The sequence below is a fragment of the Citrus clementina genome, unplaced genomic scaffold (genome assembly GCF_000493195.1).
Source record: "Citrus clementina cultivar Clemenules unplaced genomic scaffold, Citrus_clementina_v1.0 scaffold_8, whole genome shotgun sequence".
In the NCBI taxonomy this organism is placed as follows: Eukaryota; Viridiplantae; Streptophyta; class Magnoliopsida; order Sapindales; family Rutaceae; genus Citrus; species Citrus x clementina.
This window is the reverse complement of record NW_006262022.1, coordinates 22,615,667-22,679,383: the sequence shown is the minus strand read 5'-3', so window position 1 is coordinate 22,679,383 and position 63,717 is coordinate 22,615,667. Positions and strand designations below refer to the sequence as shown.

General features: G+C 34.0%; 5 protein-coding genes across 10 annotated transcripts; 4 read left to right on the top strand and 1 right to left on the bottom strand.

Moving 5' to 3' along the window:
• The first annotated feature begins 3,921 nt into the window (after window positions 1-3,921).
• Window positions 3,922-6,547, top strand: LOC18035323 (BTB/POZ domain-containing protein At2g24240). Its single transcript, XM_006424627.2, has one exon. It carries the CDS (start codon window positions 4,494-4,496, stop codon window positions 5,829-5,831), a length of 1,338 nt encoding a protein of 445 aa, XP_006424690.1. The 5' UTR covers window positions 3,922-4,493; the 3' UTR covers window positions 5,832-6,547.
• A 477-nt stretch (window positions 6,548-7,024) lies between these two features.
• Window positions 7,025-11,601, bottom strand: LOC18033958 (omega-6 fatty acid desaturase, chloroplastic). Its single transcript, XM_024179593.1, has 10 exons — window positions 11,427-11,601; window positions 11,268-11,322; window positions 10,452-10,690; window positions 9,798-9,941; window positions 9,537-9,688; window positions 8,916-9,038; window positions 8,653-8,830; window positions 8,445-8,563; window positions 7,588-7,702; window positions 7,025-7,396 (listed from the first exon to the last, which is right to left on the bottom strand). Exons 1-10 carry the CDS (start codon window positions 11,463-11,465, stop codon window positions 7,235-7,237), a joined length of 1,326 nt encoding a protein of 441 aa, XP_024035361.1. The 5' UTR covers window positions 11,466-11,601; the 3' UTR covers window positions 7,025-7,234.
• A 2,748-nt stretch (window positions 11,602-14,349) lies between these two features.
• LOC18034412 (formin-like protein 18) lies at window positions 14,350-26,210 on the top strand. Of its 6 annotated transcripts, none has more exons than XM_006424622.2 (19): window positions 14,350-14,490; window positions 14,636-14,808; window positions 15,366-16,066; window positions 16,350-16,571; window positions 16,664-18,348; window positions 18,448-18,571; window positions 19,433-19,504; window positions 20,035-20,133; window positions 20,331-20,372; window positions 21,586-21,666; window positions 21,752-21,802; window positions 21,899-21,980; window positions 22,297-22,391; window positions 23,109-23,180; window positions 23,254-23,370; window positions 23,774-23,842; window positions 23,940-24,006; window positions 24,095-24,491; window positions 24,622-24,791. In XM_006424622.2, the coding sequence occupies exons 2-18, from the start codon at window positions 14,736-14,738 to the stop codon at window positions 24,265-24,267; spliced, it is 3,825 nt and encodes a 1,274-aa protein (XP_006424685.1). In that variant the 5' UTR covers window positions 14,350-14,490; window positions 14,636-14,735; the 3' UTR covers window positions 24,268-24,491; window positions 24,622-24,791. The 6 variants fall into 6 exon arrangements, with proteins under 6 accessions (XP_006424685.1, XP_024034756.1, XP_024034757.1 ...); XM_024178988.1 differs by lacking the exon at window positions 14,350-14,490 and adding an exon at window positions 25,944-26,210 and having other exon boundaries at window positions 14,534-14,808; window positions 24,622-24,695; XM_024178989.1 differs by lacking the exons at window positions 14,350-14,490; window positions 24,095-24,491; window positions 24,622-24,791 and having other exon boundaries at window positions 14,534-14,808; window positions 23,254-23,365.
• A 2,189-nt stretch (window positions 26,211-28,399) lies between these two features.
• Window positions 28,400-34,517, top strand: LOC18033988 (reticulon-like protein B21). Its single transcript, XM_006424619.2, has 9 exons — window positions 28,400-29,632; window positions 29,736-29,801; window positions 29,890-29,992; window positions 30,131-30,205; window positions 30,296-30,440; window positions 30,543-30,612; window positions 31,257-31,322; window positions 33,787-33,909; window positions 34,000-34,517. Exons 1-9 carry the CDS (start codon window positions 28,678-28,680, stop codon window positions 34,218-34,220), a joined length of 1,824 nt encoding a protein of 607 aa, XP_006424682.1. The 5' UTR covers window positions 28,400-28,677; the 3' UTR covers window positions 34,221-34,517.
• A 15,984-nt stretch (window positions 34,518-50,501) lies between these two features.
• Window positions 50,502-54,487, top strand: LOC18034085 (DNA repair protein RAD51 homolog 2). Its single transcript, XM_006424616.2, has 13 exons — window positions 50,502-50,585; window positions 50,708-50,821; window positions 50,997-51,149; window positions 51,380-51,483; window positions 51,577-51,640; window positions 51,740-51,795; window positions 52,010-52,090; window positions 52,815-52,874; window positions 52,971-53,062; window positions 53,132-53,251; window positions 53,346-53,621; window positions 53,735-53,932; window positions 54,012-54,487. The coding sequence occupies exons 1-11, from the start codon at window positions 50,502-50,504 to the stop codon at window positions 53,489-53,491; spliced, it is 1,074 nt and encodes a 357-aa protein (XP_006424679.1). The 3' UTR covers window positions 53,492-53,621; window positions 53,735-53,932; window positions 54,012-54,487.
• The last annotated feature ends 9,230 nt before the right edge of the window (window positions 54,488-63,717 follow it).

Sequence of the window (63,717 nt, the reverse complement as noted above, 5' to 3'; positions counted from 1 at the left end):
AAATGAACTTATTTGAAAAGTTTTATAACAGTTTAGGTCATAACATAATTTTATAAAATTTTGCTCCCAATCTATGATTTTAGAAAATTAGTGGCTCAACGTTTCATTGTAGCGGCTAACTAATAATTTTCTAGGAGTTTTTTGGAATCAAATGGTAAATTATTTACTCACAAGTTGCAAGCCGACTTTGAAAAAAGGAGTCTCTGGAATCAAACGGTGAATCGATTAAATAGCAAGCGACAAGTCGATTTCAATTAGTGAACTCTTTAGAATTGAATGGTAAATCGACAATTCTCAAGTGGCCATCCGATTACGCAAATTTTTAAATTGTTTCATAACGGTAACTTACCACATAAGCCAAATGGCGGTCTATTTTAAAATTAGCAGTGATTTGATAACGCTCAAAATGTGAATAACTGTTAGTTTTCTTATTAAAACTACAAAATGGCAAATCAAACTCATTTCAAGAGAGTTTTTCAATCTTTATCAAATTTAAACTTGTTCATACAAATCATCTTAAGCCTTCATTCATAGACATTGATTCATTATTGAGCTGTCATTTGCTTACATACTTTTGTGAGGAGTGCAATCTTTGTAATCTTCATTTCAACATCAAAAATCAAGTGATTGTAAGTGTGGGAAACACTTGGGAAAAGAGGAATGAAATCATCTCAAAATATAAAGGTTTATTGACACTTTGAAAGTTAATTATAAACATTTTGAAGCCTTGGGTTGCAAAACTTGGTTAATGAAATCCTTAAACTTGGTTTGCTTGAAAGAATGGACGTAGATAAATTGCAAAACCACGTAAAATAATCATGTTCATTTTCTCTACACTTAACTCTTTAATTTTTTTGTTGTTGAAATTATTATTATTATTATTATTATTGGTTGCGGTAATTGTTGTTATTGAATTTTGGTATTATTTTTGAAGTTTTTTTTTTATAAAACCAATTCACCCCCTTTGGGTTACCTAACTAAAATTTCACATTATTTAAAAATTATATCTATTATATACTATTAATTTTTATTTTATAATTATAATTTTTTTCCACAATAACTATAACTTTTCAATAACTAACAGGCCTAAAATGAGGAAAAATTGAATGCCCGCGATTGCGAACTCAATAGAAAAAGCACAAGAGACAAAGCAAAACAATGACTTGTCGTCCCTTTAATTTGAAGATTACTTCTAATGATGTAATATAATATATCGGGATTAAGCTTAAATAATGATGGGATGTCCCTGCCCGAAGCTTCCGTAATTATAGGTATCACTTTATCCAATATTGATCTATAACCACTTCCACTAATTTCATCTTTATCTTTTGCATTATCTTGACTTTTCTTCTTATGTAAGATAAGAGTTTCACTTTAATAGAAAAAAATAAACCTGAACATCAGCATGAAGATGGTAATTTTAACACACAGAAATGGGTATTCGAGAATGACGAAAGAAACTCTTCAGGAATCAGGATCTACTTCTCAGTCTTTCAACTTAAATGTTTCTGAACTTCATTTTTATTTAAAAAAAAACAAAACAAAAAACTAAGACCAATCGAGAAAGAAGAGAAACAAATCAACATTGGCTTAAATGCAAGACAAGAGCGAGAGGGGAGTGACTTAAAAGCATAGAAAAAGGAGAAGTAAAGCTATGGACGCCACATGTTGTTACTTAAAATTTGTTAACTCCAAGAATCCAGAGTCTCATGATTTGCCGTTCATGACCCGCAATCACTAAATAATAAGTTAATAACTACGGTGGATGAAAAGGCAAAAGCCTATCATACGACATGTCAATTTTACTTTTGTGATGATGTTGATGTTAAAACATGTAAGCTTTACTTAATCGAATATTTAGCTTGTAACTTAATGAATGTGTTAATAATTATTTATATAATTCAATGTTGGATCAGCTGCGGTATAAAATTTATATTCCAACTGAGTAACATAATACTTTTCATATTAAAATTAGAGTTATAATAGTAATTGCTAAGCTAAGCTCTTTTTCAATACATCAAGTAAGTATATTAAAATATTAGAATTGAGTTAAACACCTATTAAACTTTTTTTTCACTTCTATTTTTTGGTAGAATTACCAACCGGATTTAATCAATTTACCATAATTTTAATCAAAAAGTGTAAATCACTTTTTGTTGGCAAATGTGTATAGGAGAGAGCTAAAGGAAGATCATCATATCAGTTTAAGTCGAGATCTTGGTGCTAATTTTGAGATTCAAAAATAAAATCTATGTCTGGTTTGATCATAATTATTGATGCATGATATAGGATTTATGTCCACAAAATTTTGTAAAGTCGACCTTATATGATTCTCTTCTTTCTTTTTTATGATTCAATAATTGATTGTTTAACTGATATTTACAAAAGAATCATTCAATTAATAAAATCATTAATTAAAAACATTAGAGCACCCTCGACATTATTAAGATATTTAATTTGACAAACATGTGTAACTACAAATCATTAAGAGGTATATTAATAAGTATCTTTTTGAGAGGCCAGAAAAATGAAAAGAGAAAAAGAAAATTTCAAGTCATTGCTTCAATACCAAGCTTAATTTGGATATCAATAAGTATGATTGTCCTTCACCAGTGGCATGATTTTGAAGTGTTAACAAAACTCTGGCAAGCTCTCAAACTTTCTGTCCATGCTTTTTTTTTTTTTTATATATAATTTCTTTTTCTCTCTCAAATATGATCTCAATATAATAGAACCACATTATTGCATTAATTAATAAGATGCAAAAGGACAAGAGCCCCTAATTATGGAATGATTTGAAGACTTAACAAGAAGTAGCCATTTGTCTGAAAATCTCAGTCTTTGTGTCGTCGTCTCTTTATAATGAGTAATGAACAATACACACCCCCAAATTTCAACCCATCATAAATGAAGTTCCCATACGATCAAATTAGGTTAAAAAAATATAAAGACACCCCATAAGACATGCTCTCTCTTTAAGCTAGGAGCTGACTTTCTTCACGGTCGTGGACAGCCTCTCTGGGGCCTTTAACTATGTCCCTAAACAAAATTTAATATAGGGCACTTTTTCCGTCCACCTCAAGAGTACCACCACCATAACATTCCCATTCCCCACCGTTTGATATTCTCTAATTCAAATCAAGATAACATAATTGACAACAGTTTGGTGTCATGATATCTATTTATTTTCTAGATCTTGAACGGTGCTGATTGAAAATGTAGAATAATTCGTAATTTTGTCAAGGTGATACCTTTGACAATAGTAAGGTGTTAGATGATTTGTATATTTTCTAAATTCCAAAGGGGATATTTGTCATCGACTATAAGTGTCTACACCAAATATATTTTTTTACCATGATTATCTCTTTGACAATAGTCAAGAATCAATACATTTGTCTATTTTTTAAATTTTAAAAGGTAATTCCGTCACCGATTAAAAATGTTTAGATCAATATATATTTTCATGAAGTTTATTAAGGCGTTGTTATATTTTAAGCCACTTAAAGAGTATTTCTATCGGTCTATTTTTCTACCAATTTATTTATTTTTTGTTCAAGATGATCTATTTAAAAAAAGTCAAGAGTCTATGTATCTGTTTATTTTTTAAAATTTAAAGTGCAAATTCGTCATCGACTAAAAGTATTTAGATTAACATGTTTTTTTTTAAAGTTAATAGATGTGCGAGGGAATATTAAGCCATTTAAAACACCTAAAAAGTATACCCTCGATGGCAAGTTGGCAACGCCACCATTGGATTGACTAAAATTTTGATCGTGGTGATGATCATGGAACAATCCAATGGTGGGAAACACAAATATGAATGCAAAATGGCAAAGGAGGAATGGAGCCCACTAAAAATTAGTTGATATGTATAAAGCTCGTCACCTATGTCTATGTTTAGTTCAAAGGGAAAGGCCAAAGGAGGCAAAAGACAAAAGAGAGAGAAAAACATGGAGGAAGCAAAAATAAGAGGAAAATAGAAAGAGAATGAGAATGAGCCGCTTTGTTTTGAAAAATCAAACCGCTCCAAATTCTCCAATCCCAATTCATCAAATCTCATAAAATTTCAAACCCATCTTTAAAAGTCTTCTCTCTTCAATACCCAGATCTTATTTTCTCAAAATTTCATCAAAATTTTCCCTCTTTGATTCATTTATACTCCATATTGACCGTTTTCCTCTGTTTTCTCTGCTTCTCGTCGTCAAGAACCATTTGTTTTGTTTTTTTTTTTTTCAAATAAGAGAAATAGTCATATTGGGAATTCATGACCCTGTATTCAAAAAGATTATGTAGAATCTTCTGACTTCTCAGGAAGCTTTTACTAAATTTCTTTGGCCAGAAATTCCCCTGCTTCTTCAATTTGTCTCTGTTTTAGTCTCATAATCTTCAATATTTTAGCCAAAGCAATTTTTTGTTTCTTTGTTTTTGATATAAATTTATCATATTTAGCAAAAAACAAAGAAACAAAGGAAGAAAAGGGCCGTAATTTCAATATGGGAATTCAAAAAGATCGAATCAAATTCAACGTTGGTGGCAGAATCTTTGAAACAACAGCTACAACTCTTGCAAATGCAGGCCGCAACTCGTTTTTTGGTGCATTTTTTGATGAAAATTGGGATTTGAACTCACAATTCTTCAGCAATTCCAATGAAAGTTTCTTCATTGATCGAAACGCTGATTGCTTTTCCATTCTGCTTGATCTTCTCCGCACTGGTGATCTCAACATTCGGCCAAATATCCCGGAAAGGCTTCTTTATAGAGAAGCTTCATTTTATGGGCTTTTGGATCATGTTCGATCAGCTAAATGGGGTCCCTTTGATGGCAACAGACTGAGACTCGACCAGTCTGTAACGGGTCAGGCTCCCGGTGATGGGACTGCTATCCGGGCTGGCCCGGATGGCGGGTGTTGCGTGGCGCATGGTAGCATGGTACATGTGTATGATTGGATGTTAGAAGAACATCCACCAATTAATCTTGATTACCAAAGAGTTAATGATATTGGTTGGGTTGATTCTGATAATGTCGTGATTAGTGTTTGTGAAAGGTTAGGTAGCAGAGATGGTGGCATGGGGTTATTTAATGCATCAACTGGTGAGTTAAGATTCAAATTTCAAGTTAGTCATGAGAATCAAGTGAAGAGTTACACGGCTGGTGCTTTGAGTTTTAGTAGTGATTATAAGATATTTTCGAGTTGTAAAGGGAGAAGCAATGAGTATGGAGTTGGGGTTTGGGATCAAGTGACAGGCAAGCAAATTGATTTCTTTTATGAAAGTCCAGGTTGGTCACTTGGTGATGCTGATAAATTGCAATGGTTGAATGGAAGCAATTGTTTGTTGGTCGCAACTTTGTTTCCGAGGAAGGATAATTGTTACATTAGTTTGCTTGATTTCAGGGAGAAGAATATGGTTTGGTCTTGGTCTGATATTGGTGCTCCTTTAACAGTCGATGAAAAGAGAGTCAGAGATGCTATAGCTATGGAGGAGAGTAACTCCATTTGTGTCGTGAATGAATACGAGGATTTGGGGTTCATTGATTTGAGGATTTCAGGAGGGAGTGTGAGGTGGAGCTCAAGAAGTAGGTTGATGAAAGGGAACATGCCGGAAGAACCTTGTTATCCGAAGCTGGCATTGCATGAAGGGCAACTGTTTTCATCGATGAATGATTCGATTTCTGTCTTTTGTGGTCCGGATTGGGTGTTAACATCTAGGCTTCGACGAAGCTATGGAGGTTCCATATGTGATTTCTCCATTGGCGGTGATCGGCTTTTTGCTCTTCACAGTGAGGAAAATGTGTTTGATATATGGGAATGTCCACCTTCCCCAATTATATGATACAGAATATGATGGTTTGCTTGTTCTTATGAGTTTTGTTTATTACAATTTGATACATGTTTTTCGCGTATCTTTTTTATTAGGTTGTAACATATATAGGAAATTGCAGACGAACAAATAGGTTAGGCAAAATCTAAGAAACAGATGTTGGAGTTGTTTTGTATATGATAGAGTTTGCTTTTGCTAACAAAGAAATGAAATTGATCGATGAACTACCATTTCATAATACAAAAGCAATGATTATCCATTTGGCAGCAATGTCAAACTGAATGCTTAACTGCCAAATTATGAAAATCAAAGACCTACTTTGCATAAACCGCAGCTTTTCTTTTCTCTCATTTTTAAGGCAGCGTCATTTAAATTCTGCTCCTTTAGACAGCCCTCTTTCTCTTTTCTTCTTTTTGACCTGTGCTTTCACTACGTTAACTTATCCTTACAGATTTGGTGATCCCACTGACTTTGGTAAAGATTCCAGATTCCTCTGTGTGTTTCTATTTGTGTCTGAGATGCTGTTTGCATGTGAGCAGTTGCAACTGCTCAACTGACAGATTTATGATGTTTTTCACTTTGCATAAAGTAAGGTTTGTGCTGTCTTGCTTTAGTTTCTGGTAAGCCTCTTTTTTTCTGGTGACATATGCCAACGAACGATCATACCCACATCAACAAACCTTGTCCTCAATTCTTTTTTTAATCTTTGTCATTCATAAATCCTGGATCTTGAGTGACTAGATCATCAAATTCGTTCAATATTGCATAAATTTTGTTACTTCCAATAGACAAATTTCAAAAGCCAGGAAGTGGAAACTAATCCCAAAAAAAAGAAAAAGAAAAGCCACATCATTTCAGATTTCAGTAAGTTTATCCCTTAATGATTATTTAAAGATAACTAAGATTTAACTTATAATTATTCATGTTGTTCAATGAATAGAACAGAGAAATTGTCGGCAACACATTTATTTATTATGTGAGAAGATAGTCAGTGAAAGGAAATCATAGTCAGCCGCCGGCTGTATTAATCAGTTGTGCCAACCATTATAACCCTAACCCTAGATTATTTATTTATTTAATTTAGTTTTTTAGCTGCCGTGGTCCCTAAAACATCGTGTTTATTTACAATTCAGAGATCTAATTTAGCATGAAAATAGTTAGTGAATATGAAGATGGCAAAATCTAAATCTAATGAACAAGAGTCAAAGTCTAATAACTGGCAACAGTGAATTTCCAGGAACCCTTCATTTCGACTATTTCTCCCCTACTCAATTGGAAATCTTAGGAAAGAGTAGTTTCAACAACGTAAGCAACATCTAAGTAACGGGAACAGATACACCTAATTTGACCAAAAAAGTGAAGACTTACGGATAAGAAATAACTGAAAAGAGATGGATTGAGGAAGTGGCAAAAATTCAAGCATGATCAGGCATCACACTTTTAAGGAATGTAATTGGTTGAGAATCTTTGGGGGCAAGTTGGTCAAACGCCACATAATTTTGCTCCTTGTCATAGATGTGGCATACTGTCATTATTGTCTTCATCAAACGCCAATTCCATGAAGCCTCGTTCAAATACTGATACAATATAAGAGAAGCTTAAGTTTATCAGTATGCTTTTGGAAAGTTTGAAATTTTCTCAAAGACCTTTATCAAGTCTTCTGACTAGTAAAAGATCCACTGAAGAGAGTATTTCCCTAAACTTAACATAAATTACATTGAAGTCATAGATGGAGATAGAGAGATTGCAAAATGATAAGCAGTTGTACCTTCCCCCAATTCTGTTGGATAGATTTATGAGCTGCCTTCAAATTATAGCTTGGTATTCTCGGCGAGATATGATGGGGGATGTGGACATTGATGTTGTGGCAGAGAATCTCGATCCTGTAAAATGTAAAATTAGAAACTGTAATCATTTGCATTGATTGTAAGCATCAATTTATAGGTCAGCAAATAGAAAAAAAGGAAATTAGACAATTTTCAATGGTTTTCAAGCAATTCCATACACGAATTTGAACCTATTAGTCAAGCTCGAGTTATTGGTGTTGACATTTGCTTGAGTCTAATTCCTCAAGGCTGACAATCAGGCCAAAAGCCAGAAATTTCCTGCTCCATGAAGACCAAGGATCAGGGGCTGTTTCATACTCATGTTTGTTAAACCTATGGACAATTTATGGTAGATACTGTCGTAGAGATAACTCTCAAGAAAGTACGTCTCCTTGTCCTTTATCTGGGGTTGGGAATAAATTAAAAAAAAATGACCCTAGAGTCACTAACGACCCCATTAACCGTTGAAAACAACTTTTGTAACCCTATAGTGCTTATTTCAGCATAAGCGCTTTCAGTAAAGCCAGAAGACAACATGAAGCAGGCTAAAATGTTCATAAAAGCTAGCAGTTTATTAATTTTTAGTCTATCAGAGGTAGAATTTTGTAGACTGATTAGCACGAATGGTATCGCAGCTGCTTTTGGAAATAAAATTCAATACCAGGCATCTGCAATTTAAGCCTGCCAATAATGCTAAATTCTTCTATCTGATTTTAACTTCTAGAAAGTTTATCAACTGTGTCAAATCAACACGAAACAACAGAAAAGAGTGGTTGTTAAAGCAGATCACATTTATTACCATTTAGGGTAATCACAATGAACTGTCCCATTAAGCTGGGCTTGGGCTGCATTCCACTCATTCGGAGATTTGAAAGGAATGTGAGGAGCCGTATGATGCACCATAGTGAAAGTACTCATCTAAAAATAAACCAAAATTTCAACTTGAATATTACATTGTCAAATAATACTTCAAAATAAAAACATAAGATACCAGGAGGAAGCGTTACCCAGAAGTGATAGCCCAACCATGGCATCAACCAGTACTTTATCCATCCCGCAATTCCTGTCTTCAATATAATTAGAGGCCATCCAATTGCCATAAATGCAAAAACACATGCCAAACTTATCTTCACCCTTTTAACTTCATTTGGCCTGAACTTGCTCAAATCAAAGTGCCAGATCAACCTAGTAGAAAGGTTAAGAATGTTGAGACACATGTACGTAAAGACGTAAACTAAATTATATAATTTCTCAATTACTGGTTACATACCAGTGAGCTATTGACATCCAAGGTCGAAAAGGGCCATATCCATATATTATTGCTTTGCGCAAGAAGGGAGATGTGTCAAACTCCTCTTTCCAAACAGGATGCCAAGCTGTATCTCCGTTCAGCCTATACAGTATAAGATTATTAAAGGAAATTTCAGGATGAAAGAAAGGAAGTGGAAAAATTTAGATCAAGCTGGAAGCCAGCCTGACTATCAAGAAAACAACACTTTTGAATTCACTTGTAGAGACAAAAACAAGGATATATCACATATTCGAGACCAACAAAAGACAAGATCCTGGTACAGCAACATCAGGTATCTTTTAAACATGGATATCTAATGTGAATAAAACGCACATATGTATCACCTGTAGGAATGCTGACAACAGAATTTCGTGTAGAAATAGTTTTAAACCAATTAGTAGGTTAGAATTTTCATCTTTAATTCTATTAATTTAAGTTATTACTCAGGTGGACAAGCAATCAAGTCTGCTGTAGAGAGCTGGAGAGATATGCTGGCATCACATTTCTCCATATTATAAGGTAAGATGACACTAAAGAAAACACATTCTTGAGATTCCAGTTAGACAGAAACAAATAAATTAATAAGGAAATTATACACACATGTTTGTTTTGGCATGATGCTTGTCGTGCTTAAACCGCCAGGGTTCATATGGGTATATCAGTGGCAGAAAGGCCAGGGTTCCCACGATGTCTTCCAGTAACTTGTTCTTTGAAAATGATTTGTGGGCACAATCATGGCCTATAACAAAGAACTAAAAAATGGGAGACAAAAACAAAATAGAAGTTGGCAACTATGTACACTCAGCACATGTTAAAATAACATCTTAACTCAACAGAGCAAAAGAAATCAAGGTAACTAACCCCTGTGACCGCAGTCCCTGTCCATGCCCAAGCCAAAGGAAGCAAATACCATGGGGCCTTTGAGATCATGAGAAGCCCCAACGCATATGAACTGACGGATAATAAAACAGACTTCCATGCTTTCACATCATCAATCTCAAATACCTTATAACACAAAGTTGAAAGGGGAAAAAATGCTGTTAACATTTAAGAAGATAGTGGTTTTGAAGAAGTGGGCAGAATACCCATCGGGGCCCGGGGCCTTGTTACTGTTAAGGGAGAACATAGTTCTTTTAATTTTCTCTGCTTCGACTTCCAAAGCTGACATCAGCACAATATTAAAAGAAAGCTTCTTTTCCACTTAAGGTACATCCTGGTATTTTACAAACTATCACCACAATTTTTTTATAGAACAAATTAAAGTATGAAAGAGTAAAATATTACCAGTGCCCCTACAGCTCTTGCTAATTTACCACAAAATTTAATTGCAGTATACATCTCCAATAACAGAATAATGGATAATTAGAAAATATTCTAAAGTTGAATGAACCAATGTTCGGCCAGAAATTCCCTTGATTGCAGGTACAAATTCACAATAGATTATATAAGAGAAGTAGTTTCCAGGAGAACAACATAAGCATTGAGGGTGCAAGAAGACGCAAAAAGAAAAAGCACCTTTTTTGGGAGAGAATCAATGACATCCTTCATTGTCACATTTTCAGGCAGTGGCTCTCCGATTTGCCTAAACCCATAACTTTCTGCTATCTGCTTTCTACAATCCGCACTGTCTTCTGAAGGTGGTGCAACTGGAACGGCCACAGCCTGTATAAATCTAGTCCCTCGAGAGGGAATTGAACATCTTTTGTGCTTAACTCCCTTCACAAGAAGACTCTCCCACTTCAGCTGACAAAGGCCTGTCAACTCAGAAAAGGCATTATAAGGTGCAAATCACAGGGAGTCACAAATATCACACGCAGGGACAATCCACATGGTGGTTGTCTCATTCCATTTCAGTATAGGATAATTTGACACACAGTCAATCCTTCATTCCAAAAATTATGCAAACTGCAACAAAGATTATGTATACACATAAAATTTCAATTTAAACATTACAATTTAGCTAGAAAAGCTTATTCTTGTATGTAGCGGAAAGACAAAAAGCTAGGTAGCAGCTTCACAGCATGGCAAATCTAGATTTTTTGCTGAGTCATCCTATCATATTAATTAATCAGTCTTACAATTTTCACTAAGTTATCGGAATCCAATCCAATAAAAATTTTGATTCAAAGCCTTAATGAGTTGATGTCCAATGATATATACCATTATCAACCAAACTCCAATTGGCAATCACTAAAAATCCAGCTATCATAAGCTAAACACACTAATTAATAACTCCAAATTCATAAACCAAATCAATAAAAACTTGAAAAAAAAAAAAACAATTTTGCAAGAAACTAACATAGGAGAGGAAAAGGGAGAAGCTTTAAATACCAGGTGAACTAAAGCATCCAATTTTCTGACTCCCAGTTGGCCTTTGATGGGGGCCCTGACAACAGCCAACCGGAAAAATTAAAAAAAAAACGATTAAACCTCACAGCAATTAGCCAAAAAAGAAAAAAGAAAAAGGAAAAAGTGATGGGATTTGCCCACCATGAAAAGGAACATAGAATCTGCAAGTCTGCAAGCCATTATGTTTTGAGCAAGAGAAATGCAGAAATTCCAATTCACAAGAGCCCCCCTCCCACTTGGATATATATTGGGATTGAGTGAATGTGAAAAAAGTGGATGGATAGAATTTCTAAAGCGGGACAGTGACGAGGCCAACAACAGCTGGGGCTTTATAAACTCACTTGTTTGCGGACTGTACAGCAGCTAGTTGCGGATGGCATTACGTGGGCAACTGAAGCCATTTGTTCAGATGCAATTTTCATGCTAATCCTCACTGTTTACTAAAATTTCATATGTTGCACTTAATTTGAGCAAACTCTAGGGCGCACACACACACTAATGCGCTTTATCCAGATTCCAGAATTTATTTTTTAACCACTCTTCCGCCGAAGATCTGGACATTTAAATTTTAAAAAGTAAAAATATCCGTAATTAAAAAATATTATACCCAATGTTGGTTTCCACTTCACAATTTTGTGTGCTACTCTAACAATTTAATGTTGCTTTGTTATTGAACATGTGATATCGATATTGGTGTGGTACTACAAGTAATTTCATGCCTATTACAAATAATACTTCTTCTTAAATAACTTCTTGTAAGAATACACACATTCGTTACTCAATTCTAATTAAACCTTTGCTTCTTTGGTCGGCCCGTCCATTTTCAAACATTCAAATGGTGTGTGCATCACATGTAATCTATGATCATATTTTTGGCCGTCGTTTTCGGTTTAGTCATTCTTTTCTACTTTACGTTCACTTGATCTTTTTTTTTCTATTATTTGATTTTTTTTATTATGTCTATATACATGTGGAAATGAATTTGACGTGATGCGTGAAAAATTCATAGCATGAGTCATGTGATAGAATTTCCACTCTACCAAACTTATCTTTTAATGAATGGGTCTTCTTGAATTATATATAATGTACTTAGAGTTAGGTAAAATTCACTCATTGCCCATTTGGCTTCATTATTTCATTATTTATTTTTTTTACTGAATAATCTATGTAAATTATAATAAATGTAACTTATAAAAACTCTTTATCAAAAGAATTTGCAACATTATTTTTCTTTTCTTAATTTAATTTGTTAGATTAATATTATCTCAAATCAAGTGACGTGTTCAATAAATAATTATTCACAATTCTTAAAATAACTTATTATACTATATTCTATAACGTACGAGGTAAGTATTAAGACAAGATAAATATTAAGTTAGAGTCAGCTGTAACTTATTTTTCACACAAAAATGATGCAGAACAGTAATATAACGGTGGGGCCTGCATGATTTTTGTGTGAGGAGCAAACTCTGGGAGAACATTTTTCGCTTTTTTCGTGATTAACCGTCATAAAATTTGTACTTCACTAAATCGATGGTGCATATAGGATGAGGTTTTTTTAAACTGTAATCATGATTTTAACTTTTTGCACATAAATAATAATAACATGGACGGTGTGAAGTGACAAATGCCAATTTGCCGTTCTGCCCGCCACCTTTTTTGACATTCAATTTTTGACCATAGAGGTGCGTGTTTTGAAAATTTAGGGGGAATTTAATGTAAATAATAAAAAGATAACCTTCTGGGTGTTTTCTGCCCCCGGCAAAACATTTGGGCCGCAGCAGCAGCAGCTGCATTATGCAAACCCGACGTCCCCCCTCTGGCTTGCTTAATGCTTGCCGCAGTAGCTTTTTTTTTTTTTTTTTCTTTTCTTCTTCTTCTTTTTTTTTTTTCCCTCTCCAAGCCGTTCATTCATTATCCATAATATGTGATAAATCATAAATATATTGATATATAGAAGTTCAGTTTAAAAGAAACTCCAAGAGTGAACAACAAATTTTCTAATTTTAGGCTATGAAATCAAACCAAGTATGCGAGATCGAGGTAGGTACAGTGACATTTCATTATTTAAGTATAACAGTATAGGGAGAACTATAATAATAAAAGCACAGTAGCCCTTTATTACGGAAAGTCCCTCAGCTCCCACATTATACTCTTTAAGTGTAGTTTTTTTTATTTTTTTTTATATTTTCCTAACATATTTTTTTAGTATTTTTTTTATAGGTATTCTGCCTTAAAATCACGAGAAGCTGCAACGCGACCTTTTTCTTATGGGTTTAATTTCTTGAATCCGTTTTAGGAAACACATCGACAATCATAAAAAACATTCATACATAGCTCAACGCACTCTAACGTATAATACAGCTAATGCAAAACAATATATTGTGTCAAAAGTAACCTTTAATTAGTAAGTGGAAAAAAAAAATAATACATAATCTTTTGATGACATATATTATAAGGTTCATGTTTTCAATTAAAATCTACATACTTGTAACTTTAATCATTTACATCATCTGCACTACAGGCCCCGTGTGGATTTTAATTTTGAAGGATACATTTTGATTAACACAGTTAACGTAACATTATTTTACCATACGCTTAGCTGCTTAAGTGATCAACCAAAGCAATTAGGCTTCGTTGATTCTACGGTACAATTTCTTCCGCTTACCGCTTGCTCCATACGTTTTGATAAATGACACGTTATGGACAACTACGATACGTCGTCTATGCGAAGGAGGTTGATTTGTTAATTATTGTGCTCTCAAAACTTTATCAGCGACACTTGTAAGAAGCCTACCGAGATTACGTGTCCTCCACTAACGGTCCCCACGTCAGGAAAGGCGCCACTCCTAATCGGTAGCCGATCCAATTCTTCGAGCTACAGATCCTTTTTCAGGCGCATAATATAAACACAAGGCAAATGCTATGTTACAATTAATGTAACATACACACTCAACAACAACCACACAAATTGTGTGAGTCTATTATATAAACACAAGGCAAATGCTATGTTACAATTAATGTAACATAGGGGCTCCCTAAACACAATAATAAGTGCATATAACAAACAATAACAAATCTCTCTTTGAATTGATTGATTCCCAGTAACCTGTCAACTTCACCAATATCTGTTTCTGTTGCAAGCTCTTTATAAACAATAATAATAATAATAATAATAATAATCCTGTTTCCACTCACCGAACAGGTCATTATTAATTAATATCATCCAGCAAACAGCAGAAGCTTTAGTTTTTTTTTTTCTCTTTTTTTTTGCCTTTTAGCTAATTTGTTCTTATCATTTATTTTCTTTCACCGGAAGCTAAAAGCTGTTATTTAAAATGTTCACATAGGAGAAGCGCTTCTGGCACCAAAGAGATTGTTGATTCGTTGAAGAATAAAAATGTGTTGATTTTGGTGGTTGAAGGAGGCGAAGTTCGGAAAAGCTTGGAAATGGCGTTGCTTCGTAGACTGTTTTTTCGGAAGCCGCCTGATGGACTGCTCGAGATCTCTGAGCGAGTTTACGGTTCGTTTCGTTTCACTCGATATGTGTATTATCTTATTGATTTTATCTGTTTTTTTTAATCAAATTTACGAGGCAGTTTGTGTACTTCTTGTAAGTCGTGTTTGGCGAAATGAAAATTAGAGTTTCTTGGGCAGGATTTGAGTATTTATTGAAGATATCAGCTTATAGTTGGCGCTGCCGAATGCAGCCTTAATGATTTAGGAAAATAAATGAATCTTTCTTGTTCTAATAAATTCGGGGCTACTGAATGTAATTAATTACGAATTTCAAATTTTGGTTAATGGAGGCTTCGGTTTATTTAATTTATTTTCTAATGAAACAGTTTCGTTGTTTTGCGCAACCAATAGGACATGTAAAAAGCATTCTGTTAAGTATATTAGGAAACTGTTTATAAGTTACGAGGGTTTATAACTATTATTAGCCAGCTTAAATTTGGTTAATGTCCATGTGAGGTACTAGGTGAATTTGAAGAAGAGGAGGAAATCTTCTAATAAACAGTTTCAAAAATGTTTTAAGTGCAGTGGTGACTAATGCTTGCTTATTTTGAGTGCATATAGTTTTCAATTGCTGCTTCACGACTGATGCTTGGGAAGAAGAAGACTATAAAAAGTACATAGGAGGGATAATTGGTCAACTACGGGAACATTCTCCGGATTCTCAGTTCTTGGTGTTCAATTTCCGTGAGGAAGAGACAAAAAGCCTGATGGCTAATGTCTTGTCTGAGTTTGACATAACTATAATGGACTACCCTCGGCAGTACGAGGGTTGCCCGTTGCTCACAATGGAGGTGATCCACCATTTTCTAAGATCTACTGAAAGTTGGCTCTCTCTTGGTCAGCACAATGTACTGATGATGCATTGTGAGCGGGGTGGGTGGCCAGTTTTGGCTTTTATGCTGGCTGCTCTCTTGATTTATAGGAAGCAGTACAGTGGAGAGTACAAGACCTTGGACATGATTTATCGACAGGCTCCTCGTGAGCTTTTGCAGCTGCTCTCACCACTAAACCCAGTTCCTTCCCAATTGAGGTATCTGCAGTATGTCTCGAGGAGGAACGTGGTCTCAGAATGGCCTCCTTTGGATAGAGCTCTCACCTTGGATTGCGTCATTCTCAGATCTATTCCTAATTTTGACGGACAGGGGGGCTGCCGTCCAATATTTCGGATATACGGGCAGGATCCTTTTGTTGCTAATGATCGAAGTGCCAAAGTCTTGTACTCCACGTCGAAAAGAAGTAAAGCTGTCCGGACTTATAAGCAGGTAAATGTACAATCCTTTCTGTTCATGTACTTAATTTTTCTTTCGTTCAAACATTATTCATACTCAATTAGCCTACGAATTACTGTTTTAGTTTTATGATTTTCTGCCATACTATTCTTTTTTTTTCATTAGGAGTTATTTTATATTATTTCCCATTCTATTACTAATAGCTTCATTGCAGTTTCTTTGGGGGCGTATGTGCCCCTATTGCACCTAAAATTTGATTAAAAAAAAAAAAACTGAAATATATTATTGGCTGGGAATACTTGTTGTTATGCTGCAGGCAGAATGTGAACTAGTTAAAATTGACATCAATTGCTGTATTCAAGGCGATGTTGTGCTCGAGTGTATTAGCTTAAATGATGACCTAGAGCGAGAGGAGATGATGTTTCGGGTTGTGTTTAACACTGCTTTTATCCGATCAAATATTTTGATGCTTAACCTTGATGAAGTTGACATATTATGGAATGCTAAAGAACTATTTCCAAAGGAATTCAGAGCTGAGGTATATGTCTTAGCCTCATTTGTTTAAGCATAAGCATTTTTGTTCTGTTTTTTTTTTAAACAAATTTTACACTAGTGTATTTTTGGATGAAGATTCTTTTCTCAGAGATGGATGCTGCTGCTGCCGTAGTTGCTGCAGATGTTTCTTGCTTTGAGGAGAAGGGAGGCCTTCCAGTGGAAGCATTTGCTAAAGTTCATGAGATTTTTAGCCACGTGGATTGGCTAGATCATGGATCGGATTTTGCATTAAATGTGCTCCAACACATAAATGCAACAAATCTTATCCAAGAGATGTCAGACACAGAGTCTCCACCAAGTGCGGGAATTTGCTCTTTACTACAGGAGTTAAGTCCTAGAGACCATCAGGATAAAAAGAGTCAATCTGAACTGGATAATAGCCCCAAGACAAGTCCTAAAGATTATCGAAATATGATCATCAATGCATCAAATCTTATCCAAGAGACGTCAGACAGTGGTTCCCCACCAAGCATGATAATTAGCTCTCTACTACAGGAGTTAAGCCCTAGAGGTCATCAGCATAAAAAGACTCACGTTGTAGACGAGGATAGCACTAAGAGCTCATTGCCCTCGGCTGTAAAGACACAATCTGTGCGCTTGCCAAAGATGTCTCCAGATACTGATGAGAGTAAGGCTAATGAAGAGCCCCAAGACCCCCGGAATGCCCTTCAAGTTTGTAATCAATCTGATGATATTTTTCAAAAGACATCTAAGTCTTCTCAGACTACTTCACTTAGTTGCAATTCTGTGCAAGTTTCATCTCTGTCAGTATCGGGCCATCATGATGCATCCCTAGCTCCTTGTCATAAACCTCTGTTACATGATCATGCTTTATCTGTAAGTGCTGAGGTCACTCATCAAATACCTGCATCTCCAGCTATCCCAGATCCAAATCTAGCTTCGTCATGTAAGCATGAAGCTGCTGGACTCAAAAGTGATTCATTTTCACCAACAACACCTCCACCACGACCTTCTATCACTACTAGGGCTTCAAAAGTTCCTTCCCCTCCACCACCTCCACAGCTGCCCCCTCATCATTTTTCATCTTCATGTCCAGCACATTTTCCACATACCAAAGAAAGTAAATCCCATATGCAGGACAGGGATAAGCCATCATCAGCCACACCTTTACCTGCTCCAGAGACCTCATCTCCAGTTACTAATTCTAGTACTTCATTGTCCACTGCTCCCCTTCCAGCCCCTGCAACTGCTAAATCAACTTTTCCTCCACCTCCACCTCCTCCCCCAACACCACCTTTGAAGACTCCAGTCTTTAATAGAAATACAGATGCTTCATTTTCTACTCCTTCCCCTCCAGCTTCTACAGTCACTTTGTCCACGACTTCCTCACCTCCAACTCCTCCACCTCCTCCAAAGCCACCTTTGAAAGAGCAATCAGCAATTAGAGCTGGACCTCCTCCACCTCCACCTCCTCCTCTCTATTCTGGATCATCTGCTAGTTCCACTGTTTCATCTCCAACCATCCCACTGGCTCCACCTCCACCCTCTTTGTCCTCGAATTCTTCTCCAGTCCCTCCCCCTCCACCTATTGCTAAAGTAGTTTCAAAGACCGGAGTTGCTTCTCCAGTTCCTGCACCACCATCAATTTCTCCCTCTAGTGGAAAGGGACGATTGTCTCGTACTATTAGTTCAAGGAGTCATCAAACCAAAAAATTGAAGCCTCTGCACTGGTTGAAGTTAACAAGAGCTGTGCAAGGAAGCTTATGGGCTGAGGCACAAAAATCCGGTGAAGCTTCGAAGTGTGTTCTACTTAGCGAAAAGAGCATTTTTGTTTTATATAAATTAATTTTCTTTTTCTTCAACCTTATGAACTTTTTATTTTTGACACCTCAATATAGGGCTCCAGAGATTGACATGTCAGAACTTGAGAATCTTTTCTCAGCAACAATTCCAAATTCAGAAAAAGGTGGAAAACCAAATCAGCGTGTTCCACGTGGTCCTCAATCAGATAAAGTGCAACTGGTAATACTATTTTCAATGCCTAACTATTAAATAGTGCAGATTTTATTTTTGTACCTTTTTGTTACAAGAAATTAGGTATATCCATACTCAGGTTTGACCAGGAACCTAATGTCAATATTCATCATGAATCAATCATCTAGAAACATAATAGAGAGTTATCTCTCTCGAAGTCCTTTTTCTAGTTCCTCTTATAGGTTTCAACACCCAAAAAAAAAAAAAATTATAATGATTTCGTTATTAACAATAATATCCCTACTAATCTGAAATTTCGTATTGTTTAGCATGCATGTTAGTTTTCCATGTTAGAATGGTCTGTTACTGACTTGATTACTAGATATCATCATCTGGTGTACTACTAAGCAATCCAATCCTTCTATAATCTGTTACCGGGGTGTCAAATTTGTAGTTATGAAGTGAGATGATCATTATTTGATTAACTAGATTTATCGTTACTTATTTTTGTAATTACTGCTTGTCAATATGTTATCCAAGACTAATATAATAGATAGCAAAATAGCTTATTCTGGAAAACATAAGAAAGGGCATGTTTTTGTCATTTTAATGCTATTGTAATGGCAAGGTCTTGCTGATATTAAATTGTGAACCTTGGTAATGGATGGAGCATCTTGGGAATGGACCCTTCATTGTCAACTTCAAATACTGTGTTAGAAGTTTGGAACCTGGAGTATGTACTGAGGTTTACATTGTTCATCATGTAATGAAAGTGCAAAGTTCTCAGACATTAGATATTAGGAGAAGAATTGAGACTGTACATTATTGGCTTCTGTTATATGGCATTTCTAGCGGTGTTGTCTATCAATTTTTCTTTTTCTTTTCTTTTAATGTCGTCAATTTTTGCAGATTGACCACAGGCGGGCATATAATTGTGAAATCATGCTTTCAAAGGTCAAAGTTCCATTGCCTGAGTTAATGGTAAAAGCAACTGAATTTGTTTATTACTTATGACCATATGTTCCTTTAAAAATATGATTAATGTGTTTATATACGACAAACTTAAATGACTTCTTTATCCGACCCAAAAAAGAAAAATCCCTATTTTACTTGGGGCGGATACAGGTCAACTTGGATGGGATATGTACTAATAAATTTCTCCCAGACCAATCACTTTGGCTTAGAGGAATTGGAATACCGACTAATAAGCAAATAGAAAGCTGAATCATCTCAAATCATAGGTATAGTGCTTTGAGGGTAAGAAGGCCATCGGTGTCTGGAAATGCCTCAATCATTATTTGAACCGCTCATTTAAAATCTGTCAATGATGAACTCTATCTATTTTTTCGTATGTTCTAGCAATGAATTTATCGGACAAAACTGGAATAATCTTTCATTTTTTAGAATTATTCTTTCAAGGATCTGATAGATTCACTAATTTAGGAGGCATAAAGCGTAAACCATGTAATTTTCGGATTCACTATCATTTTCTATCTTGTGAACACTGACAGAGATCTGTGCTTGCCCTGGAGGATTCGGCAATTGATGCTGATCAGGTTGAAAACCTTATAAAGTTTTGTCCAACAAAGGAGGAGATGGATCTACTTAAGGTAAAGTTAATCATGGGATTAAGAGTAATTTTAAGTGCTCACTCATTTTAATATTAAATCCAATAAATTTCTGTGATTATCTCAACCATAGCCTTTTGATATGTATTAAAAAGTCTATGTACCTTAAGAATTGTAATTGTTGGCTGTCTCTTTTGATTTTTGACTTACTATTACGTTCATGCTTTTCTTTGTTTTAGGGCTACACTGGAGACAAGGAAAAGTTGGGAAAATGTGAACAGGTCAGTAGGATTTTATTTCTACTATGTTAGTTCTTATCTTTCTAATTGTTTCTTCCTTTTCCTCTTCTTTTTCCCTTTTTTTTTCAATTTTCCCTCCTTTATTGAGTATCTCTAATCTGCATGCCATTAGATGAAAGTTGGATAGGGTTCTCAAACTGCTAGAAAGTGGATGATCAACACTAATAGGTTCTATTTAAAATTATTCCATAATACTAACTTCTTGTTGTAACATGTGGATTGTGGACGTTCTTGATGCCAATTAAATGTCTATTTTTCCTTTCTTATTAGCTAGAAATATTCTGTTTAATGTTACCTTTGCATTGCATAATGCTGCTGAGTTGGCTGATTTCTTTTCAGACGGGATGAAGATTGCTTTTCTTTGTAGATAAGCATACGCCATTTTCAGCGTCTTTAATTTTCGAACTTGCTTGTTCATAAACTCCACCAAAATTACAATAGCAAGGAACTGTTAGATCCATAAAACTGCAATTGAAGTACCATACCATTTTTTACATGTTAAATGATATTTGTAGTCCTATGGTACACCGCTTACTGTGGATTAACATATTTTATGTATTATTCTCCATTGTATTTCATTTTATATAATTTGGTTCTGTTGACATGGAGCAATAGAAAGTTGCTGAACATTTAATACACAAAGTTGAAATGGTTCTGTTTAGAGTTATGGAAGATTGACACTGTTTCTGGTGTTGCTTTTTATTTTCTTTTATTTATTTTTTTTGGGGGGGGGGGGGGGGGTTGCAATCTTGTGTGGTGTTCTTCACACGCTGCCTTTGAAAACCATTCTTCATCTGCTTAATTGGCTTAGCTTGTACGCTTAGATATTATAAAGTTAATATAATCATTCTTCTGAAAAAACTAATAATCATTGGTCGATCCATATCAGCTCCAAAGGCATCGGCAGAATGCTATCTGCTGTCTAAACTGCCCAAACTTAGTTTGAGTTATCCTGTTAGGCTATTCTTCAATGGAGGTCTGTATTCCTTCTCCAACAACCCCCCCCCCCCCCCCCTTTTTTAGATTAATGAATTTCATTCTGTTGCACTGGTTTATGCTCTAATGTTTAATGACATCCTATATAAACGCTTACTCAGTTGACTTATATAACTTCTGCATGTGGAGAAAAAATTTAGTATCAGTGTTATTGATAAAGATGACCCTAGAATTTAATCTGCTTTCTGGATCTTTGCAGTTTTTCTTGGAATTGATGAAAGTTCCACGAGTAGAGTCCAAGCTCAGAGTTTTCTCATTTAAGATACAGTTTCATACCCAGGTAAATAAAGTGCTCATCTTCCTGTCTTTTAAGCATCCTGGGTTTGTGTTAGTTATTAATCTGGCCTTCTTGATTTGATATCTAGGTTTCTGATCTCAGAAGTAGCTTGAATGTCGTGAACTCTGCGGCAGAACAGGCAAGATTTATTCTTTTACTCCCATTTAATCTGTAAAACTGACCAAAATTCTAAAGGCAGACATCACATTGAGCTCACTACCGGTGTTCATATCAGGTTAGGAACTCTGCCAAATTGAGGAGAATCATGCAAACAATTCTTTCATTAGGAAATGCTTTAAATCAGGGAACTGCTAGGGGTGAGTTAACTGTTTGATTGCTGGTCTGTTGGCAAAATACTCTTAATCATATAAAAAGTAAGAACAAGTTATTAATATCTGCTGTCATCACAGTAATCAGGCAATGCTATTTGTTGTAAGATGCTCTCACTATAACCATGAAGTTTCATGATTGATCAATAACGAGAAACAAGTCTTTTGGTTTTCATTTAGGACTAACCGTATGGTATCCTTACCTAAGCAAATCTAAATCATATGCTGCATTGGCTATCGCCTACATTGTGCATGGTAAGTGCAAATTTCCTTTTTTATTTTTTTCGCCTCTCTTTGCCTTCAGGCGCAGCAATTGGATTTCGGTTGGATAGCCTTCTTAAACTCACTGATACACGTGCTCGAAACAACAAGATGACTCTCATGCATTATCTTTGTAAGGTACAAAAAAGGCTGATCCTTCAGTGACTCTATGAATTTTTATATCTAGGCGCATTCAAGTTCATTTTCCTATAAATAGAATGTGACATTCACTGATGTGTGCATGAACATTATCTGAAGATACAAATCTATTTTTAGGTGGTTACTAAATTCAATGAGTTGCTTTGTGGTGAATGCATACACATTGATGGGAAATCAATGTACCCTAGCTAGGAGATCCTCCAAGCATAATATGTTAGTGCTGTGGCACCTAAAGTTCAAACATGTGAATGTTAAGATGCACAAGTTACTTGAATTATAACTTATGTATATGTCATTTCAATAAAGTGAAAGAAAATCAGACAGTGGTTTGGTTATGGGCTGTAAGACAGATGACTGACTTCTGAATAATCTGTTTATGGGTTGTAAGACAAATGCTTGCAGTATATTTTCTTGATATAATTGATAGTTTTACAAGAATATGGGGAAATTGAAAGCCATTCTTGGTCAAAGTGGCGCTAATATCACATTAGGAGACTACTACACCCAAATGTTTAAGCTGATTGGTGTGGGCCCAGTAATAATGTTTAAGCTCTGAAAGTACAAGGTTATTTCCTTTCATGTGTAGTTATTTGACAGAAATTGTTTTGTTTATATTACATATAGGTGTAGTTGTTACTCTTTGGGCATGCTTACTAATATTACTCTTGTGCACTTGTCCTTAATTCTATTTCATAGGTTCTTGCTGATAAATTACCAGAACTTTTAGATTTCTCAGAAGACCTTACCAGTTTGGAACCTGCATCAAAGGTAAAACTATCGTGGTCAGTGGGAATTCTTTGGACAATTTCTGGTGTTTTCTCTGACTTGTGATTTGTATCAGATACAATTGAAATTTTTGGCAGAGGAAATGCAAGCGTTAAGCAAAGGATTGGAGAAAGTTGTCCAGGAACTGTCCATGTCCGAAAATGATGGAGCTATATCTGAAAATTTTAGTAAGGTATTTTGAACTTAACATTTTTTTCCCTCCCTTGCATTAGGCAGTTTCACTTACATCTTCCCACACGTGTGTGTGTGTGTGTGTGTGTTTTTTTTCCACAGAATGCTTTACTACTTTTTAGGAGAATTACTGCTCATGTATTAAGATCCATGGCTTTGAGATTTTTTTCATAAGGCAAAGGTTGCTGTATTCTACTCAAAGTGACCAACTATTAGAGAGAAGAAGAGAGTGGAATTAAACATTTGCGTCAACTTCAATTTAATCATAAAAACTGATGCTCTAAAGCTTGAGTTTTTATGAACAACGATAAACTAGTTCTTAGCTGTTTGTTTATTCTTATATCACTTTTTTTTCTTCTTGTTTCTGGGGACCTTCACAGAATATCTTGGTTTTTGTTGGTCAGATTTTAAGAGAGTTCCTTCGTTTTGCCGAGGCTGAAGTGAGGACGTTGGCTTCACTATATTCTGCGGTGGTATGGCACAAATTCTTTCTCTGTGAGGGATGTTATTTCTGTTTCTATAATATACGTTGCGTGAGGCTGTTCTTTAACCGGACCTCATTGTTTATAGGGTAGAAATGTGGATGCATTGATTCTCTATTTTGGAGAAGATCCAGCTCGGTGTCCCTTTGAGCAAGGTATGTTGTTGATGATCACTTTGTGGCCATGCTCGGTTCCTGAACTAGTTGATGGTTATTTTATTACTCTTGTAAACAACTGCTGCAGTGATTTCAACTCTGCTTAACTTTGTGAGGATGTTTAACAAAGCACACAACGAAAACTGCAAACAGCTTGAGCAGGAAATGAAGAAAATGGCAGAAAGTGAGAAGTCAAAGATGGCACCTAATGAGTCTGAACGCTTATTACATACTCCAATCCAGAGTGGCAATGTCAAATGATTTAGTCTTCAACACAAACTTTCTAACTCTCAAACAAAGGAAATAATGTATAATCGAGCATGGCAGAGAAATCCAATTCGTGAGAAATCCAATTGGTGTGATGGAAAGATCTCTTTGGTGTTTGCAAAGAATGTGCATTTAGCTGGTTGGTTAAATTTGACATGTACATATAGGATTCTCATGATTTGCCGCAGACGCTTAGGTTGAACTTGTCCTTCTGTAAGGTGAGTCTCTCGGGCCTATTTCCCATTTTCCGTTTATTGGACTAGCTCTTGCAATTGATTTTGATACTGCATCTCGGTTTCTTCGGTCTACATTATTATTTATCATGAGCTACCATTCTTATTGGAACAGATATGGAGTCGTCAGTACAATCCCTGTTCTTTGGTATGCAACTTGTAAATTATCTGACCGCGAAACTAGTACTTGTAAGTAATCTTAATGAAAGGTTTTGGGGGATGATAACCCCTTTTCCCCTCCAATTTTTGCTCCTCACTTTGAATTGATTCCCACATCTCTCATGATTGACTTTGTTTTGATTGCCCCTCATATGATTTAAGATTATTGGTGATAGCGAATTGCTTCTTCTTTTACTAATATCATTATGCAACAAAACTTTTAACATGAACCCTAGATTCACAATATTTAATATCAGCCTAATAACATGTTAATTGTCATACGTTTAGTATTCATATTGGTCCAGTTTTGCAAGTGGACTCTGAGCATTTTATATAATTTGGACGATGGTCATATGTGTGTATAAAGATTGTTGTCTACAAATTTGGATCGCAACCATTCCATGCCCTTTTGGCACTTGATCCATTTTAGAATCTATATGATTGAAGCTTTAATAGTAGGGCAGTTGACCAGCGTGATAAGTATTGTCTACCAGTTTTCATCTACTCGCAAGTTAAACAATGTGTTTGTTGGTTGTGTTGATATGTGATGAGGTTTCTAGTCATAAAAGTAAGTGAAGAAGAAGACTATAATTGTAACACCCTAGGCGAATCCCACATCGGCAAAGCACGGGAGAGATGCTGGGTTTATAAGGGGTGATCCACACCTTAATTGGCAAGACGCGTTTTGGGGTGTATTGGCGCCCCAAGAACAAATCCGTGCGGGCCTTGTTAAGGCCCAAAGCGGACAATATCTTGCCAGGTCTGGGTTGGGTCATGACAATAATATACTTTACAAAGACCAGTGACCATTGTTAAATGTCATTTTTTGAAGAGCTTGTGAGACAATAATTGAATATTGTTAACACAATATGCTTGAGGTGGTTCTTTTGGTATCAAAATATTATTGTAATCTACTGTTATTACCAACTGCTCCACTGAGACTCTAAAATACACCCTTATAGCATAACAGTACCTACAATTAGTGGTTTACCGGGATTTTAGTAAATTCATATATGATTATACAGTGCAAATAGGTGTCATAAGGTCTGCCGATCATCGTGGTTATATGTGAAATAATGGTGTGAATTGTAACAACTTCAACTGAGTTTCGCATAACTAAGTTAAGACTTGACATGTGAATTTACAAGTTTTTGAGCTTTATCTATTTATAATTCGATTTTTTTTTTTAAGGATGAGGAAAGAAACTACTGATTATCATCGTCTGGAATAGATTTTGGAATATTTGAAATTTAATTTGTGAAATCCTGCGGTGAGCAGATTAATTTCTCGTGTAGAAAAATAAGTGACTGGGACCGGCCGCTCGTCTTTCCCTTTGAGACTGGGAGGGAAGTTGGCTGTTCCAAAGACGTCGTGGGAGTTGTGCAAGTCACGTGCCTTAAACGGAACAAAATGTATAGCAGTATAGGTCGGTCTTCTCAGATTTTATATCTACAGCTGGTTAATATGATTCTGTTTTGTGATCCCAATTTTCGAACCAAATCCCAAGGATTGTTTAGTCTTACCCATATTTTGGAAATTCCGGTAGAAAAACTCACTGTTTTGATTATTATTATTATTATTATTTTTTGATAAGCAATGTTTTGTTATTTTTAATATTTTTTTTCCAACGTAGATCTCAGTGATCTTCAAGCAAAAAATAGATTTGTTCATTTTTAAATTTGGTCCCACACAATTAGCCAAACGTTACAAGCACTATTCAGTTTAATTTTGATTTTTGTTCATATTCTTTCTTTTTTAGTTAAAAAAAAATATTGACTAATATTTTACATGTTCGTCTCCAATAAATATATATAATAATATAATTTCAGGAAAAAAGCCACCTGATGTTCAAGGCTTGTCTTAATTTTCCAAAAGATTATTTTAATATTACAAAAAAAATTATTTGATATTTACAATTAAAGCTCACGAAGACTTATTTTGATGCAATCATATAAACTTTAACACATTAATCTGCTATAAAGAAAGACGGAGAATTTTATTTTTTAAATTTAAGAGAAATGTTATTCCCACCAACATATAAAGAGAATTGAACCAAAAGAATTTTGTTTGTTATAAAATATGAACGCATAAATAAAATCAAAGATCATCCATATATATAATGTTTTTCATGACTATTAATCACAAACTTGTAAAATAATTAGCGCAAAGTTCATACTATAATTGGGTCCAAATCTTTGTTCTCGAAGTGAATAAATGTGAAAGTTAAAATTGAAAGAGAAATTCAATAGCCTCACGATAGTATCATTACCAATAACCCTAATTACGAAACTTTGTGTGAAAAATTGTGTCGGTGGGAGTAAAAGTTTAGAAACTCCAATGTGTCGCTACATGACACATGTGATTTGGCCTCACATGCAGAATTGAGAAGAGAAAGTAATAAAAAGAAAAGTTTGCCCCAGAAACAATCAACGCTGTATCTGTACAATTTGGATTCCATCGGTCAGCCTGAGGCTTAATTGTGCCAAACATTCCCCATTTTGCGTCATGAATCGACAGATCATGTATTAGTTTTTGTTCCTTTGCAACTTTTTAAAAAAAAAAACACTAGAAGAAATAAAAAGAACGTTGCAACAAGGATAATATTATTCATTATCAGAGAGATGAACTTGATCAGGTATTTAGGTGGAGCAAGAATTTGAAATTCTGAAAGGATCAAAAATCATCGAGGTTAATATTTAAGAATCAGTTTGTACGTAATTTACACGTAGTCCAATGAAAACTTTAGGGGGAAAAATAAATAAATAAACTTTTTTGAAAGCTAAAGTCACTGAATTGTATAGTATGTTTGTTTGTCGAACAACACTCTTTACCATATTCTGTCTTCCAAATGCATGCTTTGATTTGATCCTTTTTAATTGTATTAATTCATAATGCCGGCAGAATCATTCACCATGATGAAGCATCATGAATGCATTTTCATAATGGTAAAGATTATGCCTATGACTGTAGCTTGAGGCTTTGATTTAATGGCTGCCCCCTCACTATTTTGGAGCTGAATGAGATGACACCGCATCTTCCAAAAACAAGTATAAAATGGCCCTCACGTTGCAATGCCTTAAAAAGACAATCTTCACCGACCGCACCCATCAATTTTTTTTTAAAAATTTTTTGTTTGCTTGTCTAGTATTTTATTGGGTCTTTTACTTCCTTGCTTACAGTACAATTATGTATTGTTATTAATCAAAAGACAAAATAAATATTCCATATATATTGAATATTTGATTTTGTGCCAAATTTTGGGATATAATTTGCCCTCTTCTGCAATGAAGTTTTTGTTAGTCACGTGATTAATTCATGAAAAAACAATTAAAGCCTATATAAGTTTTAACTCGGAAGATGCCCTTTTCTTTTTTTAACTCCTACGTCAATGTGAGCGATTAGATATTCACTTATATAATATGGATATGAGGATAAGGCAGTGGGGTTCAGATTGTTTTACTTGGACCAGTTGAGTTTAGCTTCAGATTCACAAAGATCAGCGAAAAGAAAAGAGAATCTGAGATCTCCCATGCAGTAATAATAATTCTAGTGCCCCGATTTGCATGTGAGACTATTGACTTTTTGCTATCTTGGAAAGTAAAAGTAAAAAGTAAAAAGTAAAAGAGAATAAATCCCAAACATCATCTTAACCAGACCACTAATCATTTAACCCCACCAGTCACCACCGCCACAGGCCATCTCATATTTATATTTGTATGAAACTATATGTATGCACTCTACTTCTCAACAGATAAAGTAAATCCAACGGCAAAAAAGAAAAAAGAAACCATTTCTCTCACAACTTACAACACAATCTTCTTTGTTTCTCTTTCTCTCTCTCTCCATTGCTTTGTAAACAGAAAGAGATCCCAACGTTGTGTTTCTTCTCTCACCAACCTCCATTTCTTGAACCTTAAGCCTCCCTTATGACTCATCCAATCATCATAACACTACTCATTCTTCATCATTAGATATTGACATAATTTAATCTGTTTGGATATTAAAAAAAAAAATGGATGTGAGTAGCAAGAGAGGGGCTGCAGCTAAGAGGAGTGTTGTGGCAGCGGGATCAGTGTGGGAGAGCAGAATGAAGAGTGACGAAGTTAAAGGTGGTATCAAAGTCTTCAATGGAGATGATCATGAAGAAAGCAGCAGCACCACCACCACCACCACCAACAACAACAACAATACGAGTCTCGAAGAAAATGGTGATAAGAGAATTATCAAGAGAGGCCAAGGTGTTGGCAATTTGGTGGCTGCTAGTGGTAAAAGAAAGACTTGGAAATCTGAAAGCTTTGATGGTCCAATTATTCATAATGCTAAAGGAAAAAAGAATCTCGATGGGCATACTAAGGAGTTGACTGTGTCTGTTGATGGAGGAATTAAAAAAGGTTCAATTTTGAACAAGAAGGGAAGTGAAAGAAGCCCAATTCAGACAAGAAGAACAAGATCTGATTTAGTGAAAGGGTCCAGTGATTCTATTAAGCCTGTGGATAAATGTTCAATGGTTCAATTGAGGAAGGTAAAATCTGAGTCAAGTAAAGATTTTGACAAGTCTAATGAAGAAAATGAGGCAACCCCAGAAGAGAATTGCAAAGAATTTGAAGCCAATGTTGAGTGCCAGGAGAAAGTGATTTCAAGTGATGCAACAACTGCGGGTGGTGGTGTCATCGAATCGCCACCACAAGTTTTGGCCACTGCCAATAATGACGACGATGACGATGATAATGATGAGGAGGAGGTGAAAGTGGATGATATTGATGGTGATGAAGAAGTTGAAGTAGAGAAAAAGGAAATCAATGTGGTGCAGCAAGAACAAAAGCATGAAAAGATTGTTGTTAATGAAGTGAAGAAATTTAATCAATTTAATGACAAAACAAGCCCTTTCAATTCAACTGTGAATGAGCAACCTCCCCCAGTTGTAAAGAGAGCTACAATTTGCTCAAACTTTGCAAAACCAACTACAAGTAAGCAATTATTTGAATTTCAATGTGTTGGGATTTTATTGTTCAATGATTTATTCTAAACTTTTTTTTTTTTTTTTTAATTTCCGGTTTGGTTGGTTTTCAGGTTCAGATTCAGATGCGTATCAGAGTTTCCCAGAAACCCAAACTAAATCCAAGTTGCAGAATTTAGGTGAGATTTTCTCTTTTTGGGCATATTAACCATTAGATGAGTCCTTATTTTTTTTAACTCAGTCCCTCTTCGTTTGTTGATTATTCAGTGGATTTAGTAATGTGGAGAGATGTATCAAAATCAGCGTTTGTTTTTGGGATTGGAACATTTATTATAATCTCATCATCTTACGCCACAGATCTCAATATCAGGTAACAAAATTTTAATATAACTAGTCCCAATTTTTAACCTCTTTTTTTGTTAAAAAAAAAAAAAATCTGCAACTCATTATCCTCTGTTTAGAAACAGAGGTCATAAATAACCATTTTCGGTTTGCAATGTTTGTGCAGCTTTATTTCTGTGATTTCTTATCTGGGTTTGATTTATCTTGCTGTCATCTTTCTGTACAGAGCCATTATTTGCAGGTAAAAGTAAAATAAAGTAAGAATTTTTTTAATTTGTCGAATTCTAATCAATGTTTATTTAATTTTCCTTTTGAATAAAATGTTTTCCAGGGGAATCATAGATATAGATGATTCGAGTTATGTTCTTGGAGAAGGAGAAGCAATTTGGTTATTAAAACTGATTCTTCCTTACCTAAATGAGTTCCTTTTGAAGCTTAAAGCACTTTTTTCTGGTGATCCTGCTACTACAATGAAGGTAACAACTCCCGTTTTTTGTTTTTGCCTTTTTTTTGCTTCTTTTATTTTTGTTTACTTGCCACATAAAAAGTTGATGAATTATGAAAGCGAAACATGGCAGTTGGCAGTGCTTCTGTTTGTTTTGGCTAGATGTGGCAGTTCCATAACCATCTGGAAAATGATCAAAGTGGGTAAGTTACAAAAGCTTTCATTTAATAAAAAAAAAATCAAAACTTTTATTTACTTATTTATTTATTTATTGTTTCTTTTAACTTTCATCTACAGCATACAAATTTACAGTCGGTATCATCATAATATTCATTGATTTCATTTTTTTATTTATTCTCCGACTCTTTACATACAATAATCGGAAACATCGTTAATACTTTCGGGAGCAACAACGTTTTGTGGTGCAAGGTCAATATTGTTTATAAAATATTATGAAATTAAGTAATTTATCTAAATTAATTGCACGTCATATATAAAATAATTATCTAGTGAGAACATAAGAATGTTATTACCAGATAAAAAAATACAATCTCTAATGTATTGAAACCTATATATATATATATATATATATATTTTATATTTAAGTCTGTATGCTCACTTTTAAGAAGTGATCATATATATACAGACAGAGAGAGAGAGAGAGAGAGAGAGTGGTGGGCAAATTTGGTCATCGTGTCTTGATGAAATTACTTGATGGATCATTTTTGCTACATACAAATTTAGCTTTCACTGACCCAAAAGAGAACAGAATTTGCAGAACTTTGAAATTCTATGAAAGTGTATCTTTTAACCGCCTGATTGTGCTTGGTTGTGCTCGATGTCTCAGGCTTTTTTGGAGTTTTCATTGTTCCAAAAGTCTGCTCTTCATACTCCACGCAGTTGGCAGCATACGGTAAGTGCTTTGAATCATTCATCACAGTTATAGTACTTCCTTTTGTGTCCTTGGTATTACGTTTTCAGGAACAAAATTCACCGACACCCCCTTAAAGTTTATTACAATGTCATACAAATGGAAACGTATCAAAAAAGTGAAAATTTTATTTACATAACAGTTACATAATTTTAGATTAGATGTCAAAAAAAAAAAAATGATAACTAAAAACCAAAATAGGTATTAATTCGTTCACTCAATAAAAAATGATATAAAACGTATGAATAAAGTATGTGTTTGGTTTTCAACTATTCAGGTGGTACATAAAAAAAAAAATTGTAAACGCTAACAGCAAAGAGTTTTTGTTATAGTTTTGCTATTTCCGCACTTGTTTCGTATTCTTACAAACTCTAAGGGTTTTAATGAAATTTTGCCGTTCTGATACCATCTGTAAACCGTTAAAACACAGAGAGTACCAATTAATCAATGTATTCTCCTTACACTAGCATTCACCAGATGCATGCGGACCCTCCCCCATCAAAACTATGGTCGGGTGCCGGATCCGATGTGATCCCGTAACGGCTCTTTGATAATTGGTTTGATGGGTCCCTTCTATTAAAATGAAAAAAAAATGATGCTGATTTAGGACTAATTAAATGAGTAGAAGAAAAATGTGTTAAGTGTGTCCCATAAATTTCATCATTATCTCTTAAATTGAATTCTAGTCTCTCTAGCCTAGGCTATAACTACCTTCATTCCTTTGGCATCAATTAGAGGCGCGGCTCATATTCTCTTTTACTTCTTCTTTTTTTTTCTTTTTATTTAATTTTCTTAGGTATGGAGCGTGGGATTTTTTTTTTTTAGACTGATTAATCATCAGATTACTGCATTACACAGATATTTACAACAACTGCTTATTGTAGCAGAGGTATTACACTGATATTTACAATCAGATATACATGATTGGGATTTACATTATTACAATGAATTCTATGAAGTACATGCCCAATACAAATAACCCCTCACAGGAGAGGATGTCTATACTCCACTTGCGAAATACTTACATTATTACAATGAATTCTATAAAGTACATGCCCAATACAAATAACCCCTCACAGTCACAGGAGAAGATGTTCATACTCCACTTGCATTTCGCAAGGGAGATGGATATAAAGAACATTTAGCCCCCACAATGCTTTTGTGGGGGCTAGAACCGCTGCCCTCACAAGCATTGTGAGCGCAGCAGCCCACCACTTCGGCCAAGGTCGAAGTGGCATGGAGCGTGGGATTTAATTAGTCTTACATTGATCAAATTGTAGAAAAGGGCTTATATGTATCTTAAAAAATTATAAAAAAAAAAATCAAATTGTAGCTAATAAGTAATAACAACTAAATCATATTGAGAATGATTTAAGACCGTTCCATCACTGTCACTTCATATAAAACTAGCTAGCTAACCATGCTTTTTGGCAAAGTTTCTGTTGAAACTTCCTCATCATCGTCATTTTCTTTGGGAAAAAAAAGTATTTTATATTAACTTTCCAAAAGCCTTAAGCTAGCTTTTATTAAAATTTTATAAAATTACTATAATAAGTTTTTTTTAAGTTATGGTATAAAAAGAATAAAATAAGATTGTCAAATAAGCAGATAATATTTTGGATATTTTAATATTTAAAAAAAATTCAATCTTTATTCTCAAAAAATCTAAAATTTGAATTTTTACTAGTAGAGACAAAATAGTTTATTTAAGCTCTAAATGCTATACTAAAAAAATAATCAAATAACAATAAAAATTATGATAAGAGCTTATGAGATTAAATAAATACTTATGGTCATTAGATAAATCATACCAAACATGAACTTAGTTGATTAAATTTACATGTTTGGATGATTAAATATTTAAATAAAGATCTCCCTAAATTACAATTAAGATAGAATTCAACCCACTATCCACCTAACTCCACTATTTTGTTACTCATTTTTATACTGAAAATTCTAGTTATAGGTTGTTATGGGTTACAATAAATATAACTGAGAAAAACCCTTTAAACCAAAGCCTTGTATAATTCAAACAAATGCATCGCATCAATCGTGGATGCTAACATTATTGTATAGGACCCCAGCCCCACCGAACTTTTCTCTTATTTAATTTAATCCTTAAATCAATATCCGTAGCATGTATGGTCTCATCAAAAAATAATAATAATAACAACAACAACGACGCAGTATGCCCCACATTTGTCCTTATTTGTTTAGTGCCCACATTTTACATGATCACAATCAATTAATGTGGGCTCATCAAATGTGGTTGCATTAGAATCATGGGCCTTTTGTGGCCCATTATCAAATATGGCCATAGGGAGCCCAGCCCGAGAAAGATTTTATGTTTCCTTTCGAGCCCTGGAAACAAGTACGTAGATAATAAATATTCAAAATTTCATGAGGTGTAGCAGTTAATCTAATATTTCGAAAAACCTACATGAAGGTAAATTTTGGATTCGACGCTTTCGCGACGCATGGGATTCTTGCTCTCATAAGAAAGCCGTGGCCGTTGGCATTTTTACCCTCGTTTGGAACTTGTCCTCAATGATCGCTCGCATATGGGCAGGTGAGGACCCTTTAGTCATTTCATGTTAGTTTGCAAATATTTGAGGTTTTTTTTTTCCTACCATGCACTAATGACGCACCAATCACGCAGCATTCATGCTATTTGTTGCCCTCCGATATTATCAACAGTCTATGATCAGAGATGATTGGGTGGAGGTGGAGGATGATGATGCAAAAGGAAGTGAAGAAACATGGCATGAGCCACCAAGTAGGGTGCAAAAAGAAGCACTTAGGCCCAATGGAGAAGTGCTTTTGCCCAACAGGCTAAGGCGCACCTTAGGGCAACCAAATAAAGCAAAGAAGTTATCGTAAAAGCACTTTCGGGTACAGCAGCTCAGCCAACAATCAAATCAACCCGTTAGTTTGGATGATGTGGCGTGATATCATATGATATGATGATGTGCAAGTTTTCATTCTCAATCTTTTATTTTATATAGATATATTTTTATATTTTTTACCTTTCATATAGATATATGTGTTTCTTCATTGTAAATATAGTTTGTTAAAGACATTATTAATTATTATAAAATGTCAACTAACAAACACGAAGAAGGTACTTTGAGGAAACTTATTCCAATTTCCTTGGTAGTGTTTATTCATCAAACTTATTCCGTCTGGAGGTTTAATTTGGATTATGAAATGTCTTTTTTTAAAAAAAAAAAAATTTTGGATTGATGTTAGGCCCACAAATCATGTCATTTTTCTGCTTGTCATTAACACTGATGGATTTATGCCAATGAATAACTAAAAATATACGTGTGCTCTTGTCACTATCGCGGATTGTGTCTCTCCATCGTGGATCAAAATTTAATCCAACACCCGACCGACCTCCACCCAATTTCTCTTTATAAATTATAAATAAATACTCTTATTGACTGACACCCAAAAAAAAAATGTCCGATAATCTTGCAAGGCCAGCAGATAGTTCAGCGTTCAGAGGCGTGTCAGGGACTAGACACGACATGGCGTTCTGAAGATCTTCTTAGAAAAAAAACTGTGAGCGCTCTAGGGAAAGGACTGTGACGTAGTCATTTTAATTGAACAAGTGAAATATTGAAACCTTGTGTTTATCACCTATCCCTTGGGGCTACGAGTGGGGCATTGTTTGATTTGGTTTTTGGCCAAGCTGAACAAAATCAAATAATCTTAGGGTTTTGCTATCTTGGATCAGCTCTAAGGTGGATCACCCACCATAGCGCTATTGGATGCACTCTATCACAATTATTTTAAGTTCAAGTACATGCATCTAATGGTTGTGGTGGGTGGTCTACCTTGGAGATGATCCAAGATAGCCACTGCCATAAATTTTATAAAAAATTATGAACGAAATTGAACTAAATTGAAATTAATTTGGTTCTACGCTCCAGTTCTATTTGATTTTTATAATTTTTTTAACTTGTAAAATCCTGATTTTTTATTATTATTCAACTTTCGGTTTGTTCTTATTTAATTAATTAAGTCAACCGACCTTTTTTTTTTTTTTCTCCTGATTTTCAAACTGAATCGAAGCCGAACTGAGTCTGTTCATTCCAGTTCTCTTATTTTTTGCACACCCCTACTTTGAGCTAAGACGGCAAAGTAGGCAAAAAGAAAGAGCCGGTATCAAAAAACAGAACCAACTGTTTTGCTTGAGAATTGAGACGGTGGCTTTTGACTGAATTTATGTGGCTGAAACCGACAACGGGCTGCCAGCTTGTAGCAGAAGATTGGCATGAGAGAGAAAATTCTTTGCCACGTAGAATGAAAAGGTCGACTTGGGGGCTTGGGGTTTCTTTCTTTCTTTAGTACTTTTCGCGGGACATACCGTTGGCCTACACATTCCACGAAGCGCAAAATGGTAGACTTAAAAAATAAAAATTTCCCAATTGAGTACTCTTAAGAATTGCTTATTGAATTATTTTTTTATTTTACCACGTTACGTGCCTGGCGAGTGATACTGCCCCGCAGCAGCCGACGTACGGTTAAGCTAGGTGGGGCTAAAATTTCCTATAATCTCTCAAGTTCTATAATCTTTCATCGGGTCCTTCTATCTTACATGCATGTAAGATACATTCCTCTCACATAAATGGTATGTGGGTCCCATACATGCACTATTCATGTGAGGAGAATGTATCTTACATGCATGTAAGATAGGGTTTACCATCTTTCATCTAATGTGAAAGTTTTTTATTATATTTTCAAATATATTCTCAATCCAACTCTTTTTTTTTCTTTTTATAATTAGAGTCAGAAACTTTTTTTATAAAATAATTAAATTATATATTCATTTAGTATGTCAATATATTATAACATTGTCACTAGTATAAAAAAATTACAAAATGTTATAGTAACAATTAATAATATTTTCATGATTTAATGGTTTTTTTTTTCACAATGATAATTGTTCTTTTTATTTTTATTAAATCAAATTATTCAAATATATCACATTCTCTATCACTAAAATAAAATAAAAATACAATTAATATGCAGTTTTAGTAATTCATATTATAAGCTTATTTATTACATTGTCAATATTCTTTGATTGTATACAAGCGTCGCTTGCCATATATGTTATTCTTACTCCTTAAATGGACAAATATTTATCATTAATTACAAATTAGTGAAGGTAATAAAAAGTTCTAGATCCACCCGTACTATCACGAAAATGAAACGTTTAATGTACGAACTTAAAATTTTAATCCGACTGCAATACAAGATAGTGTTACTTACTTTCATTCATTAAATTATTACTTATGAGAAAATTATTTCACCATTCTACACACTTCTTTTCACTCAAACGTAACACAAATGCCCAAATCCGTCACTTTCGACCCACTACGTACTAATCTTTCCTGTTACATTCGCACTCACGGAGCCCCCTATGAAAGAAATCTTGGAAAGCGGTGTGAAGGAGAACCCCTGGTGTGAAGTGTGAACTGCCCAGAAATAATAACAAATAGATAAATAAATAAATAAAGACCAAGAAAGTCAAAGGAGCTAATGAATGTTGGCACTGCTCACAAATGGCAAGACCTACAAAGTGTCACCCTCATTAATCTCCAAAACCCAACTCTTTTTGTTAAAAACAATGGCTCTTTCTAAGAAATTGTCAAGACTTAAAAGTAGCGTACTGCCTTGATGGCTGAATTTCAGCGAGTGGGAGACAGAGAGATCAGTCAATAATTTATAATTTTTACCAATTTTGAACAAATTTTTTTACTCTATTTTGTTAAAATCTTGAGCAAAGTCAAGCCCTTTTTTTTGGCTTTTATAGTGTTCTTTAATAAGAAAATTTTTCTAACTTGATTAATATTAACTTGGATTTTAGAACAAACCAAAAAGGTAGCAATCCAAGCTTTTGTTTGGCATGTACTCGTAGACTAGCATTCGTTTATCACTGTTAATACAAAAACCTAAAACTCTAATAAGAGTTATACGTTGGAGTTTTGCAGTAAGCATAACCTCATTCTTAAACTCCTCAAATCCTTATATGGAGACCTACGGGCACTATTTTTGGGCAGACTTTTGCACGCACCTCCCCCCCGACGCTGCGAGACCCCTCGAAAAGCCTTGTCCCGTTATCATTGAGTATTGACCTCCCTTTCGTTGTTTAAAAAACAAAGTGATGACCATGACCATATCCTTCCCTTTGGTTAAATTATAGTGTGATGGTCATCGCTTATCTTTTTTAAAGTGTTCTTATTCATATATGAGCTGTTTTAGTCTACTAGTCTCTGATGCATCATCGGTCAACAAGACGGGGCAATCTATTAATAACTATTGTGTGATTTTAAATCTTTGATTTTTGTGTCAGATAATATCCATATGATGCCACCCACAAACAAATAAAACTTATATTACTTGAAACTTTCAAAGAAAGAGATAAAAAAAAATACTTCTTAATTAGCCAATTAGAGGATAATACAATTGTGAGCTTAAATGCTTCGTATTCCATTTTCTTGAAATGGGTATGTTTTCTTGAGTTTTCATGTAGAAAAGAAAAACAGAGGACCGTAGCTTTGGGGCCCTTGTTTGGCGACTTTATGCTTTGAAAAGCTTTGCTAAATATTTCTAACTTTGAGAATCAAGCTAACTGTTAATAATTTAGAAACCAAAATATCTTAAAGTGTAAGGTTATATGTACTCTGGACTATATTCTAGCAATAATTTACACTTCCATACTTCAAATATTTAGTTTTTTAACTCAAATAACATATTATCAATTATTAATTATATAGTGTTAAGTTGTTAGTTCAACTTAATATCCATGACTAATCTGTTAATTTTATAATATCTATTAATAATTGACGCATCATATATCACGTCAATTGAAATACAAAATATGTATATTTAGAGTTCAACAAGAGATGTGGGTGTTTTGATGAGCTCCATAATACTAAACTAACAATGATTTATTTTAGGAAATTATCATTTTCTCATCAAAATTATTATGACATATCAAGTCAATAATATGATTTGTTGAAACACACATTTTACCACCAAATGTTTGATTTTTTTAGCTACTTTCTCGGTGATTTATAAGTTATAATTTGGTTTGAGATGTTTCGTAACAACGACGACTTTAGACACCTGGACATTAGATTCACTGCTGTGTAAGCTACGTTTTCGGATTATAATTCCTAGTGAATGATATCACATCAATAATTTATGTCTGATACTTATCAATTTGACAAACTTTGATTTGACTAGCCAAGTGAATTTTTGATGCATTTGCGGATTAGGAAGGCTATGCACATAGACGAAGACATTGATGGTAATGTTGCACGCTAATCAGGTCAAACTTTTTGACAATTTTATGTCTTGATGTCGACATGAAAGCAAGCATTTGCAACCTTTATTTGCGAGTATATTGTTTACGTACTAATAACTTAGTAAATGAGGACAGCTTGTAGTTATCAAATTGATTGAGCTCATAGAAGGACTAATGGTATAACTTAATTAAGTTGATTTCTTGAAATTTGCTCAATGTGAGAACAATTTATGAAAGGAGAGCTGTATGCTAGCATTGAGAAGCCAAGCAAAGTTTATAGATGAAATATATTAATATTTTATGAGGCACAAAAAAAATGCAAATATAGTTAATAAAAGGTTAAAAGTCTTAAAACATATTTTAGGTAGGGCATAAAATCTTAAACTGACAAGAGTTGTTTAAAGTTGCTTAAGTCAATACAAGGTTAAAAGTCTTAAAGTCTATTCTATGTAAGGTATAAGACCTTAAACTAATAAGAGTTGCTTAAAATTGCTTGAGTTAATTAAAGGTTATAAGCCTTGAAACTTGTTTTAGGTAAGACATAAAACCTTAAACTGATAAGAATTATTTAAAATTTCTTAAGTCAATAATACAAGTTATAAGCTCAAAACCTCTTGGAGGTGAAGTATAAAAATTGAAACTTACTCAACCTTTTAACCCACGGCGAGGTTAGTTTTAGCAACTTTGAGCCAATTCAAGGAAGTCACCTCGAGGTTACTTTAAACTTATAAAGTTTCCGGTCTTCATTCGTTACACTTTCAACACTAAAAACTGAGAGATTAGTGTTTGAGGATAAAAAAGAGATTTATTAATAAAGAAAATGGAATTGTTGGTGGGATTTACTAAAGAGGACGCGCACTCCTCATTTTTCTCTACCACTCATCTTGTGTGTAATAAGTAATATCCAAACTACCCTTACCAAGGCCTAGACATTTACTTGTGTATTCAAAAGTCATTTTGGAGAGATTAGCATAAAAAATTATAAAGGATAGTGAGCAAAAGAAGGAATGAGCTCTGGATTCTAGAGAGTGGAAAAATGGAGAATCTAAAACAGGAGTGGGGCATTACCTATGCCAACATTGCTACCTGCTTCTCTATTATTATTATTATTATTTTATAATGGAGAAGGATTCGGCCAAACCCAAAAAAAAAAAATCCATTCTCCGTATTAGTTTTATTTTTGAACTTTGATCTATGTTTTTGTTTCAAAATAGAAATTATTTATTTTTATTATGGTAAACTTATAAACCGACTTGAGCGTCGAAGGGTTATCGCTAAAAAAACTTCCAGCACCTCTTACCATTCTTTGTGATTTTAAATTTTCTTAAATTATCTAGTAGTGTTCTTAGTGTTTTACAAGCCACTTCCCCACCGTACAAATTTAATGTTGACGCAGAGATTTGGCATCCAATTGATAACCGACTCGATCGAATTTTGCATCAACACTTTTGGCTCGTACCAACCGCCAACACAATTATATATGTACAATATAACTCTTCGTGTTTTCTTCAACAAAAACGCCGAAAAAAAGGGGTAAAAAATCGGCTGTCTGAATATGTCCAATTACTAAAACAAGTTGTTTCCTTTTTATCTTATGTACCGAATTGAATTGAAACATTGCGTTTAGCACCCTGAGGTTATTTTGTTATTTTCAATAACTTTAACAAAAATAACAAGTTGTTGATGCTTGACTGACTTTTTGTGTCTTGAACCGACCATGGGCCGTCACTGTCGGCTAGTTGCTGATTGGGATGAAAGAGAATATGCCACGTAGTGTAAAAAGGTTTACTGGGGTCCCTGGGGGCTTCTTTCTTTAGTACTTCTTTCCCCTTTTCGGCGGGACAGCATACCATTGGCTACACAAACCCCACCATCCACTGGCCATTTTTCCAGTCTTCTTTGCGGTAGATTAAGTACTCTGAAAATTGATCAATGAATTGATTTTGACTTCATCAATGTTATGTGTACTGGTAAGTGACAGTTGTCATGAGACGATACATTTCCATGTGAGTGACATTGTCGCCGGGTTATACGCTTAACCGGATTGCAGCATAAGAAAGTGTTACTTTCGTCCTTTAAACCATTACTTGTGGTAAGATTGTTTCATCATTCTAAACTTTCTTTCTTTCTTTTTTCACTCAAACATAATACAAATAGCCAATTCCATAAATTTCAGACCCAGTATGTGCACTAATCTTTTGGGATATATTCACAATCACAAAGCCGCCGAAGAATGAAATCTTGAAAAGTGGTGAGAATGCCAGTGCCTGTTGTGAACTAACAGAAAAAGATGATAAAGGTTAAGAAAAGTGAAAGAAGCCAACGAACGTTGGCATTGCTCACAAATGGCTAGGCCCATAAAGTTGTTCACTCTCTCGTATCCTCAAAACCAACTCTTTTTGTTAAAAAGATTTTACTACCCGGATGGCTAAATTTTAGTGAGTGGGAGACAGAGAGATCTTTAAATAGTGTGTAATTTTTACCAATTCTAAACTTTTTTTTTACTCTATTTTGTCGGAATCTTCAGCAAATTTAAGCCTTTTTTTTTCCCTTGCTTTTTAGTGTTCTTCAGTAAGAAAATTAATTCGGACAAAACAATTTTTTTTTTCTTTTACAACTTTTATCATTGAGTATTGACCTCCCCTTTCATGGTTAAAGAACAAAGTGGTGCCCATTCATGCAACCTTTTTGGTTGACCACGACCATGTCGTGCCCTTGGGTTGGAGAATATGAAGTTACGGTCATCACTTATCTTCTTCAAAGTGCTCTTTTTTTTTTGTTTTTTCTCAAAGGCTATTTAAGATTACGAGTAGTCGTAGTCTCCGGTGAAAGAGCGATCTATCAACTATTAATTGCGTGATTTAAAATCTTTTATATTAATCCAATAATCTGTACTATGATGCCATCCACCAACAAAACCTTATCTTTGCTAAATTGACACGAAACCTGGGGTGGGGTCGGGGTGGGGGGAGATTCTTAATTAGCCAATTAAAGAATATGGTTAATTCCGTTCTGCCCCCAAATGTTTCAACATATTCCACCGCGTACCCAAATATTTCAACAATGCTCAATCCACACCCAAATCCGTTAATTTGACCATTTATTCTAACGGTCAAAAGGCAAATTTAGAAGTTCATGCCCTAAATATTATTTGATAATGATAAATTAAATTTATTTGATAAATTAATTGATGGGATTATTATTAATTACTTTTAATTAAGAATTTTTAATGTAAATATTAATTATTAGATTAACATTTTTTCTCATTTAATTCTTTTCTAATTCAAGATAAGGGGTATTTCAGACATTTTATTAACTTTCAAATAGTTTTGTTAAAAATAACGGTCAAATTAACGGAATTGGGTGTGCGGTGGAAAATGTCGAAAAGTTTGGGTGCACAGTAGCAAATGTTGAAAGATTTAGGGGTTAGGTGGAAATAACCCTAAAGAATAATACAACGATGAATGAAGATGACCAAAGCTCTCCTCAGTTGATTGAGAAAACAAATCAAGGGGGATCAAATAAGCATAAAATAAAGCCAAAATTGATCAGTTAGTTTGTGGGATTTGATTAAAAAAAACGAGTTGATTGGAAGGATACGCGTGATCATCATCAATACAAAGCAAAAGTACATGGGTACACGGTACGCGCAACATCAAACAGAAAGCAAAAGTTGAAAATTTTGCCGCATAAAAGAACAAAAGTCACTGAAAATGGAACAGGGACGGTTACAGTACAGAACCGGCAAAGTCTCCAACAGAAGAGGATTATTGTCACACAGACACGGAGGCAGATGCATGAATAATCAATTGCAATTCCCACTAGTAAATGCCAAAAATGTGTAATCATGGCAAAGTCAGCACAAGTCAAGCGGGGGGCCACATTGATTTAATTATCATCAACTAGAATAATTATAATCTTAATAACCAATTGCCATAGAAAATACAGTTCAGCTGAGGATCCATGAAAGCATGAATCATTAATAAATAAGTAAATAAATAAATAAATTGGTCTTTAGTTGTTGTCATAATACTTTAGGATACTTTTGTTGATCTTTCTTCTGTATGCAAATCAAAATAATAATAAACGTCAAATTCATAGCCTTTCATCAACCTTATCAGCATACAAGAAACTTTTACAGGGCAAACATAAAATTCATTGCCAATTTATATATTGATTTCACACAACTATTTTACAAGATAAAAACTGAAAATTACAAAGCCAAAGAAAAAAAAATTACACCACCAACTTTCCTCCTCCAAATACATCATCTCCCCTCTAAAATTGGCAGAAACAACAATGGAGTAGGCCATAATTTGACAAACACTTATGGCCAAAACAAAAAAAAAAAAGGCATGAGAGGAACTAGTCCTGCAATAGCTCGTCAAAAATCTGAGCTTTGCAAGTAACAGCCAATACCCAATTCACATCAGACAAAGTACTAATATTTTACATCAGAGAAGCTGCACAATCTGATCCAAAAAAAAAAAAAGACAGATTTTCGCAGCTTCTTTATTTATTTGTAAATTTACCTTCTCCGGTTATAAATAGTACACCGGCGAAAGGCTGTGCATGGCAATGAAATAAGCTCAATTCAGAGAATTGAGTGATGATGAAGACAGCATGATGATGGTGGTGCTGTGAACGATTTCAGGCTTTTTCAGAATTTGCATCAGAGCTGTAGGCACTGGCTAGCTGGGTTCCAGCTGCAGAGCCGGCATCTTTTCCTTTGTTTCCGGTCAGAGCCGAAACAAGGGCCTTCTTCAAGCTCTCGAAAATCTGAGCTTTGACTTGGCCTCTTGGTGGTGGAATGCGTATGTTCCCATTATTCTTCTGGTTCTGGGGAGTTGAAGAAGCCGCAGACATGGCGGTAGCAAAAAAGGATCTGCGAAAGAATAACAGAGTTAGAGTTTCCATCAAGATCTTTTAAAGTGAAAAAGGAGACCAATATGAATCATATATCTATTCAGGAAAATGAAAAATATAATGGCACAAATACGTTAAAAGCAGACGACCAAAGAAAGCTAAAGAATACTGGGGGAGGGGGGGGGGGGGGTGGGGGTGGGGGGCGAGGGGGAAGAGTTTTTTTTTTTTTTTTTGTTGAAAATGTGTGAGGAGTAGGGGATGCTATTTGAAGAGTTTTTATAGCCAAATTCTTCATTTTAATGCATGGGACACACCCATCAACATAAGAATTTAGAAGAGATTCTAGAATATTTTTGTTATATATATATAGATATCAAATATAATTATTAATTACATGATAAAATTAATCTCTTATTGTTGGATTCATTTGGTTAGGTATTGGGAGATTTAAAAAATTTTGTTTTTCTTTTTTTACAAGTTTCCAAGACATTACGAAGACTTTTCCTGGTAACAAATATAAAATTTTATTCTTGAATGAAATGAATTTCCCAAAATGAAAAGCCTAAAAATCCTACTTGGCTACTTTTTACACGGGGCTCGTAAAGGATAAGCTCATCGACGGATTCAGTATTGGAACGGTGCCCCACCTGGCTGGCTGGCTGGCTGGCTTGGGAAATTTTTAAAGAGTAATTTTTAAGAAGGCCTTATTTTCTTTGAAATTAGTAAAAGTGTCGCCTGTGAGCTTGGAAAGATTGAGATTATTAGTACTTTAAATTTTACTTTAAACACTCATAATTTATTAAAAATTTATATTACTACAATAAGATTGACGTAATTTATTATTAAAGACAGTTATAATGTAATTTATTATTAAAGATAATTATAATTTAATTGAATAATTATTACTTTTCACACGTGTTAAAATACATAATCATTTTGTCTTCGCCCCTCTTATTAATCTCATCAATATCAAAATCTAATCTATCATAAAATGTAATTAGTTTCAACTTTCAACAATCATTGCAGCCATGAAAAAAATCCTGAAATTGAAGCACGACTAATTAAACGAGTAAAGTGAAGGAAAAAAATGTGAATGGGAAAAAGAAAAATGTTGTTTTATTAGTGTATAGAGGAAACAAAGTATTTAGTTTAATGGGGGATAATATTAGTATTTAGAAGAGTGCTGAAAGTAAACATTAATTTTTAAAATTTATTAAATGGGTGTGTAATGTATAAGGGTGTTCCAAAATATATTTCAGAGTGCAAATTGCCCCACCCGACCACGCGCCACCCGTTTTGAGATTATGAAAATATGATAGGTAATTTTGATAAGTTTACACATGTCCTATGTGTAAAAAGCCTAATTCTTTAAAGTTCATTTAGTTATTTTCATTTTATAAAATGTATTATCTACCCCTAATAAGTAATAACTCACAAACATAAAATAAACTAAAACATTTTCTTCTTTTCCATTTTTTTTACAGTGCTTACAAAATAAACAACTAACATAAGCATACTATAAACTTAAATATTCTAATGAAAATAGAAAACCAACAAGTAGCCAAAGAAAACAATGAATATGTCGTCTAATTCCATTGGACACCAATCCATTACTTTTGCCATTATGCTGCCACTACTACCAAGTTTATGCTATCTGAAGCACGCATAAATAATTTGATTTTATCAACAATTAATATTATACCAGCCGTTATTTATTAATTGTCGTGTGAATTTTGAAAATTATAACATATTTTGAATGTGCCCAACTGAACAAAAATTGAGCTTACGCCCTTGGATAAGCTCATGGCTCAAATCAAATGTGTAAACTCAAATCTTGACTTGAGTTCTTGGGTGGAGATGCTTTCACAATCACCAATCATCACTTGCTTTATTGATACGACACTGAAATTTCCTTCATTACCATCACCAGTCACCACTTGCTAGTTGCTTCATACAATATATTCTTTGTTATTTGTTTTATTGTGCTGCCTTGTACACAAGTTTAAGAAATGACGCATGCGCTCTAGAATTGTTATTTGTTTTGAAATTTCCAATTTTCATATTATGAATGAATAATTGGAAAAAGGGACACTGTGTTAATATATTATAGACAGTTAGATCTCATCATTACAAATCTCTTTTGTTATGCACTTCATGTGGACAAAGTTTTAAATAAAGACAAGTATATTAATATACTATAGTATCCACCAAAATAAATGAATTATAATATAATTTATTCCATCAAAATTCACTAAAAAGAATCAACTTTGGATGTCCGTTTCTAAAACAACGGCGGCTTAACTGTCTTAAGATACGAAATATCATTTCCCTAAAATAATAACATGATGATAATAATAATAAGGAAAAGTTACACACGTCAACCTCTCTCAGCTTCCACAGAATTGCCGAACAAAACCCGGGCCCCAGCTGCCCACTTGGCCTTTACGAGTGTTTTAAAGTTTCGGATTTCCAAAAAAACACGTTTCGTGGTCTCCTGTTGAAGCAGCATGAAAGCCACCAGAGATATATATGGACACCAAATATAGGCAACAAGCCAATAACAAATTAACAATGATATTTGGCGCATGGCTGCTATCTAAAATATTATATCAATGAAAAAAACAAATGAGTTTATTAAGATATTGGGCTTATAACATTAACTCTCTACTTGCAAAGGTTTGAATTTTGAAAGACGTCATGCCTACGAATAAAAGAATCAGAAAAGGCTCAAAGGGAGCACGAGACATGAGGTTATGTCACCTGTTAACTACTAGCTGCTGATGGGTTTCAATTTTTCAACACTTAGCTAATTAATAATGCTGGGGTGTTGTGTTCATATAAGTCCAAAATGGGGTCTCCGAATCTAAGCGCATATAAGTTTTTGACAGATGATAAAATGATAATGAAAGGGAACTGGGGATTTTTTTTTTGTACTCTTTTAAGTCCAGTGTAAGTCCGGAGTGTTGCAAGAGGCAAAATCTGAATAGTTAGGTTATGCATATGGTCTCAAAACTGATCCGAATTTATTTACAACCTTGGTGACTGGTGGTGCAAACAAAAGAAATCTTTCTCTGACTGTGCTGCCAAAACAAACAAGGCCATGTGAGCCTGCTCTTATAGAATTGATTCAGTCTTTTTATTTAATATGGGGTCATGGACTCTGAGAGACCATACAAATATCTCACAAAGAATAAATGTACAATTATATTAAGGGATTGAGCTACATGAAGTCTTTTTAGTTAATTAGTAAGTGTGAACCCGATAGACTTTCTGAGAATCAAGAGCACGGCAACAAGTCAGCAACTGCACTGATTGATACTTTTGAACCATCCTCGATCTTTCTCAGGACTCGGCGTCTATAAGTTATTTTTCAAACGTGGAATGATATTCCACATCCATATCTATTTTATTCATTTATTTGATTAAACCTTGTAGTCTGCAACTACTTCATAATGTATTCTTGCGTTTGTTTTGTTTTTTTTTTCGAAGTTTGCAATTAATTAATTGAACAGTCTAACACGTCTTTTCAGTTGTTGACATGACTATTAGGGCGACCGTTTTGCTATCTACAACAACACACCATAATTAAACATCACAAGATTTAGAACTGTGGTAACACTATGCAAATTCAATAAGAAGACCTTCTAATAAATTCACAGTGACTGGGCTTGAATCAATGGACACAAGATTTGACACTCTGTAATAAGCTGTTGAAAAACTTTGCATTAACAGCAGTACATGTTGACATTTTCCACACGTCAAAAACAAATAATCAATCAAGCTTAACCGATTGACTTAAAAAGTGAAAATTAACCATCTGTGAATTCATTTTAAGTTTTTTTTTTTCTTTTTTTAAATTCTAGATATGTACTTTTGAAATCATCTCGGAATTGTAATTTCTCTGGATTCAGCACGTACTTAATTTCCAAACATGGGAATTGGGATAGATGTGCATGCATCCAGGATTTAAATTCAATCATTAGAAAACTTTCCTCCTTTTTGCTTTTCAAAGTTTCAAATTGATCATCATAAATTTAACGACTTGCGTCACTAAAAGTTAAGTGCCTGAAGATTTTGTAGTGCGACATTCATGCATCCGCTCAAAATTACTTGCCCATTAATCAAAGCTTATTATTAATTGACTTAAAAAGTGGAATCTTAAATTCATGCGATGAGTTTCTCACCTAAAAGGACAAAACAAGACACCAAGCTGATCCATTGAATGACATAAACTTAACCAAACACAGTTATCCAGCTGTTCATTGAGTGACGTACACCAACTTAATTAAACACAATATTATTATTAGTATTTAGTAACGTAATTGGTCAACTCCTAACAAAGTTGAATATACATACATATATATATATATATAGAGAGAGAGAGAGAGAGAGAGAGAGAGAGAGAGAGAACGAACGTGAGACTACTTTTTGCACAAAAACAGAAGATACACGATCCAGCAGAAAAGTAACATTTGAAAAATTAAAGAGTTGTGTGTGTGTGGATGATCACGAACAAGGATTAAATCAATATATATATATATATAATTTTGGTACGAGATATTGACTGCAGCCGCCAGCCACCAAAAAGAAACTGGAAGAGAAAAGGATATTCTGCAGCAGCTTCCCAGGAAGCCACATGATAAGAGACATTTAGAACAGCATAAGGTTGCTCTTTGACCTTTGCAGTCCCCTCTGGGGGGCATCACTATTTATTTATTTCTAGCTATAAACGCTAAATCAAAGTGGCATAATATGACGTATCACCCTCTTTCTATTATTCTGATACATACTCTTCTCTGTTCGTGTCATGTATTCTATGTACAGAGACGTGTATGTTGAGTGAAGATCCAGCCGCAACAATTCGTTAATTACTATTAGGTTAAAGCAAAGAAGAAAAAGACAAGCATTACTTTAAAATTCTTAACATAGCTAATCCTCCTTTTTTCTAATCTGATTATAGAAAACGTGGGAGTGTGTGACTTTATTAGCATACGAGTACATCATCAAGACTCTTTTTTTTTTTTTTTTTTTGTTCACACATCATCAAGACTTATTTGTACTAGAGTGAGAATTTAGATGAGAAGCTGAAAATTCACTTATGTTGGTAGATAAGTGCAGTCTCTAAAGTTTTAACACCCCTAAAATCCTATTTTCTAAAATACTCTTAGTTCACGTTAAAAAATACTAACTATATATTAAAATCATTCATCTTGCTATAAAATTTTACTCTAAAAATAATATTTTTAATTTTTATTTATTAAATACATAAAAATCTTGAAATCTTACATTATTTTCTTCTTATTATCTAGTTTCTACATCTCCATAGTCCTAAACTCTCGTAAGTTTCTCCAAAGTAAATATTTTTTTCAATTAACATTTAAATTATGAAATGTGATGCACGTAAAAAAGTTTTAAAATAAAATTTCATTTATGTGTTTAATTGAATTTTATTGAAAATAAAAAAAATGAACTAATTTTTCTTTAATTATTTAAGTAATTTCAATGAAAAAAGGGATTTACAATAATTTTTAAGGGGTGTCAAAAGTCTTACTCTTCCCTAAATTACAAGTTGGGGTTGGTCTGGGCTAGGCATAATCATGGGCGTTGGCACTCATTATGAATTCTCTCTGCTAAAGAGTTAAAATAATAGAGTGGAGCTATTGGCACCCCTATATTATTTTTATAAAACCCCACTTTAAATAAAATTATAATTAAAAATAATTAAAAATTAAACGCATATAGATTTTTTTCCAGCAAATTACTTAATTCATAATCAATCCTTTAAAAAAAAATAATCTATATGTTATTTCCTATCTAACTAAAATAAATTGTACAAATTTAGAATAATTTATTATTCTCTTTTGATTTCTTATTGATTAAATATTTTTATACTTAAAATTACTTTGAAATTATAATTTGAAATATTTGTTATTTCAGGCAATGATTAACACTAAAAAACTTATCACCCATATAACTTTTTAATTTGTTTGTAGAGTAATAATAAAATTGAAAATTATTAAAAAATAGCACAATAATACTTTGAGTTTTAACAATAAAACAAATCAAATGAAAATTGAGAACTTAGAAAAGTGTAGCTAAAAAAAAGGGCATTTTTGAAAATAAAATGAATATAACTAAAAATGAGATTTTATGAGGAGATTAGAGGGGTGCCAATAGTTCAACTCAAAATAATAATAGTTATCAAATTTGGTTATTTGATAATCCTCATCTGGGCTTGAGCAAATTCTGACCGTGTCAAACTTCAAAGGGGACCCTCCAATAAATCTCTATCTTAAAAGAAATTGGATTCATCGTGGGTATAAATATTTGAAGTTCGTCGTCATCTTTATAAGTAAATTATTATTATAAAATTAAAAATATACTAGATTTGTAACAACATTATAATACAAAAATAATCAGGTTTATAGACTATCACCAGCAATCGTCCAATTACTTATGATTAGTGGAAGTCAACGCTTGCAAACGGAAGTTAACGGATTAGTGGACGGCACAAGTGTTTTGTCAACTTAGGGTATACGAGTGATACACTTGAAAAGTATTCACACACGTTTGATACGGGTGTCATTTAAGGGTATATGACTGATAATTTCTCATTTAATAATTTTGATATGAGAATAACCTAACTATTTTAATTGAAAATTTATATTAAACCACAAAAGAGATACTATGTAATAATGTAAATATTATAGAATAAACAATATCATCATTTTGCGTGCTTTAATAATATTATAGTATAAATAGTAATATCTTTTTTTTTTTTCATTTTAGTAGCATTTTCCCAGCATTAAAAAATTCGAACTGATTTTTTTTTTTTGGTTTTAGGAGCACCAAACAGTAGCAAAAGAGCCCCCTAAAAATAAAAGCGGAATACAAAAAAAAAAATGGCGGGAAAATTACAGAGCCTACAAAATAACTAAAGAGGAATAGAAAATTTGGCTTCGATCAATTTCATATTAATGGCGAACAAGCTGATAAGCGAAATGCGACTGCCAAAATCAATCGCCAATATCTTCGCTGCTCGTAACATCACTACTGCCAAGGCAAGCGAGTTTTTACTGAAATTTCATTCCAGTATTAATTCTCTCTCTCTCTCTCTCTCTCTCTCTCTTTTTGGAGGGGACATATTAGTAATTAATTTTATTAGGTAATTGCTTAATTTCAGGACGCGTTGTCATTAACAGAGTTAGAGTTAATGAAATTACTAGACGTGGAATTATCGGAAGTCAGATCCGCGCTAGCTCTCGTGAGCGAGATCGTGTGTCCACCGTTTCAAACTGTGAGTATTTTGCGTTTGTATAACCTTCCAGTTTCTTCTGCAAAAGTGCTTCTTCTTTTTTTTTTTTCATAAATTACTTGAAGCAAGTGCTTTTTATGAAGAAAATCTATTAAATAAGCGCTTTTGCAAAGAGCATTCAAGGTGTTGTTTGGTTCTGATTGTGCTTTAAATATAGGCACTGTTGTTGATGGAGCAACGCGCGGCAACGGAGCACCTGGGAGGGCATCTCCCCACGCGGCTGAAAGGATTAGATGCGGCTTTGTGTGGCGGCGTACCATTTGGTGTCGTGACGGAGCTGGTTGGTCCGGCAGGAACAGGCAAAACACAAGTAAAGACAAGATTTGTATTTATTCGTTGTGACGATCCTTCTGCGTGAGAGTCAAAATCTCGTGCTTGACGCTCTTTTGAGTTAAAATTGACTCTATTTTAAATTGGCTGCTCCGGCGGATTTAAGAGTTATTAGTTGGCATTTCCATGATTGGAACTAGTTTTAACTTCTCACCAATAATGCGTTTGCGTAGTTTCACTTGAATTGATGCTTGCTTCATTTAATTGCAGTTTTGCCTGAAGCTCTCATTATTGGCTGCACTGCCAGCACATTATGGAGGCTTAGATGGGGGTGTAATATACATTGATGTAGAATCCACATTTACTTCAAGAAGGTATGATTAGATGTCCTGTTTGTGGCATTATGTTCTGGACTACGTTTCAATAAGAAAACAAAATATTTCAAGGTTTGAAATTTGATTTCTCAGGATGATAGAAATGGGAGCAAGCAGTTTCCCAGAAATATTTCATTCGAAAGGAATGGCTCAGGAGGTTTGTGAAATGATCTTCTAATTTTGCTTTCCCTTTCAATTTGTTTGATGCCGCAAACTTGATACTAGCAATGTGTTACTTAATCCATTCATACAACAGATGGCTGGTAGGATTCTTGTCCTGCAGCCAACATCACTTTCCGAGTTCACAGAGAGGTTCGATCCACAACAAACTTTATTTTTCCTTACCCCTTAAAATGGCAGTATAGGACTGGAAGCTGGTAAGGAGTATTAGTTAGCATTAATAAGTGAAGAGACAAATCCGGCTGAATGTCTGATTATTATGCAATTGAAGTCTGGTCGTACGCTCTACTTTATTGTAATGGTTACTACAAGAATGGTTAATCAAATAGGGGTTTCTGTTCATCAGTTTGGAAAAAATTAAGGTGTCACTCCTTCAAAATCAAGTGAAGCTGCTAGTAATAGATAGCATGGCGGCTCTTGTTCCAGGGTAAGTTTTTACCATCTTTGCTCGTGATGATTTTGATCTAGTATAGTTATCACTTTCTTTGGGCTTCGGATGAGGTATATGTTTGAGATAATGTATTTGTTTGTTCTTGCAATAGGATTACTGCAAATGGATAAATTCAGATTTGAATTATTACGACTATGTCCTGATATCCTTTCAAAGCAAAGGAATAGCTTTTCAGTTCAATCCTGTACTTAACGTCGAAGTGAACTTAATTACAATAATATCCTCCCTACTGTGTATTCCCCTTGTGTTTAAATGAGAAAAGCAGCCTTTTACTCTGCTAATATAGTCTGTGGAGTCTTCTAAATTGTTTTCCATCATTGGGAAAGTCACATGAGCAGGAGTTGAAATTCTCTTGTATTTGAAAAAAAGTTTCACCCTCTTTCTTCAGCCATGTATAAATACATCAAGAGTGCATCAGTTCATGTTGTTCAGCATGTTGATCTCTGGAGAGCTTATATCTTACGGATGAGCCCATATTAGTGCATAGTGGACATGGCAAAGACGTTTAAGATCAGTTATAGTATATGAATATTACAAAAATTTCTTCCTTGTTAACAAAGCCTTAAAAACCTAATGTTGGTTATATGAATCTCTTTTGAGAAAATTAAAGTTTTTTCTACACTTTTTATGATATGATTCATAAATCACTTGCCATACAGCTGGTTTGGTTATTATTTAATTAGTGGTCATTATTGTCCAGGGTACATGAGCAGAGAGCTCCTGGGCAACATCCTTTGAGTTGGCATATTTCCCTCATTACGTGAGAATCATATTTCTAGAAGTTACTAGTAATATATTCTTGTGTTGAGTGATTGTTCATTTTAAATGATACCATTTTCCAATTAAATTTTTGTAGGTCGCTTGCTGAATTTTCAAGGATTCCTATTGTAGTGACAAACCGAGTGAGACCTCAAAGCCATGATGAGTCCTGCCTTTATCCCTTCCAAGGTATGACGTGCACTCATATTAAAAAATTTCCTCCTAATCAATTAACACAATGGAGATTGTTCTGTGCAGTGCAGAAAATGGATAGAATTCTAAAGGACCGTACAAGATATTATTCTCATATTGTTGCTGTACTAGGATTTCACTGGGCTCATGCAGTAACCATCCGTCTTGTGCTTGAAGCCAAATCAGGTTCATAGCATAAAATAAAGCTAAGCTGCCATGAAGCTAATCCTTGATCTTGGGAGTTTCCTAATTTAGGTTTGACAAGTTTCTTCACTTTCAGGTCAAAGGTTTATGAAGGTGGAAAAATCTCCAACATCACCACCTCTGGCTTTTCCTTTTACCATAAATCCATCTGGGATATCATTGCTCACTGATGATGGAACAGAAATGGTAGTGCCAGAGACATGCAATTTATCGTCAAGGTAGATTCCCCAGACTCGCTTTCTGTGAATCTGCAGGACATTGTAGTTTTAGGAGTGGTGCACTTAACATCTCATTCAATGAGTGTCTTCTGCCAAAGAAATTAATTTTCCAAGATAGTGGCTGTCAACATAAGGTTATAGTCCCTAAATTTTGTTCTTATCATTGATTTACAAATGGTTATCATTTTTACATTCTTTAGCACGACTGTCCTTTTAGAGTCTCATATTTCAATGACAAACTTTGCAGGCTGCAGTGACATCATTGAAGACGGTGAAAAATTGCATTGATCAATTCTGATGATCCGTTAGCAGGAATAATCCATGAAACGGGTGACCCATTTTGAATTGTTATAATAAAATTTCGACTGGATATCTTCCACGTGTGTAATTGTTTCAGGCAACAGGAGGAGGATCTTTGTCCTTTCATAAAATTTCTAGCGTGAAGGTGAATTTCTTGTGCATAAAATCTTTCATTAGATTGCCATTTTCATTTTTTTAAGTGAATGTCTTTGTACAATTTCTAGGTATGCCACACTTTCTTCTTTCCCTACTGTGTTAGCTATTGTAAGGACCAGGTTTAGAGAAGCACTAACCAAGGAAGTGGCAAATTTATGTTGGATAAACTGACGATGATGTTGATCGTATATAACATCTCCTTTTTCCAATTTATGACTGGTAGGATATTTCCAATTCTATGACAAGCACACATCTCGTATCAATAATCAATGTAACTGCTGTACCCCTATGTTTGAACCTTGAATGGCGTTATAAAGCTTATCATCAGTAGTGGGCTTGGCTGGTGTGCCTGGGACATAGGCTGTTCAGTTGTGATAGATTTGGGCCTAAGGCAAGGGTCAAGAAAGGACGGGCCTCGCTTTTTTTAGCATTAGCTGAGCATAGATAGCAATAGAGGGTACAACACAAGATTTATTAAGCTTTTGTAGCGTCGGCCAGACATGGCAGCAGAGGGTATAACACGAGATTTTTATGCTCACCTAGGCCAGTAGCTGAAGAAATTATTAAACTTTTCTTGCTTTTTCCTGTAAATTAATCATGTTTGCCCATAGACGATGATTGTAAACGAAACATGTACTTATGCATCGACCCTTTATTCTGTTTTTGATAGTCGAAATGGCTATCAGCCAATCCTTGATAACTTACAAAAGGAAAAGGGAAAGTGACTAACTTTTTTGAATCCTCAGCCAATCCTTGTTAACTTACAAAAAGGATTGGTTGAATGCTCAGGGGTGAAAACAAAAAAAAAAATCCAAGTGAAAAAACAATGTGTAAACATAAAGTTTTGATATCGGAATATTATTGATCACGAGATGAAGACAGAATTAGGTACAATCAATGGTTCAAAGCACAAAGTACAAGCAAGTTGTGGTTTAAAAAAAAAAAAAAATTTTAAAATTGATAGAAGCAATCTCGGTTTTCAGTTGATATCGAGAGACTAGCTTTGATTTGGTGCGGCATTGCTTGAACTGCGTAGTTCTGTTTACTTTTATTATATGCCACTGTTGGTGGCCGATGGCATGGCTCTTCTTGATTGGATGCTGAGAATAGTGCCATTATTTGTTCTTGGAAATTATAAATGAATCAATGCTTAAAATAATGCACAAGTCATTATTAAGGCCAGTGCCATATAGTATAAGGCAATTGATTACTCCTCACTCAAAGCTCTTTCCACTGCATGCTCATGAAGTTTGTGACATTTAAGGTCAGCACAGCAGCAAATCTGTATACATGTGATTGTCGGCAAAATCAAAGGCTCAAGATCACTTTGATTATTTTAATTTGAGAATAGAGATCCCTTGCTTTTTACATGAACCTTTGTTTTTTTTTTTTCCCAGTTTGAGTATGATCTTTAACGAGAATACCTTGGCATGCACTTCACCAAGATTCAGGACAACTTGTTCTTCTCGTCTATTGTTTTAGCAGTAACCGAGGAGCTGGCTGGCCGATGATTTTATTTTATATTATATTTGAGCATAAAGAACTGTGGGCTGGCCGATGATTTTATTTTATATTATATTTGGCTAAAGCCTAAAGATGGTATAAAGTACTCGATACATTCTCCAACCTTCTGCTGCTAATTTTCTTAAACAAATGATAATTTTAATACTGAGAGAAGAAGCCAAAGATTGGGCTGCATTTTAAGGTTTCTTTCCTTTCTTGCTTTTTCACTTTTGCTTATAATACAATTACTTTGGACACACATAGCATATTAAACCTTCCAAGTTTCAAACTCGGATATTAAATAAATATGTGCACAGCTGTTTTATTTTGTGCTGTTTAGAAATGTGAATCATCCATTGCATCATCAATGTGGGCTTTGTTTATTTAAGAATAAAAAATTAAATTAAATAATGCAAATATGGTTTTCATACCTAGTCAGATGTCTCTGAGCCTGCTAATCTTTTGAGGACACATATACAATTAAACCTTAAATTACCACAAAACTAATCTTGGATTATGTTCCGATTCAGCTGCAGATGAATTGGCATGCCCTTTTAATTATTGATTAATCTTCGGCATCTTAATCTCCTCGAAATTTTATGCCCCTATACTATGTATTTGAAAGATGATGTTTGCCCCCTTGTGTATATTATATGATTCTAGTAACATCGTGTACTGTGGCCACTATCAATAATTTAATAATCCTACAGCAATTTTTTTTTTTTTTATTAGTTTAATGTGACAAACATTGTCGTGAAAGCAACTGCAAATCAGAATTTCATTAAAGTTATATTGACCGTCGACACGATTATTTGAGTTCAACTTTATTACTATTTTCTATCCCCTAATTATTTTAGCTGATATCTTCTGGTAAATCCGATCAATTGAGGGAAAGAATTCTGAAGGGGGCAAAAAAATAGAAAGAAAGAATCGTCTACATGATTTTTGCCTCTTTTGTTTTCCTCCTTTTCCCCTTGGATTTTTGGCTGTCCTTTTGCTTCCTTAAACATTAAAACATGTATTGATTTTGTTGTGTGTTGTAATTTTCATTTTGGGGACAACAGTCCCCAATTAGAAAACGTATCCCAATTCTCAACAGTGATTTGATGTTACAAGTTTAGTGTGATTTATGTGACTTCGAGAACTTTATTATGCCTTGTCTCAAAACGTGTTTTTCACATGAATATTTTTGCTTCATACCCTTACCAATTATTTTCTTCATTATTTTGTTCGCTTCATTCCTACCTCCCATCTATGAGTGCGCCCCCATCATTCTATAAGACCATCTTTATGATTTTACTTTGGAAATCGGAGATCATGGGTTATTACAATTTACACTTTGTTGATGATCTAGAACCAAATAATTCAAACTCAACCTCTTTTGTTTTGTTTTTGATGGGTCTATGAGGAGCTTCAATTCAAAAATTAACGGATTTATTTAGCATAGTTTTAAAATCTTACATGCGTAATTTGTGTTAAATGTATTATCTCACGTCATCTCAGTATTGGTATTGAGTCAAGCATATAAGATTTTGACGATTCTCAACTCTTTTAACTAACTTTTAGATTGAATTAAGTATGTGGACTTTTATAATTTGCCTACATTGAAAGAATTTCGATAAGAAAAGTAACTACTGATTTCAATTTCCTTTCATTTTCATGCTGAATATATTCTGTATAATCATTCGAAAATTTCCTCGGTTTATTATTTATTTGTTTTCGTAAATTTCGAGAATTAAGGGGAGGACTTTTCTAGGTCTAGGACTCCAGTTCCATGGGCATACGAATTGTAAATGGTATTAGAAAGAAACAAGCAACCGCATGAGAATAGTCAGTGTTCGAGGGGTGGCCCATCTCCGATAATACGAAGCAAGTGGCAGGTGTCCTCTCTGAACCTGACACCGACCGCACCTTAGCCGGCCCACACACGGCAGCGGAAGCAAAGACGGTCAAGGTCCGGAGATTAGTTGGTGGGGCCAAGGGTAATTTAGTCATTAAAATGAAAGGAATCAGCAGCAGCAAGTAGCAAGCAAGCATAGGATGATGATGATGGGGAGTATAGCTTCAGGAGGAGAATTAGGTTAAGAGGGGGAGCATTTCGTTTTCCATGATTTCAAATTAAACCAAAAACCAAAAAATTGCGGTTGAAAGGGTGGAGAAAAAATAGTATTAAATAATGGGAAAAACAAAATGATGAAAATAGAAAGTTTGACTAAAGTGGTGGAATATTAAAAAATCGGGAAGAAAATACTTTCCCTGAATGGATACGAAGCGTCCACGTCTCCCTAGATGTAAACCTCGTACACTTGCTGCCGACAGGAGACCCACCAAGAAAGGGGAAACCACATTGTACTTTCCTCGCTCCTTTGTATTTTATTAATGTTATTTCAGCCCCCCCCCCCCCCCCAATTTTTTCTTTCTTTTTACGCAAATTAGTTGGTATTTGTAGGTTCTAGTGGTACCACAACGCGACGCATCGACGTCCCCCACTCCCTTTCACCAACAGTTATACGCAACCAACGGTTACAAATTTTTTGGCCAAGTTTTGCATTTTATATCTCTAATAGACGTAGAAATTTATAAATACAATATAAAAAACTATGGTAATAAGGCAGTGCCTCTCCTAGTCCTATAATACAATCATATCCTATCATGTTTATTAAAAATGAACTATTGTTTTTAGGGAGTAATTTAAATTATGAAAAATTGACCATTAATTACGTCAAATGACTATATGATTTTATTGGAATAAAGATTGCATTCGCCTATTAAAAAAAAATTACATCATAAAATTAATAGGATAGATTTTTTGACCGCTACAAGGTTTCCAACCAAACAACAAAATTCTAACAACTTTAAAATAGATTTGATAGAAACATGAACAGTTTGATTCAAATCCTAAAAATATGTAGTCAGAAAACATTGTTAGACAATAACTATCGATGAATGTCTTTTATTACCTAAAAAAATTATTTTCGACTTCTAAATTGCTACTCATCAACTAATCAAATTTTATATTTTGTGAGAATATGATTATTGATTTTTTTTTTTTTATTGAAGGTTTACTTCATTAAGATTAGTAATTATATTGATTTTACAGGAATTCTTAACAAAAAAAAATCATTTTCTAGTTAGATGGATTTCGGTAAGAATAACACTTCACCTACTATCTTCCTTCCACAAGTTTTACCTTTTTTATTTAAAAAAAAAAAAAAAAAACCTTTTTAAAGAATCTGTATAACACGTAAATAAATTTCTTAAGTACATGCTATTTGCATATGTTATTAGATTTTTCAAATATTTAATATTAAATTAAAAAAAAAAAAAACAAGAAGAAGAAGAAGAAGAAGAGACTCATCAGTGATCACTCACTCACTCACTCACGTGATATAGCGCGTGTAGAATCCCCTTTCATGCACGGCAGGGCCCACCAGAAGGACCAGTTAGCTCTCACGGAATTGCTGCGTTGACCTGACGTGCGACGGATGAGAGTGGGTATCTTCTTCGTTTCTTTTAAAGCAATAATAATAGGCAAATGCTAAGTTACATCCATGTACCTTACAACCCTCTCACATGAATAGTAAATGAACACTATTTATGTGAGAGGGTTGTAAGGTACATGCATGTAACTTAAAGGGATCCATAATAATAATATCGTTTTGTTTTGTTCGTGTCAGAAAATTGATACTGTCAGGGATACGATTTTTAGTGTTTATGTTTAAAATAATGATAATATTTCCTTTGGAGGATCTAGTGCTTTCATTTGACAACACACCCCAAAACTTAAAAAAAGTTAAACGCAACTTTCATGAATGGTTGAAAAAAATAAATAATACCCAGTCTGTTTCTTGCCCTTGATATTTTCATGAATGTGATCATGGAAAAAAAAGCACTTTTTTTCCTTTTCTTAGAGATAAATCATGGGAAGCACTTTTGTTGTTTTTTCTTTCTTGTTTAAATAATAAAATATCAAATCCCTTGTACAAAAAATTAATAATTGCTCTCTTAGGTGCTCCTACACGTTGTCGATATGAACTTTTGATGAGCATGTACACTTTTATATATATATATATATATAATTTTATTAGTGGACCATTTCCTATTTCAACATTTTATTCCACAATTGTTTAGTTCCCACTCTTTCGAAAAAATAAAAATAAATGAATCAATCAACTGTTTCCTGACTCGTTAGCAAGAAGAAAGCAACACCAACCGTCCGACCACGTCGATTGACGTCAGCAATATTGTTCAGTAGACTTGTGGACCAGACCGACACGTGTCACTCCGCGATTGGGTTTACTACGGATTTTTAAGGATAGCTTTGGCGATTGGGTGCCACCGGCTACTGCCGGTGTGGGACATGTCATTATCATGGTGATGAAGAGTTGATTGAAATAATACCAAAATTGGAAAACAAGTTAAACCTAATCCACGGGTTTTAAGGTTGAGGGATTACCTTAATAGGAAGGTACTGAAAGTGTTTAGTGCGATACAAAGAAAAAGCACTTTTTGAAAAAAAAATATTAATAAGCGCTTTTGTCACCGACACTTGTAAGTGGTGTTTCATATTTGTCTGCTGGTGCTTGAAAAATCATTAGTCACTTGCCAAATGCCACGTAGTCACTCAATAGTCGTTAATGGCATACATAATTGAATTGGACTAGTTGGAAATAGATTGAATTGAATTAAACTGATATTATATTAACTTAATCTCAATTTCAAGAGTTAGTAGAAGTAAAAGTACCAATTTAATTAGATCATATATAATAAATAAATAATAAAATTTAAGTAAATAAATAATTAATTAATTAATATAAGGCATAAAAAAAATAATGATATAACAAAAGTCCTTATAAATTGACAACTTTTTTCTTTAATCTTATCCCGACTAAACCCATAGGATTACTAATCTTATGATTTTAGGATTAAATTCAAATTTAATCCCGCTTAGTCCAATCCAACTAAGCTTGCCAAACTTGGGATGAATATTTAATCTCAAAGTTAGTTCAGTCCCATACTTAATCCCATCATCCAAGCATGGTGTAACACCCTAATCGAATCGCACATCAGTAAACCACGAGAGAGATGTTAGGTTTATAAAGGGTGATCCACACCTTAATTGACAAGACGCATTTTAGGGTGTATAGACCCCCTAGAAACAGAATCGTGCAAGTCTTGTTAAGGCTTAAAGCAGACAATATCTTTGTTAGGTCTGGGTTGGGTCATGACAGACGATATCAAAACGACTCTGTGTGTCCTCTTGAACGATGGTAGGACAAACCTCAGCGAAGACACTGAGTCCTTAAGGGGTGTATATGAAACATTATAAGCAAATCTCACATCGGTAAAGCACGAGAGAGATGTTAGTTTATAAGGAGTGATTCATACCTTAATTGGCAGGACGCGTTTTGGGGTGTATAGGCGCTATAGAAACAGAATCATGAGAATGTTATTAAGGTTTAAAGCGGATAATATTTATCAGATCTGGGTTTGATCATTACATATGACCTACGTAACTAAATGAATTTGGCCAAAAATTTGAGTTTAATAACATCGTCTATGATATCTGCTTTGTGTAACTTACAACAGATGTGGGGTTAGTATTTTATAACCCATTAATGATTTGACAATTAATAATTGAGTCATACAAAAATATTATTTTTAAATTGATATAAATTAGAGATGACATAAATAAACAATATACATCATTTATATGAAATGAGCAAACAAATTTCTAGTTTAATTTTACGGAATTCTTATTCATCTGTAAACATAATTTAGATATTCACATTATGGATTTTAATTAATGCCAACTTTAATGAATATAGTGGGCGGAAATTAAGTATTAAAATAATGCACACCTTGTTTGAAAACTTAATTAAAATCTCAACCAAAATGCTGTTTGGGGTAACCAATCCTTAAATTGGCATCTCTGCTCACATGTTTTCATTTTAGAGGCAGAATTTTAAAATTGTTGGGATAATAAAATAATATAATGTTTTAGTAAACCAAAAATGACCTAACCCGCAAGTTGCGTTTTAAATCTCAACCATGGCAATAAATTAAGAATGCAACAGCACAAACTACTGCATATTGAGTTAAATATTTTTCATATGGCTGTACAAATGGGAGAAAATTGCACATGGTGGTTGGGTTTTTCAGAGTTGGGAATCATGAAAGTGTTTTAATTATGAAAATTACTGCCGAAAGCAAATGAGAGTGTTGATTGTTGAAATGCCAAAGAAAAAAAAAATCTTTACTAATTGAAGTGTCACAACGAAGCAATGCTTGAAAGCAATTTTACAAGATGTTAATTGTTAAAAGTATAACCAAATTAGATTATTAATTGCAACTAAATCATTAATTGTGCATGAATCTTCATTCGTATAAAAATAAAATTTGCATGCGCATAATAAATATGACATTCCAAATCTATGTTCATATTAATTTAGTGAATAGGCCAACACGTTTTGTATAAGTCGCCATGGACTTTGTTTTTTTTTTCCCCTTTATATATATATTTAAATTAGAGTGAATATTTTAAATTAAAAAAAACTGAATTTTTTGATAGATTTTTAATCAATTTTATATGAATTTCAAAGAATGTCTAAATTTTGTACTTCATAAACTCATTTGATTTTCATCCATTTCTTTTTTCCAAAACTAACTCTTCAAATTATGGTATTAAAAAAAATCAAAATTTATTATTCTCCATGTTCAAATCGTTTTAGAACTTCACGTTTATTTGATTAATTATTTGGTTCTTTTGGGAGAAGACTTAAATTATATGAAATAATGAAATTAGAACGCATGTTGAACAACTTAAAAAAAAAAAAGAATATGTTTAAATCTATTTTGTTGAAATCACGATATTCGAGTGATAAATTTTAAGCACATATTTAGATCGTTTCCGAAATTTATGTTCATATTAAATGAAAAAAATCACATTTTTATAAGATCACACAAAATTTTAATCACACCAAATTATATTGTTAGAGGTTGAGAAATAAAAATTGTATCACGTGTTAATACACGCTTAACCTAGATTTAAACATCAAGAATAATTTGACCCATTAACCTTGACTCTCTCCTCTTTCACAACAGTGAATAGTAGTAAAAAGTTGAAAATGAAAACCATATACATGGATTCTTTCAAAAAGGGCAAAAGGCAACAGGCGACAATGTCCTAGTTGTGGTTGCCAACTAATTGCATCAAACACTTTTTTTTTTTTTTTTTTAACTTTATTTTTTCTCTTTTGATTTTCAAGATTTGATGTTTCCTATAACAAGGAGAACCAAAGCGTCCATCCTCCTAGATTTGATGGGTCACTTAAAAAATCTTCTATGGTCAAATTTTGCGACTCAAAGTTCTTATTTTTATCGTTAAATAAATTATTAATTAAAATAGCGACGGTAACATCTCAACCTAGGACGACAATTATTTTAATGTTTAGTACTTAATTAAGCACCTATTTGTCCATGTTTGGTGACAATTAAGAAAACCAACAATGAAAAAAGGAACTAATCTTGATTTGTTTATTACATTAATTAAGACTGTAAGTCATCACGTGCACAATGGCATTAAGGCTAAATTATAATTATTTTTCTTATGAGTGTAGATACGGATATTACTACAGTAATATCACATGCATCGTAATAATATGATATTTATGCGTCATTTTTATTTATCATTTTTTAAGGATAATTTTATTTTTATATATAATTATGAAAATAATTATGAAAATAAATATAAACAAAATTGAAATACCAGAAGCATTACTCATTCAACTGTTAAGTATATCATTTTACAAAAATAAAATCTTGATAAAATAGATATATAAAGTAGCTCCTTTTTTAGGAAAAAACAAAAAAGATCATTTTTGTTTGGAATAGTACACACATCGTTTGTTTGGTATGGTACTTTCGAAACTCACGGTAGGGAACAGTAACAAACGCACCGTACAATTCAGAAGAGAGAGAAGAAGCGCAAGCTAACAAACAGCCCACAAAAGGAACAAAAAAAAGAACGTGTTACTCGTGTTCGGGGTCTGGACGGCAGGGACAAATTGGGAAGTTTGTTTAAAAGTAAGGTCATTTTCTAGAATAAAATAAATATAGATTTCCTATTTGTCTATTTCTTCGTGTTTTTATTAATATTTTTCATTTTTATTAAAATAAGGGCAGGTGGGGCAACCAGTGATGAACAGCTGTCAGAGTTTATGTGGCCAATGACGTGTACGGATATTGCACGCTCATATTCAAATTACAAAC

Bases quoted from the DNA above. Each gene is read 5' to 3' on its own strand.
- LOC18035323 (XM_006424627.2), top strand. From the start codon at position 4,494: ATGGGAATTCAAAAAGATCGAATCAAATTCAACGTTGGTGGCAGAATC.
- LOC18033958 (XM_024179593.1), bottom strand. From the start codon at position 11,465: ATGGCTTGCAGACTTGCAGATTCTATGTTCCTTTTCATG. The intron at 9,689-9,797 runs GTTAGTTACCTT...CCCATTTTTTAG, and splicing joins CAGGGACTGCGGTCACAGGG to TTCTTTGTTATAGGCCATGA. The intron at 7,703-8,444 runs GTAATAAATGTG...TACATTTTACAG, and splicing joins CATTGTGATTACCCTAAATG to GATCGAGATTCTCTGCCACA.
- LOC18033988 (XM_006424619.2), top strand. From the start codon at position 28,678: ATGGATGTGAGTAGCAAGAGAGGGGCTGCAGCTAAGAGGAGTGTTGTG. The intron at 29,993-30,130 runs GTAACAAAATTT...ATGTTTGTGCAG, and splicing joins GCCACAGATCTCAATATCAG to CTTTATTTCTGTGATTTCTT. The intron at 33,910-33,999 runs GTGAGGACCCTT...CCAATCACGCAG, and splicing joins GATCGCTCGCATATGGGCAG to CATTCATGCTATTTGTTGCC.
- LOC18034085 (XM_006424616.2), top strand. From the start codon at position 50,502: ATGGCGAACAAGCTGATAAGCGAAATGCGACTGCCAAAATCAATCGCC. The intron at 50,822-50,996 runs GTGAGTATTTTG...CTTTAAATATAG, and splicing joins TGTGTCCACCGTTTCAAACT to GCACTGTTGTTGATGGAGCA. The intron at 51,484-51,576 runs GTATGATTAGAT...TTGATTTCTCAG, and splicing joins TCCACATTTACTTCAAGAAG to GATGATAGAAATGGGAGCAA.
- LOC18034412 (XM_024178988.1), top strand. From the start codon at position 14,736: ATGGCGTTGCTTCGTAGACTGTTTTTTCGGAAGCCGCCTGATGGACTG. The intron at 21,803-21,898 runs GCAAGATTTATT...TGTTCATATCAG, and splicing joins TGAACTCTGCGGCAGAACAG to GTTAGGAACTCTGCCAAATT. The intron at 21,981-22,296 runs GTGAGTTAACTG...CTTTGCCTTCAG, and splicing joins AAATCAGGGAACTGCTAGGG to GCGCAGCAATTGGATTTCGG.